Source organism: Rattus norvegicus, chromosome 8 (assembly GCF_021556685.1).
Source record: "Rattus norvegicus strain SHRSP/BbbUtx chromosome 8, alternate assembly SHRSP_T2T, whole genome shotgun sequence".
NCBI classification, from domain to species: Eukaryota; Metazoa; Chordata; class Mammalia; order Rodentia; family Muridae; genus Rattus; species Rattus norvegicus.
The window spans coordinates 41658298-41729151 of record NC_141541.1 but is presented as its reverse complement, the minus strand read 5'-3'; the positions used below and the strand labels follow the sequence as shown (position 1 = coordinate 41729151).

At 38.9% G+C, this 70854-nt stretch overlaps 1 protein-coding gene, 1 long non-coding RNA gene and 3 pseudogenes across 17 annotated transcripts; 3 read left to right on the top strand and 2 right to left on the bottom strand.

Moving 5' to 3' along the window:
* The first annotated feature begins 3586 nt into the window (after positions 1 to 3586).
* Positions 3587 to 7258, top strand: Rup2l1 (urinary protein 2 like 1). The gene is made up of 4 exons (XM_087564025.1): positions 3587 to 3773; positions 4596 to 4712; positions 5174 to 5327; positions 7093 to 7258. The coding sequence occupies exons 1-3, from the start codon at positions 3713 to 3715 to the stop codon at positions 5299 to 5301; spliced, it is 306 nt and encodes a 101-aa protein (XP_087420151.1). The 5' UTR covers positions 3587 to 3712; the 3' UTR covers positions 5302 to 5327; positions 7093 to 7258.
* Positions 7259 to 16811: 9553 nt separating this feature from the next.
* On the top strand, positions 16812 to 16906 carry LOC120094426 (U6 spliceosomal RNA; annotated as a pseudogene).
* A 21120-nt stretch (positions 16907 to 38026) lies between these two features.
* LOC120094413 (U6 spliceosomal RNA) lies at positions 38027 to 38123 on the top strand (annotated as a pseudogene).
* A 6308-nt stretch (positions 38124 to 44431) lies between these two features.
* Positions 44432 to 60061, bottom strand: LOC120094112 (uncharacterized). Of its 16 annotated transcripts, XR_015627153.1 has the most exons (9): positions 59804 to 59921; positions 56008 to 56057; positions 51281 to 51336; positions 49873 to 50002; positions 49371 to 49454; positions 47312 to 47592; positions 46292 to 46545; positions 45877 to 46157; positions 44432 to 45578 (listed from the first exon to the last, which is right to left on the bottom strand). It is a non-coding gene; the product is annotated as an uncharacterized LOC120094112 (long non-coding RNA). The 16 variants fall into 16 exon arrangements; XR_015627158.1 differs by lacking the exons at positions 56008 to 56057; positions 59804 to 59921 and having other exon boundaries at positions 47518 to 47592; positions 51281 to 52608; XR_015627152.1 differs by lacking the exons at positions 56008 to 56057; positions 59804 to 59921 and having other exon boundaries at positions 51281 to 51625.
* Positions 60062 to 60690: 629 nt separating this feature from the next.
* Hnrnpa1-ps21 (heterogeneous nuclear ribonucleoprotein A1, pseudogene 21) lies at positions 60691 to 61648 on the bottom strand (annotated as a pseudogene).
* Between the last annotated feature and the right edge of the window lie 9206 nt (positions 61649 to 70854).

Sequence of the window (70854 nt, the reverse complement as noted above, 5' to 3'; positions counted from 1 at the left end):
AAACTTTCCTAAACAGAACACCAATGGTTTATGCTCTAAGATCAAGTATCAATAAATGGGCCGCACAAAGTATCCTTTGTCTTGCTTCTGTAAGACAAAGGACACTGTCAATAGGATAAAACAGCAAGTAAAAGACAGTAAAAAGATCTTTACACACCCTACATGTGATAGAGGGGTAATACTCAATATATAAAAGGAACAAAAGAATTTAGAATGCCGAGATTCAAATGACTCTATTAAAAATATGGTATAGACACAAACAAAGAATATTCATGTAGGGATATTGAGTGACTTAAAAATACCTAAATAAATGTTCGACATCCTTAGTCATCAGGGAAATTCAAGTCAAAACAACCCTGAGATTCTACCTCATGCCAGTCAGAGCATTTAAGATGAAAAACTCAGATTACAACAGAGGCTGGCAAGGATGTCTACAAAGAGGAAAACTCCTCCATTGTTGGGAGGATTTTAAACTAATACAACCACTCTTGAAATCAGTCTGGTGGTTCCTCAGATATTTGGATATAGTACTACCTCAGGACTCAGCTATACCACTCCTTGGCATATATCCAAATGATGTTCCATCATATAACAAGGACTCATCATCCTTTGTGTTCAATGAAGCCTTATTGATAATAGCCAGATGCTGAAAAGAAAACCCAGAGGCACGTCCACAGAGGAGTGGACATAGAAAATATGGTACATCTATACAATAGAGTACAACTCAGCTATTAAAAACGACGACTTCATGAAATTCATAGCCAAATGGATGGAATTAGAAAATATAATCCTGTGTGAGATAACCCAATCACAAAAGTCACACATGGTATGCACTCACTGATAAGTGGATATTAGTCAAACAGCTCAGTTTCCCCAAGACAAAGACCAGAGGCCATGTGAAGCTCAAGAAGGACTAACATAATATGGATTCTTCACTTTTTCTTAAAAGGGTTAACAAAAGTATACCTAGGAAGAGATCTGGAGACCAAGATTGTAGGAGAGACTGCAGTAATGGCCATTCTGAGCTTGTCTGTCCTGGGGATCCAGCGCATATATGTACAGTCACCAAACCCGTACAATGTTGCCAAGAAGTGCATGCTGACAGGATCCAGATACAGCTGTCTCCTGGGAGGCTCATCCAGTGTGTGACAAGTACATAGGCAAATTCTAGCATGAAAACATTGAAATGACATTAGGATCCCCTTTGGAGGTGTTGGAGAAAGGATAGAAGGAGCTTGCAACCCCATAAGTACAAGAATTCGAACTAACCAAAGTTCACAGAGGCTAAACCACTACCCAAAGAGTACACATGCACAGGCCCATGGCTCCAACTGCATATCTAGCAGAGGATAGCCTTGTTGGTCACCAGTGGGAGGAGAAGCCCTTGGTTCTGCTAATACTGGATTCACAGTGCTTTTGAATATCAGGGCAGGGAGGCTGGAAGGAAGGGATTTTGGAGAAAGGAACACTGTTAGAGAAGTAAAGGGAGGGAGGATGGTATAAGGGGCTTATGGATGGGAAATCAGGTAAGGGTTTAACATTTGAAATGTAAATAAAAATACCCAATAAAAATATAACACTGACTCTAAATTAGGTTCTTTATAAAGAAATTCTCTCAGGAAAGACCTGGACAAAGTTCCACTGAGGCCCATTCAATAATCTAAATAGATTTTCATCTTTATCCAATCTTTCCTTTTGGCAAAATGTGCCTCTGTCTCTGTCTCTGTCTTTGTCTCTGTCTCTGTCTCTGTCCCTCTCCCTCTCCGTCTCCCTCCCCCTCCCTCAATCCCTCCCTTTCCCCTTTCCCTCATCCCTTCTCTCGTTGTGTGTGTTTGCTTGACGGCTGTTGTGTTTGGGTGTGAATAATTCAGTTAAATAGATTAAAATGTGAAAATGTACTTGTATAATGTTTTCTGGAGGATAGGAAGCTTGGCCAGAACTAAAATCTAATTTATCGGAGGTAATCCAAACTGTTTCCTCTTCCCAGAGAAAAGCAATCACATATTTTTGATAATCCTGATACAGTCTTAGTTTACAAAGAAGCATGGGAAGGTTAGCATGAATCATGTCCTGATATTTTCTTTTTGCACATTTTAAAATAGAAAGCTTGTGTTATCACAATACAAATGTTTATAAATGGGCTCCTTAAGGGAGTGTCTGTGTAAATTGTATTTAAAGTGAATTAACTCAGGATATTATTTCCTAAAAGGAGAACCATATACCTTTAAACATTGTTCAGACTATGGTTTACTACAATGGTAAATATTTAGAAAAATTTCATATGAAACAAAGATGTCAGGTGGATTTACCAATGTAAAAATTAGAGGAAAATATGAGAAACTCATTGTTATATATCATTTGGGTGGTAAAAATGAAGTTAATTTATCATCTTTCACATCTTTTCCAACTTTTTTTTCTGTTGCTGTGACAAACACTATCACCAAATGCACTTTGAAAGAGGTAAAGGCTAATTTTTGGTTACATTTCCAGGCCATGGTAGTCCTTGAAGGACTTAAGAGCAAGGGCTGAAGAACTGAAACAGAAATTATGGAGGCACATTGCTTCTTGGTTGACTCACTCATTTCTCTCAGATAGATTATTCCTGCCTAAAGTTGATACTATTTGTGTAATACTGTGCTCTCCTACATCAACTGGACAACAACAACAACTCAGTCACAATCATAGACCAATATGATTCAGGCAATTATTCTATTGACATTCCCTTTTCTAGGGTATGTCAAGTTTGCAAAAAAGTCTAACTAGGGCATCAGATACATTCTAAGAAAATCTATTATCTTGTAAGAGTTTACCCATGCTTCCTGAAGCTGGTGACTCTTCACCAGAAAAGGAAAACCAGACCCTCAATGAAGGGCTGTTTTCTTTCTCACACTTTCCCCAAATATCTTTAATTTTCCTTTTTTCATAACCTTTCATAGAAAAATGTCTCTGGAAGACAAACATAAATCTGCTATTTTACAACTCTTTTATTGAACTATGAAAATTATATGTAGGCATATATCCATTTTCCATGAACACAGAATTTGAAAAGTTTGATGTATCAGGTTGAAATAAGTAGTTTTCTTCTGCGTGGAAATTCAGAGTATCAGGCTTCAAATGTATTGGCCATCAGATCACACGAGTGAATCTCAGAGCCATGAGTACCTATTTGAAAGTTTTTGTGGAAAGTGCAGTAAGAGCTAAAACTTTGATTTCCTAGATGCATTGATTTAACACCGAAAGAGATACTGATTATCAATTTTGGGGTTTTGGGTTGTTGTTTTGGTTGTTGCTAATAAAAGGGGTATACAATATTTCAGTTTAGTATTCTAAATGGGGATAGCAGAGTTTCTTGGATACTGGGAGTATCAGGCACAAAAAAAGTACCTGAAGACAATTTTCCTTCTGGCCAGTTGGTTGCACTGCAGATTCCTGAAAAAGACCTGGAACCACGAAGGGGAATATTAACTCTGACACAGTTTTCCTTGAATTTAAGTTTTCCCTAAATGGAAGATTTACAGATGATAATTTTAGCATCACAAAGTTAATAAAAATCTGTGCTCCCCTCTGACTGTATGCTCAGTCCATTTCCTGGTATCCCATTGGCTGCTCTTGCTAACCTAGGTTACAATATTATCCTGCCTTCCTGATATTGGTCCTGTGTACTCTGTCTTCTTCTCTGCTGATTTCTGGTTTGAAGATCAATCTCACTGCAATGGGAAAGCATATCTTGCTGCTCCCACTGGGCCTGTCTTTGCTCATGAGCTCCCTGCTAGGTAAGGTACTGGCAGATGGTAGTGGTTGCCACTGTTAGGCAGACACACTGATTCTACAGTTTAGGGGATGTGATTAGCATGAAATAGGATAACATTAGAACTGACCCTGCTTCATTCTGATATCTATATCCACTTCTTCCCCTTGCTTCATCTGTTCGCACTCAAAGATGCTTTCCTTTGCTCCTCTTCATAATTTCTCATGCTCCATGTCACCATCCCTCTCTCTTTCTCCTTTCCACCTCTCTTCATGTCTGTTCTCTGGAGTGCTTAAGCATGTTCAGTTCCTCAAGTTTACATGCACATTGGCTTATATTTGGATTGTAAGTGGGAAAGGAAATTCATTACCAGGATGAAAACAGTAAAAATATTGATTCATCCAATCCAGTATGATAGAATACTAACTTTAAAAATGGACTCCTGTGAGGATTTCCTGTATCAGAGATGCTTCCCTTTGTTGTTTGTGCACTGAATACAATACTGTCTGATAATGTCAGACTCTTGTCCCTTTCTGCCATCTCTCTCTCTCTCTTAGATGCACTAGAATCATAATGCTGTGTGGTACTTTAGGGACCCCACATCAGAACTCCTATTTTTCATTCTGATAACTTGGTCTATTCTCATGGTATGAGGTTGCATTGATTTTCCAACTTTTTTTTGTAGATTCCTGAGGTCATGAACCTTCATGAATGTGTTATCTCAGCATACAGCCAGCTCTTTTACTGGCTACTGCTTATTTATTTACCAGAGCCACAAACTCAGCTCCAATTGGTGCTTGAGTTTGGAGCCTGAATGAGACCCTTACATTGGCTTTTGCCTTTTCAGCTTTGCAGTGCTTCAGATGTGAAAGCTTCGATTCTACAGGACTTTGTCAGTTTGGAAGATATAAATGTCAGACTTATCCTGGTGAGGTTTGTGCCTTTGTTATAATAACCACTCGAGGTATGTAAGCTCTGGGAGCTCTGAACGCAATCTTGCTTGCCCTACAGCGTTGAACCCATCTCCACGATGCAGATGGCAAATGCAGAAACTGAAGGAAGATGTCTTTGCCAGTAAAAGTGTGAGGGAAAAGTTCTTTTCCTTCTCTTAATGGCTCCCACTGACTGATAGTCAGACCAACAAATAAATGATGAAAAAATGTTATGAAAGATGTCTAGGTGATCCTTAGGCAAATTCAGGGTGAATATAGTCTAGTATGATAGGAATTGGATTTTAAAATTCCATTCAGCACTCTTGGAAATGAAGTCCCACCAGTGGGTTAGATTAATGGTTGAGGCATCGTGTCCCAGTGAGCCCACTTCAGTTATGGTTGTATTTTTATTGTACTTTCCATCTGACTTTTCAATGACTCATCAACTCTTTCCACTGATATTCACATTCTGCCTCTTGACATTTTTCTACAGATGGAAAATTTGTATATGGAAACCAGAGCTGTGCTGAGTGCAACGCTACGACTGTTGAGCATGGAAGTCTTATAGTATCAACAAACTGTTTCTCAGCCACCCCTTTCTGCAATATGGTACATCGCTGATACTTAATTGTATGGAAGGATTTTAGGTGAGTCCCTACTCCTTCCCTGTGCTCTTGTAACCTCATAGCCCTGGTCAGCATGAATTGCTGATGTTTCAAAAGTTCAACAGACTGGAGTGATGTTCTCTGCTTCCCACCAGCCCTGGCACTCCCTCATTCTCACATCATGGTTTCCTTCCATTTTCCCCTCTGTCCCTCCAACAAAATAGATAAATGGCACAAGTTGCTTCTTCTACACTCTCTGCACTGATTTAACAAACACTTTCTGTCTGTTGAACGCAGCACTGGGCACTGAGCACTGATTTTTGAAAAGTATTGAAACAGAGAGTCCAGTCCTGAGACCAGTCTTCTATGAAGATTCTGTATCTGACAGGGTGGCCAGATAACTATAACTTCCCTTTCATCAATCTAATCCATACACTGAGGAGGATATATTAGGAAGTTTTTGATTCCTGTGGCTCTAACAAACTGCTGTTTGAGAGAAAGAATTTATTAAGGTCATTATTTGAGATAGTTTTACCTTATTATGTTAGGCTATATTGGAACAGAGATGTTCAACTCTTGGCTTTCCGGAAGCAGGGTAAAATAGGAAGGGAACAGGACAAGTTTCAACCACTATGGGTTGACACTAAGTGGCTTATTTCCACGAAGTAAGATATATATCTATCAATAATCTATTCAAATTTCAAATGCATTATTAGGTCAGAGATACCTACCGCATCTCTGGAAACGATCTCACAGACACAGACAGATTTTAATGTGATAGATCAGACATTCTCAGTTTCATGTACTGACTAGAGTCAGATACCACAGGCTGAGAGTGCTTCTTTTCCAGTGTTCATTTCCCCAGTGTGGTCACATGGTCATGTGCTTCTTTATTCTTCAAGAAATTTCTAATTTTTAGCTTTACTCCTACTAATTCCATAGATTTTGAAGTTCTATTTCGAATTTTTTACTTTTATATTTGTACCTGTATGTTTACATTTTTGGCCAACCTAAACAGTGCAGACAATACTGTAAACAATTTCTAGGAATCCCATTCCACTCTGCCAAGACATTGCTTTGTAATATGTCATACAGGTGAAGGCACATACAAGATAGAACAAAGTACATCATTGGACTAGAAGGAAAGATGAATGGCAGAAAAGTTTCATAGAGAGGAGGAGACTGGTGTGAGGCATGAGAAGAAGCAGCAGAGAGAACATGGAGGCTGATGTTGAGATTCCTCTCTGCATATTTACAGGGTGTTAGGAATATACTTAAGGGATGGATGTATACAGGGCTTTTTATGTCTAGGTGGGCAATGTTTTCAATCTTATCAATTTCGTTAGAGGTTATGGTGTTGTGTGTTCTTTCATGTGGTGATTTAACTTCAAGAGCGTATGTGGTGGCTGGTGACACTAGGCTGCCATGGAATTGGGATATATATTTTGGGCATGGTGGCAACCTGCCTTGGAAACTAAATGAGTAGAGAGATTGTTACGAGTCTCAGAGAGAAGTCATCAGCATTGTCATATGTGATAGAGCAAATCAGGTTAGAGGCTTTGCTGACTGAGATGAGGATATCTACCAAATATCTTGGGGCACTGTGGTGTAGGATCTAGAGCGGGGTAAAAGACAGTATCAGTTTTTATAATTTTATAGCAACTTAGCTTGCTTACTCTATTTCGTATACAGTATACATTTGATGCCTTCTAAATTTTTGAGTAGGTCATAATAACTTTTTATTTATTATAAATTTTAAAGTCATATATTTACAAACAGTGACATCATTTTAACGCTCTTTTTTCAGTGCTCTTTATTGAGTCTTGACACTGGAGCATGCCAGAAAGAATAATCTACTGACCATGTCTGGACAACTCACTATGATTTCTACATCGTGTTTTCTGACTACATGTATATCATATGTTCTTGGGTGATCTGTAATAAATTGAAAGCCTTACATATTTTAATTTGAACTATATGCTGTTTAAATTATTTTTTGAACTTAATTTATTTATTTACATCCAAACTGTTGCCATTCCTCCTTGTACCCCCTTCAGGTTTCTTCACCTTATCCACCCTCTTCTGTACTTCAGAGAAAATGTTCCCCCAATTCATGGCAACCCTTACTCTGGGACATCAAGTCTCTACATGATTAGGTACATCCCCTTACACTGAGGCCAGGCAAGAGGATAAGTCTTCTGCTACATATTTCCCAGGAGCCTTAGAATAGCCCATGTTTGGTCTTTGGTGGGGGTATAGTCTGTAGCAGTATCCGGGATCCAGGTTAGTTGACACAGTTTCACTTCCTATTGGGGTTGCCATTCCCTATGGCCCCTTAAATCTTTTTCCTAGTTCTTCCATAGGGGTTGCTGACCTCAGACCATTGGTTGGCTATAAGTTTCTCCATATGTCTTAGTCAGGCAGATGTACAACCTATCAAAGGACAGCCATGCTAGGCTCCAAAATTGCATGTTGGACCAGTCATAGACAAGCTATTCCTTCACTCTTGGGTCCATTTCTGTCCCTGCATTTCCCATTGATAGGAACAATTCTGGGCCCAAAAATTTGAAAGTGGGTTGGTGTTCCCATCCCTCTACTGGGGGCCCCTTTTAATTACAGGAGGTAGACTCTTCATTATGGACTCTCCATCTCCCTATGTTGGGTATTTTGGCTAAGGTAACCCACATTGATTCCTGGATGCCTTTTACATCCCAAGTCTCTGGAACATTCTAGAGGTTCTTTGCACTCACCATCCCTACCCATGGCAGCTATATATTTCCATTCATTCTCCTGAACCTCTGGGCTTCTCTGCGCTCTCTCCAATACATGATCCTGTGCCCTGCTTTCCACTCAGGTATTTTTCTCCATCTGCCTCCCATGAGTATTGTGTTCCCCTTTCCAAGTGGCATTGAAGCACCCTCACTTGGGCCTTTCTTCTTGAAAATCTTCTTTCAATCTCTGGGTTGTATGAAAGGTCTCCTGCACTTTTTGGCTAATATCTACTTATTAGTGTGTACATACCATGCATGTCCTTTTGTATAGCTCATTCAGGATGATATTTTCTAGATCCATCGCTTTGCCTGAAAATTCATGATATTCTCATTTTTAATAGCTGAATGGTAATCCATATTGTAAATGAACCAACCACATTTTCTGTATCCATTCTTTGGTTGGGGTACAACTGGGTTGTTTCCAGTTAGTGGCTATTATGAATAAGGCTGTGTTGACATAGTGAAACACATGTTTTTGTGGTAGGGTGGAGCATTGTTTCAGTATATGCCCAGGAGTGGTATAGCTGGGTTTTGAGATAGAACTATTTACAATTTTCTCAGGAAAGGCCAGCTTAATTTTCAGTTGTTGTACCAACTCACAATTCCACCAGCAGGGGAGGAGTACTCCTCTTTCTTCATATTCTCACCAGCATATGCTGTCACCTGAGATTTTGGTCTTTCCCATTTTAATTGGTGTAAAATGGGATTTCAGGGTTGCTTTGATTTGCGGTTCCCTGATGACATGTCTGATGTTGAACATTACTTTAAGTGCTTCTCAGCCATTTAAAAATTCAATTTAAACATTTTCACATTTATTAATATATGGATGGGTGTCAGCCTCTGTGTTTGTGTTCATATTATTCACATTCAATGACAGATTTATGTTCTAAACAACTTATGAGCTCCATGATCTCTTTGTACCACATTGGGTCTGAAATTTGAAGTTGGTTGTCTGGCTTGGCACTCAGTCCCTTATATCCTGAGTCGTCTCTGCTTTCAAATGTTAAAATCAGATAATTAGGTAGTTGTTGGGTTGCCTCGTATTCCTGGTTTTTTTCTGTCAAGCCTAATGACAGGACCTATATTCCTGGCACCCAAATTATAGAAGATGAGGATAGATTACTACAGATTTACATCTGGTCTTCCCAAAATGTCCATTGCAGTGTGTTACACACACACACACACACACACACACACACACACACACACACACCCAGACAGACACAGACACACACACACACACACACACACACACACACACACACACACACACACGGACTGTAATGTGCCTTTGGTGTCAAAAAATCATGCCCTCTTTGTCATGCTTTCCCAAACTTTTTAATTTCCATGTTTCCATATTATAGAGTTCTATTTTTTTTATTTTTGTTGTTGCTTTTTAAATATCCAACCCGGGTTTTTTTTATACAGTTTATTAGAAGTGACACCAACATAGTGAAGCAGATGTTGTTGAGGTGTTACAGGTTTACAATGGTAAGTCTAGCACTTGGGAGAGGAAGGCTGCTGAAAGAGGAATTCTTCAGTCTCAGCTACAAAGAGTTCAATGCCAGCCTGAAATATATGATACACCATCTGAGAGAGAGGGGGGGAGGGAGAGTGAGGGAGAGAGAGTTTGTGTGAAGGGGCAAATGATGTTCCAATTTGGAAGCTTCCATATCTGCTCCTACAGTAAAAGATTTCTGTCTGAAGTTTCACAAGAATCTTACCAAAGCACTTAGATATATTTTTCAATTCTTACAGTACATCTATACCTCTTATACTGTCTCCTTTCTTCCTTCTGACATTGGACTTTAACACATGACCTCAATCTTGATAGAGAAGCTTTCTACTATTGACTTGAATTCTAACCCCAAGAGACAGGGTTTGATTTACTGGTTTTTGTGTGTTTCTTGGGAATCAAACTACATGTAGGCAAACACTTTGCTCCCTGAGCTGCATTCCAAGCCCAATAAGTGTCACTGCTGTGTTTTTACAATATTCTCATAGGTCAGCTTGAGATTGTCATATCTTTCTACATGCATGTGCATTCTTCATATTTTTGAACATTATTTTATTTTGTGATTTCTACACAATTTATACAGTTCCTACATTAAGGATATTTTGATTATTATAAACTTGGTATGATTACAAGAAAAAATTCTGTAAATATTTCTGAGAACCAGATAGTCCCCCAAGTAAAGGGGTACAATTTGAACTTTTGACTCCTTGTTGTTCAATGTGATTCACATTAGGTAAAAACTTGTATTGGGTACCTTTCTATATTTTATATCCTGCCATATTACCACACACCAGACAAAAACACCTTTAGGAAGGAAAGGTTTCCTTTGGTTTACTACTAAAGGGTGTATTGCCCCTCCTGGCAGGATATGCGTGGTGGCTGGAATGTGTAGTAATATTCATATACTGTTCATAGTCAGGAAGCACAAAAATGGATGCCAGTGCTCAGATTTCTTGTTTGCTTTATTATTCATTTTCTGTTCATACCAAAATGCCAGCACATGGCCGAGAGTTGGGTATATTTCAAGTGTACTTCCTTCATTAAATATGTATGGAAATTCCCTCCTACACTGTATGAGGGTGCTATAAGTGTATTTATAAAGTATTTCTAAATCTTGTCAAGTTTAAAACGAGGATTAACCATCATAAAACAGTACATAAATTATGTACTTTTCGAATGGCCAAAAAGCACCTGAAGAAATGTCCAACATTATTATTCATCAGGGAAATGGCCGTCAGAATGGCTAAAATTAAAAATTCAGGTTACAGCAGATGCTGGTGAGGATGTGGAGAAAGAGGAACATTCTTCCATTATTGGTGGGATTGCAAACTGGTAAAATTCGACATTCCACTACCTGAGGGCACAACTATACCTCTCTTGGGCATATACCCGAAAGATGCTCCAAAATACAGCAAAGAAACATGCTCCCCACTATGTTCATAGCAGTCTTATTTATAATAGCCAGAAGCTGGAAACAACCCAGATTCCCTTCAAGAGAGGAATCGATACAAAAAAATGTGGTACATCTACATAATGGAGTACTACTCGGCTATCAAAAACAATGACTTCATGAAATTCATAGGCAAATGGTTGGAACTACAAAATATCCTAAGTGACGTTACTGAATCAAAGAAAAATACACTTGGTATGCACTCATTGATAAGTGGATATTAGCCATAAATCTTGAATTACCCAAGATGCAATCCACAGGCACAGAAAGCTGTAGAAGTAGGATGACCAAAATGCGGATGCTCCCACTCCTTCTTAAAGGGGGGGAAATCCATAGAAGGGGATATGGAAGCATAGTTTAGAGCATCGACTCAAGGAATGGCTCTTCAGAGCCTGACCTTCAGGTGGCCCATATATATATATATATATATATATATATATATATATATATATATATATATATATATATGTATATATATACAGCCATCAAAACTAAATAAGATTGATGAATCTAGAAAATGCATGCTGAGAGGGAACAGATATAGATCTCTCCTGAGAGACACATCCAGAGCATGTCCAGGGCAGAGGTCAAAGCTAGTAGCAAACCACTGAACTGAGAATAGGACCCCAATGAGAGGGAATTAGAGGAAGTATTGAAAGGGTTGAAGGAGCTTGCAACCCCATAAAAACAACAATGCCAACAAACCAGAGCTTCCAGGAATTAAATCACTAGGGAAAAAGTATACATGAACTGATCCAGGGCTCCAACCTCATATGTAGCAGAGAATAGACTTGTTGGGTCAGCAGGGGAAAGGGAAGCACTTGTTCCTTCCAAGGTTGGATCCCCAGTGCAGAGGAGTATGGAGGTGGCTATAAGGGGGGGGGTTGTATAGGGGGAATACCCGTCTGGGGGAGGGGCAGGGAAGGGTATGTTGGTTTATGGACAGGAAAGCGGGGAGTGGAATAACCTTTGAAATGTAAGTAATGAAATATGTCGAATGAAAAGTTGCAAAGAATACGTCCTTTTCCTTGACTAGCAATGAATACTTTTTGACATGAGTAGATGTAGTGACCTAGATTACAGTCAATTGTACAGTATTTTTTAAATTAATTAATTTATTTATTATTATTGGATATATTTCTCTACTTACATTTCAAATGTTATTCCTTTTCCCGGTTTTCTTTTTCTCCATAAGCCCCCTATACCTTCACCCTTCCCAAAAAGGGTGTTCCCACCCATTAACTACCCCTTACAACTCCACCCAACATTCCCCTGCACTAGAGGTCCAACCTTGGCAGGACCAAGGTCTTCCCCTTCCACTGATGCTCCAACAAGGCTATGCAGTTGGATCCGTTGGTCAGTACATGTATAGTCTTTCCCTAGTGGTTTTGTTCCTGGAAGTTCTGGTTGGTTGGCATTGTTTTTCTTATGAGGTTGCAAGGCCTTTCAGCTCTTTCAATCATTTCTCCAATTTCTCCAGTGGGGTTTGCTGCTAGTGTTCATCTCTGTATTTGATATGCTCTGGTTGTGTCTTTCAGGAGAAATCTATATCCAGTTCCTGTCAGCATGCACTTCTTAGCTTCATCAAATATATCTAGTTTTGGTGGCTGCATACATATGGGCCACTTGTTGGGCAGGCTCTGAATGCCCTTTTCTAAAGTCTCTGCTCTATCCTTTGCCTCCATATTTCCTACTATGGATATTTTTGTTCCCCCTTTTCAGAAGGAGTAGATGTGTCCACATTCGTTTTCCTTCATCAGGAGCCTGTGGATTACAACTTGGATAATTCAAGATTTTGGGCTAATATCCACTTATCAATGTGTACATACAATATGTGTTTTTCCGTGATTAGGTTACTTGACTCAGGATGATGTTTTCTAACTTCATTCCATTTGCCTATGAATTTCATGAAGTCATTGTTTTTGATGGTTGTGTAGTACTTATCGTGTAGATATACCACATTTTCTGAATCTATCCCTCTGTTGAAGGGCATCTGGGTACTTTTTAGCTTCTGTTATTATAAAGAATTCTGACACGGACATAGCTTTAATCATAATAGACAAAAATGTCGCTCAGCAGAAGAATAGATGGCAAAAATGTTCATTTACACAATGGACTACTCAGCTATTAAAAATGAGGTCATCATGACATTTGCAGGCAAATGGATGGAAGTAAAAAAAAAGCCCATCTTGATTAGAATAACCCAAATCAAAGGTACATGAATTTTATGTACTCATAAGTATAAATAAGTCATAAACTACAGAATATTCACACTACAATCCATATGCCCAAAGATAAATAACAAGCAGGACTGATGGTAGGATGCTTGAATCTCACTCAGAAAGTGATACAAAATTGTCATCAGAGGTGGATGGTGGAAGGAATATGTGTTGGAGAGAAGATGAGAACTGGCATATATGAGGTATCACGTATATAGAAGATAAACTGATTGGTCCTCTTGCAGGTTCCCCAATAACTGGAGCAGGGGCTCCTGATTCTGTTGCTTGTCTGAGTATCCTATTCCCCGTTTGAGCTGGTTTTTGTGCCTCAGTGAGAGCAAATGTGCTTAGTCTTGATGTGTCTTGAGGTGAAAGTGTGGGTTAGTACCCAAGGCAGATGTACACTCTTCTCAGTGCTGAGGAGGACAAAGGAGGTAGGAGAAGGGATTGAGAGGAGCAAATGTGATCAGGATGGAAAATGAATCAATACACATATTAATGAGAAAAAAAACATTAAAAAACTGCAAGGTTTGCTTCCCAAGGAAGCTGGTTGATTAAGAAGTGATAGAGATAATTAGTTTTCCATGTGTAATTGCTTAAGGTCTGTGATGTGCACATGAGAGTTTCTCCTACTTATATACATACAGAACTTTACACATAGATACTCTGGAAGAAAAGGTGAAAATCTATGTTGATTAAACCTAGATGATCAATGCCTTCATCTAGGTCGCTTCAGTGTTAATGGCGAAGTCTTCCATTTCTTATTCTTATGTTTTGAGGCATGATCTGTATGTAACTTACTAGTTAGGCATGTATACAACACACAAAGACCATGGAAGACTCAGGAACAGGTACATAGGTTCATAGCATTAGAATGATGCAAACACCGTGAAATTCTTACATTTAAAATATTTCTATATATTTAATTTTTTGGAAACAAGGCCCAACATTTACTCTTTTCCAGATCCAACAAATGATATGTCTAGTCCATCCTGGATATCATTTCTTTATCACTTTGCACTGTCAACTGCATGTGTTGAAATCCATCAGCCTCTGAAGCCAGGTTTAAGAAATTCCCATCAACCAGACTACTGGATCGCAGCAGAGTTCTTCATATACCTGCAATTGCTTTCTTATAGGTTAACAAAAACTTCTTCCTTTAATAGTTACCATATAATGAAAATGAAAATGTATAGTATTTAGCCTCAGCTTGCCCAAACAACCTCAGCCTTTAGTGAGAAAACTTGCATCTGAGAGGGAAGACATGAGGTAGAGTTGTAGCAAGATTGCTTCTGCAGAGGTCCTGGTTAGACTTGGTCAGAAAGACAGATGTGACACCCTTTACCATGCTATCATCTCAAGAGCACACCGTTGAATCTGCCATGAATTCATTGTGGTGCTTCCTTTAGATTTCTGTGGAAGAATCGGAAAATAAGCGAACCCTCCATTCTATCCTATATCCCTGATGTGATAGCAGCATTTCATATCTCAAACATGCTGAAGTTAAGGGTATTCCTTGGAAAGAAGGTTTAGCTAGATAGGGCTTTGAGGAGCAGACAATGTAATAGGAGATTAAAATGCCTAAAATTCATCAAATCCATTATCAAGCTAAAAAGAAAAAATATAAATTAACAGGGCTGCAGAAATTATTCAGATTTTCTTTTAAAGACCATCACTCAAGCCCAGCATCCATGTGGTGGCTGATAATCATCTTTAATTCTAGTTACAGGGAATAAAATGCTCCCTTTTGGACTCTAAATCCAGTATGTATGCATATGTTACGTAAAACATGCTTATAGGTAAAATACCCATATGCATTTAATAATATCTTTTGAAATAACAAAATGTTGTTATGAAAGAAATTAATTAAAAATATTGATCCCTTCTAAGCATACTGGCCTGCAATGTAATTTCAGCTCTCATAAAGCAGAGATAGACAGAGATCTGTGAGTGACTGATAAATCTTTCCTATATAAGAAAGTCCAGTTTACAAAAGGATACAGTATGAATTCTTGTCCCAAGTTTCAAAAAGGAAATAACAGAATTTGCCTGAGGTGAAAAGAATGGTAGGAGGAGAAAGTTAAAACCAATGAAAGTGCCTGGATAGATCTGGAAGCTGATCATGGGCATATTTCTGAAATGTCCCTCCTTTATTCTAATCATTTCTGCAAACACTAGAGAGGAATGATTCTATTCCTCATATCGTAGGACATTTTTGTTCCTATTAAATTACAACAGATTATAGTTTATTTAGATTCAGAAACCAAGCAGTGGAATTAAACTTAATGAGAAAGGCAACTACTTTCTTTGTGGCTAAGACCTATATGTAGATCTAAAACTTGAGAGGGTGCTATACTTAAGAGATTAAGAAGGTTTCCCATCCCCTAATGCTTTTCTCCATCTCAGCTTCTCTAAAGAAGGAATTTCTATGTTTAGTCCCTAGCAGAAAATATAAGAAAAATAAAATGTCTGTAGCTCTAGACAGAAACTGGTCAGAAGTTTGCAGATTTGGAATAATATCTGAGAATTTCTTTGGTCACAGATGATAATAGGTGCAAAAGTTAATATTAAAAATTACATTTCCCATTACATAACCTAGAAAACCACAGTCTCTACTACAGATGTACAAACAATGCCTCAGCTCCAGACAGAAATAGTCCTCCAAAACAAGAAAACCCTAGACACACTTTCGGCAGAAGTCAGATCTGTATGTGCCCTGATTAAGGAAACTTGTTCTTTCTACATCAATAATTCAAAAGAAATAGGGGGGGAAATCTCTGTCAAATAAGACAAAAGTTCAAACCTGACAGGGGATAACTCAAGAATTAGTACAGATCATCTGGTTTGGAAAGATCTTTGGTACCATTTCTCAGTTCGTTTAGGCTCTCTTTGTTCCTATAGTTTCTTTGGCCTTAATCCTATTTTGCAACGTTGGCTTACTTAATGTTCAAGTACAACTATTTAACAATGAGCATGGACCACATGGTGACCACTGCAGCTTGAAATGTTCCAGCCTATCTACATCACAGATTCTAGATCACATCATAATATTACTTTCAGGTTTGATTATTTACTATGTCTTGTGAGAGTTTCCTTATCCTTCCAGAAAGTTTTGTATTGCCTTGGTAGAGGGTGTGAGTATATACAACTGCTATCTTTGAAAGCAATATAATTCTTTGGGAAAAACTTCACCATAGTGGAATCATACAGTACTATATCTCTGTCTACTCCAACACTGGGATCCCCATAACACACCCCTGTTTTCTCCAAGAATAGAGAAGTTACAGATTTATGAACTGAAAGGTGGTTTCAGGAATCTTTAAGCATCTGCTGGCAAGAACGAAAGCACATAATCGAGAGAGGCAATGAGACTAGACCCAGAATGTGGGGACTTAACAGTTGAGGGCAAAGATCAGTTAATATGAATACAATAATGACCCTGATTAATTCCCTGTGTAAGTGACTTTCAGGATGAATGGCAAGGACTGATATACCCCACAAGGTGCAGATTCTGTTCAGAATCTGCCATATACAGGAGCATACATTGAAGGATAAGATGGTGTGGTATATGCTTGCCTCAGCCACACATATTCTAAAATTGGAATGATACATTACGGCCCCTTAACAAAGATGAAACATAAATTTGTGACATGTTTCATGTTTTTGAAGTTAGAAAGTACATGCTGACAGTAGCTTGTCACAGCTCTTTTCTGAGAGGCTTAGCCAGAGCATGTCAAATACAGAGGCGAATGATAGCAGCAAACCGTTGATCTGAGTATGGGGTCCCCATTGGAGGGATTAGAGAAAGTATTGAAGGAACTGAAGGGGCATACAACCCAATAAAAATAAAAATACCAATATACCAGAGCTCCCAGGGACTAAACCACTACCCAAAGACTATGCATGGACAGACTCATGGTTCCAGCTGCACATTTAGCAGATGATGGCATTTTTGGGCACCAGTGGAAGGGGAAGCTCTTGGTTCTGCCACAACTGGACCCCACAATGTAGGGGAATGTCAGGGTGGGAGTGGGAAGGGGGAAAACCCTTATAGAAGAAACAGAGGAGGATGGGATAGGGGCCTTATGACTGGGAAACCAGAAAAGGGAATAAGTTTTGAAATGTAAATAAAAAATATCCAATAAAATAAGATGGTATGGCATATTGGAAAAAAATAAAGCATCAGTACATTCCCTAAGGGGAGTGTATGTAAGAGCAAGGCCCATATTGTAAGAGTAAAGCGCATGGGAAGGTAATTAGAAAGCAGCCTAATGCTTATTCTGCTATATGGTACCAACACTGCAAAATGACACGTAAGCATTGAAAATTTTCCTCGTGGTTTTGTTTCTCAGGACTCAGTGTTCAGTATATGTGACCACAGAGACTCAGAACATATAGGAGGAAGGGCAAAGGGGCACTTTTCAGGTTTGTTGAACCTTAGAGAACAATGGGAATTTGGATCCTTCTCAACTTATTGGTTTTCCTTTAAAGAAAAACACTATAATAAAGTTGATTGCCTCCTACATTTTGCATGTTGCAAACTAGGGCTAACATAGCTTAAAAGCAGTATGTGGAAAGATAATGTTCATCATGAAACCATTAAGTTGCATTCAATATTACCTATGGCTAATTGTGCAAATATAGAATACAAATGTTTAGATTTTTTAAGTAAACTCCCAAATGTGATGATTCGCCCCCATATCATGTCAGTTTCCTTCTCTCCCTGACTGAACACTTCCTCATTTGGCCCTGAGCCACACTGAGCCCTGAGCTGGATTCCATCAAACAAGTTATTTAACCTCTTTATTGTGTTGTCCTGTGGATATCAATCATTGCTACCAGCATCAGTTAATGACTACAGAGAACTTCTGGACTTCTAATAACAGATCCTGAATACTTGGGGACTGATATTGTGATTTCTAACATATTCTATGAACACCTATTGTCTAACTCCTCATCATGGACACAGCTGTTTTACCAAAAATGGTCAACCTCAGGGAAAGATGAATGATGTTATAAAATATAATACAGAAGAAAGTGCTGAGCTCCTAATGTCTAGTAAACCACCCATATCACATGAAGGACAATCTAGATAAGAACAGTGACTTTTCCTTTAATGCTAAAGAAGGATCAAATTCACTCAGGGAATGAGCATTTACTCTCAGGGGATGACTCATTCATATTCTCTCCCTCCCCCCCTCCCTTCCTCCCTCCTCACCCTGTCCCACTCCTTTTCTCCCTGCCTCTCCTTCTTTTTTTATTTTTGCATATATATTTCTTTTTCTTCTTTTTTTATTAACTTGAGTATTTCTTATATACATTTCGAGTGTTATTCCCTTTCCCGGTATCCGGGCAAACATCCTCCTCCCCCCTCCCCTTCCTTGTGGGTGTTCCCCTCCCAACCCTCCCCCCATTGCAGCCCTCCCCCTACCAGTCTAGTTCACTGGGGGTTCAATCTTAGCAGGACCCAGGGCTTCCCCTTCCATTGGTGCTCTTACTAGGATATTCATTGCTACCTATGAGGTCAGAGTACAGGATCAGTCCATATATAGTCTTTAGTTAGTGGCTTAGTCCCTGGAAGCTCTGGTTGCTTGGCATTGTACATATGGGGTCTCGAGCCCCTTCAAGATCTTCCAGTTCTTTCTCTGATTCCTTCAACAGGGGTTCTATTCTCAGTTCAGTGGTTTGCTGCTAGTATTCGCCTCTGTATTTGCTGTATTCTGGCTGTGTCTCTCAGGAGCGATCTACATCCGGCTCCTGTCGGTCTGCACTTCTTTGCTTCATCCATCTTGTCTAATTGGGTGGCTGTATATGTATGGGCCACATGTGGGGCAGGCTCTGAATGGGTGTTCCTTCAGTCTCTGTTTTAATCTGTGCCTCTCTCTTCCCTGCCAAGGGTATTCTTGTTCCCCTTTTAAAGAAGGAGTGAAGCATTCACGTTTTGATCATCCGTATTGAGTTACATTTGTTCTAGGCATCAAGGGTAATTCAAGCATTTGGGCTAATAGCCACTTATCAATGAGTGCATACCATGTATGTCTTTCTGTGATTGGGTTAGCTCACTCAGGATGATGTTTTCCAGTTCCAACCATTTACCTACGAATTTCATAAAGTCGTTGTTTTTGATAGCTGAGTAATATTCCATTGTGTAGATGTACCACATATTCTGTATCCATTCCTCTGTTGAAGGGCATCTGGGTTCTTTCCAGCTTCTGGCTATTATAAATAAGGCTGCAATGAACTTAGTGGAGCACGTGTCTTTTTTATATGTTGGGGCATCTTTTGGGTATATGCCCAAGAGAGGTATAGCTGGATCCTCAGGCAGTTCAATGTCCAATTTTCTGAGGATCCTCCAGACTGATTTCCAGAATGGTTGTACCAGTTTGCAATCCCACCAACAATGGAGGAGTGTTCCTCTTTCTCCACATCCTCGCCAGCATCTGCTGTCCCCTGAGTTTTTGATCTTAGCCATTCTCACTGGTGTGAGGTGAAATCTCAGGGTTGTTTTGATTTGCATTTCCCTTATGACTAAAGATGTTGAACATTTCTTTAGGTGTTTCTCAGCCATTCGGCATTCCTCAGCTGTGAATTCTTTGTTTAGCTCTGAGCCCCATTTTTTAATAGGGTTATTTGTTTCCCTGCGGTCTAACTTCTTGAGTTCTTTGTATATTTTGGATATAAGGCCTCTATCTGTTGTAGGATTGGTAAAGATCTTTTCCCAATCTGTTGGTTGCCGTTTTGTCCTAACCACAGTGTCCTTTGCCTTACAGAAGCTTTGCAGTTTTATGAGTTCCCATTTGTCGATTCTTGATCTTAGAGCGTACGCCATTGGTGTTTTGTTCAGGAAATTTTTCCAGTGCCCATGTGTTCCAGATGCTTCCCTAATTTTTCTTCTATTAGTTTGACTGTGTCTGCTTTGATGTGGAGGTCCTTGATCCACTTGGACGTAAGCTTTGTACAGGGTGATAAGCATGGATCGATCTGCATTCTTCTACATGTTGACCTCCAGTTGAACCAGCACCATTTGCTGATAATGCTATCTTTTTTCCATCGGATGGTTTTGGCTCCTTTGTCAAAAATCAAGTGACCATAGATGTGTGGGTTCATTTCTGGGTCTTCAATTCTATTCCATTGGTCTATCTGTCTGTCTCTGTACCAATACCATGCAGTTTTTATCACTATTGCTCCGTAATTTTGGTTAAGTTCAGGGGTAGTGATTCCCCCTGAAGTCCTTTTATTGTTGAGGATAGCTTTAGCTATCCTGGGTTTTTTGTTATTCCAGATGAATTTGCAAATTGTTCTGTCTAACTCTTTGAAGAATTGGATTGGTATTTTGATGGGGATTGCATTGAATCTGTAGATCGCTTTTGGTAAAATGGCCATTTTTACTATATTAATCCTGCCAATCCATGAGCATGGGAGATCTTTCCATCTTCTGAGGTCTTCTTCAGTTTCTTTCTTCAGTGTCTTGAAGTTCTTATTGTACAGATCTCTTACTTGCTTGGTTAAAGTCACATCGAGGTACTTTATATTATTTGGGTCTATTATGAAGGGTGTCGTTTCCCTAATTTCTTTCTCGGCTTGTTTCTCTTTTGTATAGAGGAAGGCAACTGATTTATTTGAGTTAATTTTATAACCAGCCACTTTGCTGAAGTTGCTTATCAGCTTTAGTAGTTCTCTGGTGGAACTTTTGGGATCACTTAAATATACTATCATATCATCTGCAAATAGTGATATTTTGACTTCCGATCTATATCACCTTGTCCTCCCTTTGTTGTCTGATTGCTCTGGCTAGAACTTCAAGAACTATATTGAATAAGTAGGGAGAGAGCGGGCAGCCTTGTCTAGTCCCTGACTTTAGTGGGATTGCTTCAAGTTTCTCTCCATTTAGTTTAATGTTAGCAACTGGTTTGCTATATATGGCTTTTACTATGTTCAGGTATGGGCCTTGAATTCCTATTCTTTCCAGGACTTTTATCATGAAGGGGTGTTTAATTTTGTCAAATGCTTTCTCAGCGTCTAATGAAATGATCATGTGGTTTTGTTCTTTCAGTTTGTTTATATAATGGATCACGTTGATGGTTTTCCATATATTAAACCATCCCTGCATGCCTGGGATGAAGCCTACTTGGTCATGGTGGATGATTGTTTTGATGTGCTCTTGGATTCAGTTTGCCAGAATTTTGTTGAGTATTTTTGTGTCGATATTCATAAGGAAATTGGTCTGAAGTTCTCTTTCTTTGTTGTGTCTTTGTGTAGTTTAGGTATAAGAGTAATTGTGGCTTCGTAGAAGGTATTCGGTAGCGATCCATCTGTTTCAATTTTGTGGAATAGTTTGGATAATATTGGTATGAGGTCTTCTATGAAGGTTTGATAGAATTCTGCACTAAACCCGTCTGGACCTGGGCTCTTTTTGGTTGGGAGACCTTTAATGACTGCTTCTATTTCCTTAGGAGTTATGGGGTTGTTTAACTGGTTTATCTGTTCCTGATTTAACTTCGGTACCTGGTATCTGTCTAGGAAATTGTCCATTTCCTGCGGATTTTCAAGTTTTGTTGAATATAGGTTTTTATAGTAAGATCTGATGATTTTTTGAATTTCCTCTGAATCTGTAGTTATGTCTCCCTTTTCATTTCTGATTTTGTTAATTTGGACGCACTCTCTGTGTCCTCTCCTTAGTCTGGCTAAGGGTTTATCTATCTTGTTGATTTTCTCAAAGAACCATCTTTTGGTTCTGTTGATTCTTTCTATGGTCCTTTTTGTTTCTACTTGGTTGATTTCAGCTCTGAGTTTGATTATTTCCTGCCTTCTACTCCTCCTGGGTGTATTTGCTTCTTTTTGTTCTAGAGCTTTTAGGTGTGCTGTCAAGCTGCTGACATATGCTCTTTCCTGTTTCTTTCTGCAGGCACTCAGCGCTATGAGTTTTCCTCTTAGCACAGCTTTCATTGTGTCCCATAAGTTTGGGTATGTTGTACCTTCATTTTCATTAAATTCTAAAAAGTTTTTAATTTCTTTCTTTATTTCTTCCTTGACAAGGTTATCATTGAGTAGAGCATTGTTCAATTTCCAAGTATATGTGGGCATTCTTCCTTGATTGTTATTGAAAACCAGTTTTAGGCCGTGGTGGTCCGATAGCACGCATGGGATTATTTCTATCTTTCTGTACCTGTTGAGGCCCGTTTTTTGACCAATTATATGGTCAATTTTGGAGAATGTACCATGAGGAGCTGAGAAGAAGGTATATCCTTTTGCTTTAGGATAGAATGTTGTATAAATATCCGTTAAGTCCATTTGGCTCATGACTTCTCTTAGTCTGTCTACATCTCTGTTTAATTTCTGTTTCCATGATCTGTCCATTGATGAGAGTGGGGTGTTGAAATCTCCCACTATTATTGTGTGAGGTGTAATGTGTGTTTTGAGCTTTAGTAAGGTTTCTTTTACATATGTAGGTGCCCTTGTATTTGGGGCATAGATATTTAGGATTGAGAGTTCATCTTGGTGGATTTTTCCTTTGATGAATATGAAGTGACCTTCCTTATCTTTTTTGATGACTTTTAGTTGAAAATTGATTTTATTTGATATTAGAATGGCTACTCCAACTTGCTTCTTCTGACCATTTGTTTGGAAAATTGTTTTCCAGCCTTTCACTCTGAGGTAATGTCTGTCTTTGTCTCTGAGGTGTGTTTCCTGTAGGCAGCAGAATGCAGGGTCCTCGTTGTGTATCCAGTTTGTTAATCTATGTATTTTATTGGGGAGTTGAGGCCATTGATGTTGAAAGATATTAAGGAATAGTGATTATTGCTTCCCATTATATTCATATTTGGATGTGAGATTATGTTTGTGTGCTTTCATTCTCTTTGTTTTGTTGCCAAGACGATTAGTTTCTTGCTTCTTCTAGGGTATAGCTTGCCTCCTTATGTTGGGCTTTACCATTTATTATCCTTTGTAGTGCTGGATTTGTAGAAAGATATTGTGTAAATTTGGTTTTGTCATGGAATATCTTGTTTTCTCCATCTATGTTAATTGAGAGTTTTGCAGGATACAGTAATCTGGGCTGGCATTTGTGTTCTCTTAGGGTCTGTATGACAGCAGTCCAGGATCTTCTGGCCTTCATACTTTCTGGCGAGAAGTCTGGTGTGATTCTAATAGGTCTGCCTTTATATGTTACTTGACCTTTTTCCCTTACTGCTTTTAATATTCTTTCTTTATTTTGTGTGTTTGGTGTTTTGACTATTATGTGACGGGAGGTGTTTCTTTTCTGGTCCAATCTATTTGGAGTTCTGTAGGCTTCTTGTATGCCTATGGGTATCTCTTTTTTTAGGTTAGGGAAGTTTTCTTCTATGATTTTGTTGAAGATATTTACTGGTCCTTTGAGCTGGGAGTCTTCACTCTCTTCTATACCTATTATCCTTAGGTTTGATCTTCTCATTGAGTCCTGGATTTCCTATATGTTTTGGACCAGTAGCTTTTTCTGCTTTACATTATCTTTGACAGTTGAGTCAATGATTTCTATGGAATCTTCTGCTCCTGAGATTCTCTCTTCCATCTCTGGTATTCTGTTGGTGAGGCTTGTATCTACAGCTCCTTGTCTCTTCTTTTGATTTTCTATATCCAGGGTTGTTTCCATGTGTTCTTTCTTGATTGCTTCTATTTCTATTTTTAATTCCTTCAACTGTTTGATTGTGTTTTCCTGGAATTCTTTCAGGGATTTTTGCGATTCTTTCAGGGATTTTTGCGATTCCTCTCTGTAGGCTTCTACTTGTTTATTAATGTTTTCCTGTGTTTACCTAAGGGAGTTCTTCATGTCTTTCTTGAAGTCCTCCAGCATCATGATCAAATATGATTTTGAAACTAAATCTTGCTTTTCTGGTGTGTTTGGATATTCCATGTTTGTTTTGGTGGGAGAATTGGGCTCCGATGATGCCATGTAGTCTTGGTTTCTGTTGCTTGGGTTCCTGCGCTTGCCTCTCGCCATCAGATCATCTCTAGTGTTACTTTGTTCTGCTATTTCTGACAGTGGCTAGACTGTCCTATAAGGCTGTGTGTCAGGAGTGCTGTAGACCTGTTTTCCTCTCTTTCAGTCAGTTATGGGGACAGAGTGTTCTGCTTTCGGGCATGTAGTTTTTCCTCTCTACAGGTCTTCAGCTGATCCTGTGGGCCTGTGTCTTGAGTTCACCAGGCAGCTTTCTTGCAGCAGAAAGGTTGGTCTTACCTGTGGTCCCAAGGCTCAAGTTCGCTCGTGGGGTGCTGCCCACGGGCTCTCTGCAGCGGCAGCAACCAGGAAGATATGCGCCGCCCCTTCCGGGAACTTCAGTGCACCAGGGTTCCAGATGGCCTTTGTTGTTTTCCTCTGGCGTCCGAGATGTGTATGCAGAGTGCAGTCTCTTCTGGTTTCCCAGGCGTGTCTGCCACTGTGAGGGTTTAGCTCTCCCTCTCACGGGATTTGGGTGCAGAGAACTGTTTATCCGGTCTGTTTCCTTAGGTTCCGGCAGTGTCTCAGGCAGGGGTCCTGCCGCTCCTGGGCCCTCCCCCACGGGAGCCCAGAGGCCTTATACAGTTTCCTCTTGGGCCAGGGATGTGGGCAGGGGTGGGCAGTGTTGGTGGTCTCTTCTGCTCTGCAGCATTAGGAGTGCCCACCTGACCAGGCGGTGAGGTCTCTTTCCCACGGGGTCTGGGAGCAGAGGGCTGCTGCGGGCCGGGATCCGCAGGTGTGGGCCTTCGGTAAACACAGGAAGTGCCGGGTCCTAGAGGAATTCTGCCTCTGTGTCCCAATTCCACCAGGCAGCTTTCTTGCAGCAGACAAGTTGGTCTTACCTGTGGTCCCGAGGCTCAAGTTTGCTCGCGGGGTGCTGCCCACTGGCTCTCTGCGGCGGCAGCAACCAGGCTATATTTCTTTTATATCTGCCTCTCCTTATTTATCTGTCTCTGGTTCCCTCTCTCTCCTCTCCCTCTCAAACTATTCTTCCACATCTAGATGCTTTATTAAATCTTAGGATTATTCTTGTCAAGTTAATTGTCTTTTCCTTGTACCAGAACAACACATCATTCCTAGTACAATACCTATACCTCTGAATTGGACTTTTCTATTTTTAAAGAATATCTTGTTGATTTTGTCACTCATGGTAATCTCAAATCCAGATATTCTCCACCCAAGAATCACTGTCTAATAAACTATCAAGTAGACTGTAGTTTCCACCTCCTTTTTCTGCTCACTTATTGTAGGTGTGTGGTATTATTCCTTGATTCCTGGTCTCTAAAAAACATTCATTAGCCTTTCCCTTCTGAAATTTGTCACGAAATCAACTTGCGTATACTTTTGAATTAAAAAAAATCACAACAGAATTTTGAATCTTGTTTCTGGAATCTTCAGGTATAAGGGGATATCTCGCCAGATTGACAATTGCGTTTATAATCTGGGTGTGCTGCCTTGTGCTAAATTTCAGCCAGAGACATTATAGTACACAACTGTTAGAACAAAATTTGAGTCCCACAGCATCTTCTTACCTGTTGTAGCTTAAGAATAAATCACGTTGCTTTTTAAGAGCTTTGAACAATGCCAAACACTTTAAATATGTATGATTATGTTGATGTAGATGAATGTGCATATATATGTATATATATATATATATATATATATATATATTTAATGATATGACTTCCATTACATCTTCAAATCCCAAATAACATAAATAATGAAAAGTATAAAATTTTTGACCTTCTGAAAAATAACTCGGAATAAAAATTAGGGCACTGTACTGTTTATTTAACATTCATTAGGAACTATGCTGTGCAAAAGATATTGAAATGACAGGTTTCAAGTGCTGATATAAAAAAAACCATCACACACACACACACACACACACACACACACACACACACACACCTACCTTGCACATATGTCCGCATGCACGCACACACATACAACACCACACCACACACCTTCAAGGACTAAAATTGAAAGCTAGTAAATATAGTTTAGGCAAATTAAAATTTTACTAAAGAATCAGAAAATGAGATTATAAATTCAGTGTTTTTGAGTACTATAAAAATGTTAAAGAAATTCAAAATATAGGATACATGTAATATAACACCAGATCTTAATTGAACCTAAAACATAAATGGAGAGAACAAAGTATGATGATAAAATGATAATGAATGTATAAAACACTCTTTCCCTCATATTTATTTGCCCCAGCTGATAAATTCTTTTACAAAGGTAGTGAGGACTTAATAAGAGATTTGTTGCACAAAAGTTAAACACATGTCCGTTGCAGAAATAATAGAGGGGAGGAGTCAACAAGTTTGCTTCATAAGCATTTATTCCCTATGAATCATGTAATAATTAAAGGAAATTTGTAATAGTTTAAAATTTCATATAGTAAACCCCAAGTATACTGAAATATAATTTGTTAAATGGGTATATTTAGTTTACACAGTACTGGAAATGAAATAGAATCACAAAACCTTTATACCTGATACTAAATAAGACACTAAAAGTATCTATATTATTCTACAGAAAATGGCAAAGTGTTGTAAAGGTGGTGGATTTTACTTTTTTTATAAATATTATTAACTTATTCTTTTATCTGTGTACCATCTCTCTTGATCTTACCTACCCCAGTTTCCCACACACTTAACCTGGAAACCTCAAACAAGTCATTATCTAAGTTCAATGTACCTTCACTGACTCATGATCTCCTTGTCCTTGTCATGTTCAGAAGACAGCAGCCTCCAGCACCCATTTCACTTCTTTCATTTTATCTCTCTTTCTCTGGTTTTCCTGAACCTTACAAGGGATTTATAGATACCTTACTTATGGATGAGCATTGAACATTCAATCTGAGCATTTGGACCAGTTATGAGACATTGCATGTATTGATGCCCACTGCACATAGAAGTTTTTATATCCAAAGTGGAGAACACTAATGTACATGTACAAACATAAATATTTAAAAAACAGATTGACAGCATGTCCTTAAAAAATCAAACTCCACTTAGATACTCCCAAACCTTCAGCTCTAACAGCTTCTCAGCCAATTTTTTTTTACCAAGTTTACATTTCCAGCCATGAATTCTTTTACTCTTGTGGTACAAGGTTCAAAGCTACTATAAATGGAGATTTTTGCTCCCAGAACATTTTTGCAATGATTGCACACGTATACAAATCCTGCCTGGCAAATACGCATTACAGCATTCAATATACCTTGCTGGGTAAAACTACTGATAACTTTTCTCCCACAGTAGACTGCACATCATGTTCTAAGACAATGAAAAGTGCCCAGCAGGAAGGAAATTTTCTAGGTCATTTCCAACATGCTTTCTCCATATGCTACAGCCACAATGAAATTTGTCTTCAGATATAGTGTCTTCTTCTTTGGTTCAGGGAGACAACCAAGAGCAGTGGAGATATTCTTTATGTTTTAGGATCCCCTCTGGCATCCTTGAGTCATAGGAAAATATCTCACATTTGGCATTGAGTTTTCAGTTATCATCCCATATCTTATTGGTGAAACATTGTCTTCCATGTATGGTACATGTCACTAAAGACTTCTTTCTCATAAATATACCTTTTAAATATTTGATTTGATTTTAATGTCCTTGTCCAGGTATGTAGTTAAGCACATGGATTCAAGTGCCCTCTGAGGCTAAGGCATCAGATTCCTTGATCCTGAACATACAGGCAGTTTTATGTCACACACATGGATGGTGGAAACCAAACTTTCATCTGCTATGAGAGCACTATGAGACTTTAACCACTACGCCTTCTAAATAGCCACTACTACACTTTTAAATTAGTGTGCAATGTAGTAAGGTCTGAAAATGATAGATTTTTTTTTATTTTTTTTTGATTATTCAAACCTGACACATCCTTATATATCATCATTCCTTTCTGTGCTTAGACTTTTATCCCCTACTTTCATAGCACATGTATTCTATTAATACTCTCACCCCATAAGACCTCTGACCTTCCTATTCTCATAGACTATTTCTAGCTTTCTAAATTTGACAGATGCTCCAAATTAAATTGTTGAGTCTAAAAAGTTAGAAAGAGATGAAAAGTGGTAACTTTTAATCAAATAATATTGATATATACATTGAAATATGGCATATTCCATTCATAAGCAGAAACTAACAGGTTGTGTTAAAACTATGATTGTGTATATAAGTTAAAATTAATTATATATATATATATACACACACACACAGAGAGAGAGAGAGAGAGAGAGAGAGAGAGAGAGAGAGAGAGAGAGCTTATCATGACATTGACCTTTAAAATGCAGAGTTCTACATTAGCTTAAGAACATTAAAACTGTCTCAGAAAATGAAAGTTAATACATGGAGTCCCATCCCTAGAAACAGAACTGTAAACAAGTAATAAGTACTCAGAGGAGGAGAATTAGCATCTTCCAGGAATGAATTCCCATACAGTTGTACTATGTAGAACAGTAAGCTCTCAAATCCTATATATACAAACAAAATAGCCTCAGCAAGTTGTGCACTTTATTTAAGATTTATTTTATTTCCTCTACCTTAATAATTTCTTTAATATATGTATATATACACATAAGAATTTAATTTCCAAGTCATCTAGTAACATTTTCTTTACATTTATTTATTTATTTATTTATTTATTCATTTATTTATTTATTTACACATATGCATATCCCCACTTGGTACTTTTTGTAAAAGGCACATTTAGATGCCTTCTGAACCATAAAGAGGTACTTAATGACAAATACACTTGATCTGTAGTTATAGGTGGTTGTGATTTCCCTGAAGTAGATCTTGTGATCTAAATTATATCCTTTATCAGAATGTTGCATGACCTTAATAACTAAACTAACTTTCTAACTCATAATATATTCAAGTTACCTGTCACTTTTTCTTAGAACTACTGAGGAAGGCCTTTTCAAATGTGTGGTCATTAATTACTTACCTTCTTTAAATTCAATAACAGTTTTCTCAATAATTTTTAGTAGAAGTTAATAAAATGTTTTGATATTTTACCAGTTCAGATTCCAACACAGGGATCCTCTGAAACCAGGTTTGAGAAATTCCAACCATCCAGACTACTGGTTCACAGCAGAGTTCTTCATATTTCTATAATTGCTTTCTTATAGGTTAACAAAAACTGCTTCCTCTAATAGTTAGCATATATAATAAAAGAAAAACATATAGCATTTGGAACTTGCCGAAGCAGCCTCAGCCTTTAATGCAAAAACTTGCATCTGAGAGGGAAGGCATGAGGTAGAGATGTAGCAAGATAGCTTCTGCAGAGGTGGTGGTTAGACTTGGTCAGAAAGACAGATGTGGAACCCTTTACCATGCTGTAATCTCAAGAGAAGCACTTGCCCCCGCCAGCGGGGAACCAGTTATTTGTGGGGGTAGAGGGGGGCCCATACCTGCGGGAGAACGGGTGAGAAAGCGGAGCTAGACCAAGCAGTGTCCTTGTCAAGGTCTGTTTATTGAGAGTAATATACAGCATTTAAAGCTCTGAAGCAGGAATTGAAGCAGGAACTGAAGCTTAGGGCGGGGGGAGTACTGGGAAGTGCACAAGGACATAAGGTGAATCATTAAACCGCAAGACATTCTCCTTAGACAATGAGACAACAGTCTTCCGGGGACATGTTCTCTCTTTAAAAAGGTCAAGCCCTTCTCAGGCTTTGCCTAGTCAAGCAGTCCTGTCCCCAACAAGAAAGCACATAGTTGAGTCTGTCATGGATTCATTCTGGCGCCTCCTTTAGATTTCTGTGGAAGAACCAGAAAATAAGCAAACCCTCCAATCTCTCCTATATCCCTGATGTGATAGCAGCATTTTATGTCTCAAATATGCTGAAGATATGAGGATTCCTTGGAAAGAAAATTGAGCTGGAGAGGGCCTTTAATATGTAGACAAGGTAATAGGAGATTAAAAGGCCTAAAATTCATCATGTACATTATCAAGCTTAAAAGAAAAAATAAATTAATGGGGCTGCAGAAATTATTCAGCTTTTCTTTCAAAGACCATGACTCAAGTCTTAGAATCCATGAGGTGGCTGATTCTAATTAGATAACTAATTCTAGTTACAGGGAATAAAATAATAATGGTGCTGAGGTTACCTAGAAGGGAATGGGGAACAAGAGACATGAGGAAGGATGCCAAGATAAGAGTCTGATCAAGGCAACAATTTTATTTTTTCTTAAGGCTGAATTTATACCATAACGGGGGTAACAGAGGGAGAGGGGAAGTATGAAACATTTAATCAGGCCAAGGACACGGTATTCATGTGGTTAGGGAATTGGCTGATGTTGATAGGATGTTAGAAAGGCCACAGGTTTGTCATATCTATTGGTCAGCAGGATGTTGTTTGTTCAGAAAAGTTGCAGGTCATCACATTGGGTATCTTGACGTCAGATGTATTTCTCAGCAAGGTCACAAGGTCATATCATTATTCATCTTGACCACCATATTTCTATTAGTGTTCTGCAGTTGGCTGGGGATTTTTCATGAACCCAGTCATACTTAACTAGCCATAATAATAGCTTCAATATTGGAGGGTTTCAAGACATCGCTTCCAGCATCTCCCCCTTTCTTATAATCATGTGAAAAGGTGACCAAATGGCTGTGCTGTCCTGGAATGAGCCCCTCAGGAACTGCTTCTGTCTTAGGTTGGAGTGATATTTGTCACATGGCCAAGAGAACCTTGTGGCCAGGGTCTGTCATGGGATAAGGCAGCAGCTAATGGGAGCCTTCCTGTCTTAGGACCTTTATTCGTGTATATATCACTCTCTTACCCATCATTGACTGTCCAGTTCAGCACGCAAGGGTGACAATTCATTGACTTTTCAGCAAAAGCATCAGGACATCAGGTAGAAAAGAATGTTGGCCTCATTTGGCTGAAGGACAAAAGTGTCCTTGCCTGGGCTAGGAGGGGATGTGTAGGTGAGCTTGACCCTCATCAAAGGCATCCTCAATAGTTAGCCTATGATAATATACCTGAATAGGTTTTGCTGCCATATTATCTACCTGTTGTTTAATAAAGCTGGTCAAATGATTAAATGTTCAATGGCCAAAAGATATAAGCAAAAGAAGGCCTATTAGGGGGTCCAACAGAGAGGGAAGCAGGGTGGAAAACCAAGGGGAGGTGGCAAACCAATTTTGATACCGGTTCTCAGCTTTTTCTCTTTGTTGTTTTCTCTTTTCTAATCATTTTATGACCTATTTCATGCTCTCTTTAACCATATTCTAACACACATGAAGTATACATTCACTGCCTTTCTCTTACAAACCAGAATTCAGTGTGATTGCTCAAAGTTGGGAAATTAAAAGTCAAAAGCCAATCAGAAAGAAGTAGATTTGTTAGCCTGTATGTTTTATGTAAAAGAGGGACCAGACAACTGTTCTTTCTGATCAACCTCTGCCCCTTAAAGACAGTATAGTTCAAAATTAAAATAGTCAGATATACTTAAAACTCTGCTCTCTTTTAGATAGATGTGGAAATTTAAAAATTGAGTGAATTTATATGATTGTAAATGTTTACCATAAACTATCATAGAAGGGATGCCACCAGGCAGAGAATTACAATTTTAACTGATATTAAACATCTCAAATAATTTGGATAAACCTCAGCATTGAAGTATAAACATATAATAAAAAATAAAGACATGCATAGGTATCCCGTGCATGTCATATAAGAAATAAGCAAACCCCATGTAAGTACAGTACAGCATCAATGACTGAAAGTTAATAATATGTTGATACATAGAAGGAAAAGATAACATATTGAGTGCCATTGTTGAAATTCCGAAAATAATGTTAATACCCAATTCAATTTGGGTTCCTACAACAACCATAATTGCATTATCTAAAAATCCAAACCCTATGAAAGGTATCTCATTATGGAAGAATACATATCTCATCTGTCCTGGACTGGGTGGTAGAGCTTTCAATTCTTCTTGTGCAATGGCAGTGGACTCGAAGTGGTGCAGTTCTTCGAGAAAGTACCTCGTCTCAGTGGAGTGCAGGCTGTAGATGAAGTTGCCTGTGTGCTCTGTGCTGTGTTCAGTGCCTCCATGGGCTTCTTCTTGGGATGAGTGCCAGGAGCCAAGGAGTAGGAATGTACAGACTCTTTTAACAATTTTATGGTAAATATAATCCCTGTGTTGGCACCCGATTGAAACATTTTATGGCCCCAAGTATATCCACGTGTCCAATCCTGGTTTCAAATCGTAGAGGTAAATTTAATATTTAGGGGGAGGTACCATCCCCTTGTTTTAGAATTAGAACTTTCATAACAGGAATCTGGGACATGTATATTAGCAGGGCAGGTGATATTGTAAGTCAAACAACAGTGTATTTGGTGACAAAATTCTTAAGAACAGAGGAAAGGGGCCAGGCAAGAAAGCTAGGGGTTGACCTGCTGAGAGCTGGTGGAACAAACAGATCAGGTGACAAGTAGCATTCAGTCACACAGCTAAATGAGGAAGCTTTCTTGGGACAAAAAGACCATTGCAAACATAAGTGCAAGCCTTGTGCCTATAAAACAGAAAGGCAAGCAGAGGGGCAGGTTATCGGCCGTCTCTCTGGACTTAGACTTTCCCTTAAGGAGTACCTCCATTCAGTGTCAGGTTAGTGGCTCTGCCTTTCAAGAGACTCAGCCTCAGAATGACCCTAGGATTCCAGTAAGAGTTACAAAAGGATGGAGAGATGGTTAGGACCTGCGTGCTAGATGCCAACAGACTGACAAAAGTATTGTATGGCTTGTTCACTTTGGGGGAGGGTCGTCCGGGCTGTCAGACATGCCTGGTGACCTTGTGTCAAAAGACCAGGAGAAGATAGTTTCTGAGTATTGAAGGAGGCTCACCCAGGGGGGTATGATCTGATTGAAGCCTTGGGTATCAGAGTGCAAGCTATAGTTAAAGATAACTGGTTATAAGGACTCTTTCTACTGACATACCTGAGTCAGGGGTCACAATTCATTGGGCTTCCTGCCTCTTACAACCAATAAAGAGGTTGCTAACACTGGAATACTGACCTTTAATAGAACTACAGCCCTCCCCCATACCTCTGAATTCCAGGACTTCAATATTTGCCCTTCATCAAGCTGTCTCACTGGGTTGGAGGGCCATGGAAAAGAAAACATTGATCCTGACCTTGGGCACAGCCTCCAGTTGGAGTAAGCTGAAGAGCTGGTGCCAAGAATTTCTCCTGTAATCATCCTAGAATAAAGCCTGTTCTGTCTGGCAAATCAAAGTTCCTCGCAGTGTGCTGCAGAGTTTCTGAAACTATTTTAGGGGCTCCTGCCCCTCAACCTGTGGCATTTTGACCACAGGGGCAGGAACTAATTATTTCATGGATAGGATCAGAGGCACTCTCTACTTCAATGATGACTAACAGGGAATGTACTTAATGTTGGAGACTGACTCTTCTCTTGGAATAGGTCTAGCAGATAAGGCAGGCTCCCTCAAAAAAACTTCATTTAATGAATGATCTCCTTCTGTGAGCAAGTGTTGAAATTCTGGCTACTGAAGATAGCAGTTGGAATTTCTTTCATGGCTCATAATAATCTTTAAAACAACCACTAACTCTCTATTATCCTTTTGTTGTCAAAGCGCTAGCCCCAACCAGCAGCCCCTTTGCCTTGAGAGTCCTCTTTTGCCAGCTTGGCCTGAGCTGTGCCACTGCCCATGAGCAGCCTGCAACTTGCTTGCTAGTAGGCCTGCTCACCTGCCACCCTTAGCCCCACACTTCCCTACTCTGTGCTGTCCCTTCCTTAGAAGCTGTGAAGGCCTAAGCAAAAGGGACATCCTTTCATCAGGATTCAAGGCAAAGCTTTCAGATTCTTGTAAATGCCTTCTTCAGACATGATCACTCGATAACCTGGAGTCCATACACATGTGTCATGAACTGTTAAAATTAGCTAGACTGGACCAGGGAAGCAAAGGGAGAGGCATTTCTCCTTGGGGAGGAGGCTCAAGAGAGAAAGACAAAACTCCCAGGTTGAAAATAATTGCTCTCAAGCAAATCATTCCCAAGTTAAGCACCAAGAGGACCAAGTAAAACTCATTGGCAAACAACACAAACAGTTCCATGATTTCAAACACAGTCTTAATTCCATGATTTTAAACACAGTCGTCAGTGCATGATTTCAAACACAGTTGTCAGTCCAAGTCCAAAAGTGAAACAAAAGCCAAAAGATTCTCGACTATATCACAGAAATCATACTAGACAAACAAGATGAAGACAATGCATCCTATATGCAATTTCCACAGATGCCTGATGCATTCAGTTCATGGCCCAAATATCAGCTTAACCTTAGCTGCTTCTGGAATGAGGTGGACTGTCTGATCCCACCTCCCAAAGGGATTCTATAGTTTTCTCTAGATTCCTTTCTCCTCCTAGAGCATCCTTTAGGGCCTGTGGCCTGTGACAACTAACATGTCCTCCTGTCACAGCCGTAAGCCCGTCACAGGACCCACAGCATCCACTGAGGGGACACTAACCCCTCTACAGTAGAGGACTCAAGCACCCCTCTGAAGGGCCTCAAACACTCCAGACAGCAGACACAGACAACATAAGACAACATGAAACAATGAGGAGACAACATGACACAGAGACAAAACAGAAATTAACACAGAACACAGACCACAGATTTGCTCGAGCTTACCTCTGATCTCTTGGCCAATTGTGGTCTGGGGGAGCCCAGTTCCAAGCTGATGCAACAAAATGTTGTAAGAACCCATTGTGGCCTTACACCAGGAGCACCACCCACAGAGCACAGATTGACAAAGTGACTGCTGCAGTAGCATGAGTGTATAAGGTTTTCAATCCACGTATGTGGGGTTGCTCACCAATGCAGGGAGAGGCAACCTTGAACCCAAAAAGCATGCAACTTTTATTCATTACAAAGGGCAGACTTCAGCAACAGGATTAGCTGGCCCATAAAACAGTAACTAACTCTGCACTATCTTTTGTGTCAATTGTTCCCTCCTGGGGTAACTATGGACAAATATTTCCTACAAAGTATAATAATTTCTTTAAATCTTTTTCTTAACCATATTCTTCGTGTCCTGAGTGACTCCCTGAGTCCTGTCACAAAAGGTGACTGTAGAATGCTTGTCTCATCTCTCACCACTAAGATCTGTGTTGTCCGTGGAGAAACACACTAAGCTTCTTTTTTTTTGTTCTTTTTTTTGGAGCTGGGGACCGAACCCAGGGCCTTGCGCTTCCTAGGTAAGCGCTCTACCACTGCGCTAAATCCCCAGCCCCCACACTAAGCTTCTTAACCAAGGTCGGGCACTCCATGGTTTCCACAAGCAGGGGAGCAAAGGCTCCAAGGTGGGAAGCAAAGTCTCTGAGGGGAGCAAAACCTCCTAGGGGTCAAAAGCTCCGAGGGGGAGCAAAGGCTCAACCAAACAAGGAAGACAGGCCTGTCTACTCATGGGGGACAATGTTCCTCTCCAGGAGACCTCCAAACAGCCTCATGCTGGGCGCCATTGATCAACAATGGTGCTGAGGGTACCTGGAAGAGAATGTGGGGAAAAGAGACATGAAGAAGGAAGCCAAGACAAGAGTTCGATCAAGGCAACAATTTTATTTTTTCCCAAGGCTGAATTCATACCATAAGGGGGTAATGGAGGGAGGGGGGAAGTTTGAAACATTTAGTCAGGCTAAGGACACAGTATTTGTGTGGTCAGAAAATTGGCTGGTGTTGACATGATGTTAGAAAGGTCACAGGTTTGTCATATCTATTGATCAGCAGGATGTTGTTTTTTCAGAAAGGTTGCAGGTCATCACACTGGGTATCTTGATGTCAGATGTATTTCTCAGCAAGGTCACAACTTTATCATATCATTATTCATCTTGACCATAAGATTTGTATTAGTGTTCTGCAGCTGGCCAGGGATTTTCATTTAACCCAGTCATACTTAATCAACCATCATAATAATATCAATAATGGAGGATTTGAAGGGCATTACTACCAACACTTCTGGACTCTAAATCCAGTAGGTTTACACATGTTACACAGAACATGGTTTTTGGTAAAATACCCATATGCATTTAAAATACTTTTTTGAAATAATAAAAAGTAAAGTTATGAAAGAAATTAATTAAAAATTCTAAGCATAGTGGCTTTGCAGTATAATTTCAGTCCTTGTAAGGCAGAGACAGACAAGATTTGTGAGTGATCGATAAGCCATGTCTATATGAGAAAATGCAGGTTACCAAAGGATACAGTATGAAGTCTTGTCCAAAATTTCAAAAAGGAAATAACAGAATTTGCCTGAGGTGAAAAGAATGGTAGGATGAGAAAGTTAAAAACCAATGAAAGTGCTTGGATAGATATGGAAGCTGATCATGGGCATATTTATGAAATGCCCCTCCTTTATTCTAGTCACTTCTGCAAACACCAGAGAGGAATGATTCTATTCCTCAGACTGTAGGACTTTTCTATCCTAGTAAATTACAACAGATTATAGTTCATTTAGATTCAGAAACCAAGCAGTGGAGTAACACTTAATGAGAAAGGCAACTACTTTCTGTGTGGCTAAGACCTATATGTAGCCCTAAAACTCAAGAGGGTGCCATACTTAAGATATTTAGAAGATTTCCCATCCCTGATTCTTTTCTCCATCTGAACTTCTCTAAAGAAGAAATTCCTATGTTTAGTCCCTAGCAGAAAATATAAGAAAAACAAAATGTCTGTAGCTCTAGGCAGAAACTGGTCAGAAGTGGGCAACTTTGGAATAATCACAGAGAATTATTTTGGTCAAGGATGATCACAGCTGCAAAAGTTAATATTAAGAATTACCTTTCCTATCCCATAACCTAGAAGACCACAGTCTCTACTAAAGATGTACAAACAACGCCTCAGCTCTTGACAGAAATGGTCCTCCAAAACAAGAAAAACCCTAGATAACCTTTCTGCAGAAGTCAGACCTGTATATGCCCTTATTAATGAAACTTTTTTGTTTCTGCATCAATAATTCAAAAGAAATAGGGGGAAAAATCTCGGAAAAATCAAACAAAAAGATTAAACCTGACAGTGTATAACTCGGGAATTAGTACAGATCTTGTTAGGACAGCTTTTGGGTACCTTTTCTCTGTTAGTTTAGGCTCTCTTTCTTCTTATTGCTTCTTTTTTCTTAATCCTATTTTTCACCTTCAACTTACTTAATGTTCAAGTACAACTACTTAACAATGAACATGGACCACATGTTGATCACTGCTGCTTGAAATTTTCCAGCCTATCAACATCACTGATTCTAGATCACATCATAATTTTACTTTCATCTTTGATGATTCACTATGTGTTTTGAGAGTTTCCTAATCCCTCTGGCAAATTTTGTATGGGCCTTGGTAGACCATGTGAGTATATACAACAGCTATCTCTATAATCAAAATAATTCATTGGAAAAAACTTCACCATTGTGCGACCATATAGTACTATATCTCTGTCTACTCCTACACTAGAATCCCCAAAACACACCCTTGTTTGCACCAAGAATAGAGAAGGTAAAGATTTATTAACTGAAAGATGGTTTCAGGAAACTTTAAGCATCTGCTGGCAAGGATGAAAGAATATAATCAAGAGAAACAATGAGCCCAGACCCAGAATGTGGGGCCTTGACAGTTGAGGACAAAAGTTCAGTCAATATGTATACAATAGTACCTGTCATTAATTTCCTGTGTAAGTGACTTTCAGGATGAATGGCAAGAACTGATATATCCTACAAGATGCAGATTCTGTTAAAAAGTCTTTCATATACAAGAACATACATTGAAGGATAAGATGGTATGGCATTTGCTTGCCTCAGCAGTACATATACTAAAATTGGAATGATACATCATGGACCCTCCACAAGGATGACACACAAATTCATGATGTGTTTCATATTTTTGAGTTAAGAAGTGCATGCTGAGAGGAGCCTATTACAGTTCTTTCCCCAGAGGCTTAGCCAGAGCATGTCAAATACAGAGGAGAATGCTAGCAGCAAACCATTGAACTGAGAATGGGGTCCCCATTGGAGGGATTAGAGAAAGTATTTGAGGAACTGAAGGTACATGCAACCCAATAAGAAGAGCAATAGCAACAAGCCATAGTTCCCAGGGACTAAACCACTACCCAAAGACTATGCATGGACAGATTCATGGTTCCAGCTGCATATGTAGCAGATGATGGCACGGTTGGACATGAATTGAAGGGGAAGCCCTTGATACTGACACAGCTAAACCCCCCCCCAGTGTAGGGCAATGTTGTGGTGGGAGTGGGAGGGGGAACACTCTTATAGAAGAAGCAGAGTTGGATGGGATGGGGCCTTATGGCTGGGAAACCAGAAAAGGGAATAAGAATTGAAGGGCAAATAAAAAAATATCCAATAAAAAAAGAAGGTATGGCATATTAGAAAAAAAATAAGGTATCAGGACATTACCTTAGGGAAGGGAATGTAAGAGTAAGGCCCATATTTTAAGACTAAGGCACAATGGAAGGTAATTAGAAAACTACCTAATGCTTATTATGCCACATGGCAGACAAACACTGCAAAAACACTTGAGATGATGAAAATTTTCTTTATGGGTTTGTTTCTCCGGACTCAATGTTCACTATCTCTGAGCACAGAGACTGACCACAGTGGTGCAGAACTTGTAGGAGGAAGGGTAAAGGGGCACTTTACAGGTTTATTGAACCCTTGAGAACAATTTGAAATTAGATGCTGGCTCAACTTATTGCTTTTCCTTTAAAGAAAAATACTAAAACAGATTTGATTGCCTTCTACATTCTTCATGTTGACAACTGGGGCTAAAATTGATTAAGAGCAGTATGTGGAACGATAGTAGTCTTCATGAAACCATTAAGTCTTCCTTCCATATTACCTATGGCTAATTGTACAAATATAGAATACAAATGTTTAGATTTTTAAATAAACTCCCAACTATCATGATTCACCCTCAGATCATGTCAGTTTTCTTCTTTCACTGACTCCAAACCTCCTCTGTTGGCCGTGAGCCACACTGTAGCTGGACTCAGGCAAATAAGTTACTAAACCTCTTTATGGTGTTCTCTTGTGGATATCAGGCATTGCCAGCAGCATCAGTTAATGACTACTGAGGACTTCTGGACTTCTAATAACAGATCCTGAATACTTGGAGACTGACATTGTGACTTCTAACACTTTCTCTGAATACCTAGGGTCTAACTCCTCATGGTGTCAGATGTTTCATCACAAATGGCCAACCTCAGGGAAAGATGAATGATGCTATAAAATATAATACAGAAGAAAGTGATGAGCTACTCATGTCTAGTAAAATCACCATCCCTCATAAAGGACAATCTACATAAGAACAGTAACTTTCCCTTAATGTTAATGAAGGATCACATTTACTCTCATGGGATGACTCATTCATATTCTCTCTCTTTCTCTCTCTCTCTCCCTCTCTCTCTCTTTTCTCTATCTCTCTCTCCCCTTTCTCCTTCCTCAACCTGTCACTGTCCCTCTCACTTTCTCTCTGCCTCTCCATCTCTTTCTCTGGTCCCTTTCTCTCCTATCTCACACTGCTCTTCCACATATAGATGTTTTATTAAATCTTATGAAAATTCTTGTCAAGTTAATTGTCTTTTCTTTGTACCAGAACAACATATCGTTCCAGGTACAATACCTATACCTCTGAATTGGACTTTTCTATTTTTTAAGAATATCTAGCTGCTTTTGCCAACCATGGGAATCTCAAATGCAGATATTGTCCTCCCAAGGATCAATGTCTAAGAAGCTATCGAGGACACTGTAGTTTCCACCTGCTCTTTCTAATCACTTATTATAGGTATGTGGTATTATTCCTTGATTCCTTGTCTCTCAAAAAGGTTCATTAACTTTTCACTTCTGAAATGTGTCATGAAATTAACTAGCCTACACTTTGATTTTCAAAAAAATTCATGACTTATAGCAGAATTTTGAAATTCATTTCTGAATTCATCAGGTCTGTGGGGATATCTCAGCAGATTGAGAATTGTGATTATACTCTGGGTATGTTGCCTTGTGCTAAATTTGAGCCAGAGACATTATAGTACACAATTGTTAGAACAAAATTTGAGGCCCACATCATCTTCCTACATGAGGTAATTTATGAATAAATCACTTTGCCTCCAAGAGTTGTGAACAATGCCAAACATTTTAAATATTTATGATTATTTTGCTGTATATAATATATTTAAAGATATGACATCCATTACGTCTTCAAATGCCAAATAACATAAATAATGAAACTATAACACCTTTGACCTTCTGAAAAATAACTCAGCATAAAGAAAATAGGGCACTATACTGTTTATTTAACGTTCATTAGGAACTATGCTGTGCAAAAGATATTGAGATGCCAGCTTACAAATGCTGACAAAAAATAGCATTCTACAAACACACAAGCACACACATACAAACACACACCACAACCACCACCAGCACCACCACACCCCTTCAAGGACTAAATTTGATAGCTCACAAATGTAGTTAAGTAAAGTTACATATTTTTCTAAAGAATCAGAAAAAAAGATTATAAATTCAGTGTTTTTGAGTACTATAAAATGTTAAAGGAATTCAAAATATAGGATACATGTAATGTAACAACCGATGTTAATTGAACCTAAAATATAAATGTAGAGAACAAGATATGATGATAATGATAATGATAATGAATGCAGAGAACACTCTTTCCCTCATTTTAATTGGCCGAGCTGATAAATTCCTTTAAAATAAGAAAAAGCAGTGAGGACATAATAAGGGATTTGTTGCACAAGAAGTAAAACACATGTTAGTTGCAGAAATAATAGAGGGGATGAGTCAAAATGTTTGCTTCCTAAGCATTTATTCCCTATGAATCATGTAATACTTAAAGGAAATTTGTAGTAGTTTAAAATGTTATACAGGAAACCCCAAGTATACTTAAATATAATTTGTTAAACAGGTATATTTAGTTGACACAGTAGTGGAAATGAAATAGAGCGAAGAATCGTTTATAAACGATTTATAAACGTTTATAAAAAATAAGACACTAAAAGCGCCTATATTATTGGGCAGAAAATGTCAAAGTTTTAGAAAGGTGGTGGATTTTATTTTTTTATAAATATTATTAACTTATTCTTTAACCGTGTACCATCTCTCTTGATCTTACCTACCCCAGTTCCCCACACACTTCACCTGGGAACTTTGAACAAGTCATTATCTAAGTTCAATGTACCTTCTCTGATTTCATGATCAGCTTGTCCATGTCATGTTCAGAAGACAGCATCTTCTAGCACTCATTTCAATTCATTCATTCAATCTCTTTTTCTCTAGTTTACAAGAAACTTGTAAGGGATTTATAGATACCTCATTAGGGATGAGCATTGAACATTCATTCTGAGCACTTGGACAAGTTATGAGTCATGCATGTTCTGATGTCCACTGCACATAGAAGTTTTTATGTGCAAAGTGAAGAACACGAATGTATATGTACAAACATATATATTTAAAAAATAGTTTGATAGCATATCCTTAACAAACCAAACTGCAGTTGGATACTCCCAAACCTTTGGCTCTAACAGCTTCTCAGCCAATTTTTTTTACCAAGTTTACATTTCCAGCCATGAATTCTTTTCTCTTGTGGTACAAGCTTTAAAGCTACTATAAAGGGAATTGGTTGCTCCAAGAACTTTTGTGCAATGATTGCACCAGTACACACATTTTGCCTGCCAAATAGTCATTATAGCATTCAATATAAGTTGCTGGGTAAAACTACCGATAACTTTCCTTTCACAGAAGGCTGCACATCAGGTACAAAGACAATGAAAAGTACCCAGCAGGAAGGAAATTTCCTAGGTCAATTCCAACATAATTTCTCCATTTGCTACAGCCAGAATCAAATTTGTCTTCAGATACAGTGTCATACTCTTTGGTTCAGGGAGACAACTAAGAGCAGTGGAGATGTTCTTTTTGTGTTAGGACCCTCTGGAGCCTCCTTTAGTCATAGGGAAATATCTCACATTTGGCACTGAGATTTTCAGTTAACAACCCTTGTCTTATAGAAGAAACATTGTTTATGTATGTATGGTACATGACATTAAAGTATTCTTTCTTATAAATTATACTTTTAAAATATTTGATTTGATTTTAATGTCCATGTCCATGTATGTAGTGCATGAGGATTCAAGTGCCCTCTGAGTATAGAGGCATCAGATTCCTTGATGCTGGAGTTACAGACAATTTTGGGTCACACACATGGGTACTGGAAACAAAACTTTCATATGCTACAAGAGCACTGCATTACTTTAATCACTCCACCTTCTAAATAGCCACTACTACATTCTTAAATCAGTATGCAAAGTAGTTAGATCAAAATAGATATTTATTTATCTTTTTGTTTTCGTTATCCAAACCCTACAATTCCTTATATATCACCATTCCTTACTGTGCTTACACTTCTATCCCCTACTTTCATAGCACATGTATTCTATTCATATTCTCACTCAATAAGGCCTCTGACCTTCCCATTCTGATAGACTGTTTCTAGCTTTCAAAAATTGACAGATGCTCAAAATTAAACTGTTGAGTCTAAATGTTAGAAAAAGATGAAAAGTGGTAACTTGTAATCAAATAATATTGATATATAAATCGAAATGTAGCATATTCAATTTAAAAGCAGAAACTAACAAATCGTGTTAAAACTAATATGTGTATATAGGTTAAAATTAATTATGTACATGAATAAAAGAGGAGAATAGGCTTACCATGACATTGACATTTAAAATGCAGAGTTCTACATTAGCTTAAGGACATTAAAACTGTCTCGGAAAGTGAATTCATGGAGTCCCATCCCTAGAAAAGGAATTGTAAATATGTAATAACTACTCGGAGGAGGAGAATTAGCATCTTCCAGAGATGAATTCACATACAGTTGTACAATGCAGAGTGGTCATCTCTCAAATCCTATATATACAAACACCAAAACCCTCAGTGGGTTGTACATCTTATTTAAGATTTATTTACCTTTATCTTAGTAAGTTGTCATATGTATATATACATGTATATATTCATATATATATAATATTCATATATGTGTTTATATATGAATTTAATTTCCAATTCATCTAGTAATATTTTCTTTACATTTACTTATTTATTAATTTATATATTTACATATATGCATATCCTCTTGTTACTCTTTTTAATAGGCAAATTTAGATGCCTTCTGAACCGAAAAGAGGTACTTAACTATAAATACACTCGATATGTAGTTATCAGTGGTTGTGATTTCTCTGAAGTGGATGTTGTGAACTAAATTATGTCCTTTAAGAGAATGTTACATGACCTTAACAACTAAGCAAATTTCTACCTCATAATATATTAAAGTTTCCAGCGACTTCTAAGAATTCCTGAGGAAGGCCTTTACAAATGTGTGCTCATTAATCTACTTACCTTCTTTAAACTGAAAAACAATTTTCTCAATAATCTTTAGTAGAAATTAATAAAATGATTTGCCATTTCCCATGGCAAAACAAAAGACTTAAATCCTTCAAAATCATTTTAAAATGGACAAAATTAGAAGACACATTCCTCATATCCATATTCGATAGCTACTGTTGTCCTTGTTCAGTACATGTTTAAACAGTCAAGTTGATAAGACATCATGGGTGTAGGTTCTGACATTGACAGCTCACACAATTTCATAGCAAACTCCAGGATCCTCTGGCTCTTATCCTCTTTCAATTACACCTACAAGATGCCAAATCCTTATGCCCAGTGGTTCTTTTGTAGGTATATCTGTTGTGACTTGACTCTATAACCCCTTTTGGTCTGTTGTTGTTTTATGAAATTGCCTCTGACTTGAACAAAAGAAAATTTTCTCATGTACCCGAAGTTTAGGAAGTATTGCATAAAGTTGGTGAAGATTCAATGGCCTGGTAGGCCATTTTCTGATTCCTAATTGACCCTCTTCTGTGTATTCACACAGAGGAGAAGAAACCAGGAGTCCCTTTGTATTTTTCCTTAATAGAAACATGAGTCGTATCTGTAATAGTTCTATTCTCATGACCTAATGATCTCCCAAAAACCTCACATCCAAGTTTTATTACCTCCAATCCAACACCAGTGATTCACACATCTGGTTCATAAGACTCATAAGTGAAGCTGAAAGTGAACAGTAGTCCATAAGTCACATAAACAGTCTCAACACTAAGTCATTTTCCATCACAATGTTTTATTCAACCAACAAAATGAAACAAGGAAAGATATTACAATTAGTATCTGTTGTTTTGGGAAGAAATTATTGAACACCTAAAAGATTAATGACTAAAGGAAAATATTAACAACATAAACAATGAACTTAAATGAGATAGAGATTGGGAATAGTAGGACCCAGGTTATACAAAGAATAAATCTGGAAAAATTGGAGAGGTTGTTTTTTGGAAATGGTAAAGTCAATGTACTGCTAAGGGAGATGTAAGAAAGTATAAAATAGTGTTGAGGATTTAGCTCAGTGGTAGAGCACTTGCCTAGGAAGCTCAAGGCTCTGGGTTCGGTCCTCAGCTCTGGAAAAAAAAAGAATGTATAAAATAAATCTCTTCCACTGTTTTGGGAGGTAATCCCACTAAGTAGAACAATCTATTTTCAAAATCACAGAAATCCATCAGCTTCTTCTTCTCATGAGCTGGGATTTAAGCTGTGAATCACCATGCCTTGTTATCAATTATGTTGTTCATGTCACACCACAATAGTACCAACATCACGTGAAATGCATGGAATAAGACTGAAAGAATATGCTAGAGGTGTAATTTGATGGAAATACCATTGGAAAATGCACCATAGAAGTAGTCATCAAGTACAGGTGTCAGCTCTTCCATAGTCAATGTTGGAGAACCATCATCTGACTACAGTATCAATTTAAGTCTTCTTGCATTTGTGAAAAAAAAGGTCAATATGAATCCCAGAGTAAAAAGTGTATGTAATCTGTCAATCATGGGGGCATAGAAGGAAGGAAGGAAATCAGTATCTACAAAAGGGTAGGAGCACAGAGGTTGGTGTAGAACACAAAGTTTTTCTCTATTCCCAGCTGAGCTCTCCAACTACCCACACCAGATGCAGAGTACAAGGTGTTGTTAAAACTTGGGCAGTGCTGGAATAGAGACTGAATTGTTGTAAGGGTCCAGGAGGAAGATGAAGTGCTAAGGACTGTCCTTGGAACAGGTAAAGATAAGCTAGGCTAGTAAAAGTTGTTTCACAACAATTTGTCCTTTCAAATTTTCCTTTAATTTGTCTTATTTCCCAAGATCAATGTTTCATTAAGGCACATGTGAGAACATTCTTGGAACACATACTGGATACAGCCACCTGGTGAAGAAGTAAGACAAGGGTCAAAATGTGTGTGTGTGTGTGTGTGTGTGTGTGTGTGTGTGTGTGTGTGTGTGTGAATTCAGTGACTCAGAAAATGAGGAGTCAGTCTCCAGTGAGATTGGTCATAGTCAGAAAGAATACTAAGATCACATCTGTAGACATCATCCCTCATACCATAATCTTCTTACAGCCAGGACACCAATCCCAAATTTCCTAAGTAGAGTTTTAGGGAACAAATTTCGTCTACCTGATTATGTCTTCCTAGCAATCCTCTGCAAACCCTTCAGGGACTTACCAAATGTGAAATTTCTCCTTGAGGTTTGCTCCTCTAAGAACCAGTGATTGCCGTAGAACACAGAGAGATATTTCCTCCTTTAACAGGAAAGCTCATTCCCCAAGTTTCCACTCCTATTCCCCAGGGATAGAGAAGTGCACAGCACTTGAGGGAAAGTATAATCCATCATCTTGAGACTTCCTGTCTCACATTCCATAAGAAGCTTCCCTCAAGGTTCAAGGAACACATTTCTTCATTTTTAGTATCACAGAAACTATCCAGTTGGAGCTGAATGTAGTGGACTGGAAGCATATCAGAGATAAAAAAGGAAAATCAAATTTAAGAGGTTCCTTTGAGGGCAGGCTCAAGCATCAGACAAGAACTGGGACAGTGGCTCTGATAAATAAATAAAAAAGAATGTTGCTGAAGGTCTTACCCTTCTGAGGTGCGCCAAGACATTGGAATCATAAAATCAAGAATTGAGGAGAGCTTAAATGATTCCCAAACCCAAATCCTACATATAGAGTAGGTAGTGGGAGGAACCACAAAGTTCTCATGCAGAGGATTGGGCCCTCCATGTCTGTACATCTGTCCCCAAAATTTCAGTGTCTTCATACCATCAACCCATCATCATGATACACTGATGTGTCAATGCCCACACCTGCACGGCACTGAGAACTGGGAGTAAGCCTGCGGGATATAAAAGACACATATGCAGGTTATTTGTGTTATGAAGGATGTGAATTCTGTAGCTTTGTTCACTGAATACATACCCCAAATTGACCTAAACCTAGGAAGCACAGTGGGAAAACCCAGCTCTAGACCAGTAACAAAAGACTGAATACATGCTCCAAATTTACTGGGGAGAAATCCAGGAAGACAAGCCTAAACCCCAGGATAAAGACTGAGAAAAAAAGACATGAATGAACTGACCATCTCCAAGGTGGTTGCAACCAGGCCAGTGCATTCCTTTGTTAGGAACAAAAGGCTTCCACAAGCATCAGCAGGGCTCTGAAGAGGTAAAACCCTGAAGGGGATCCACGAGTCTCTGACAAGTCCCCCTATTTTATTTTTTATTTAGAAGTCATCCCTATTTTATTTTTTATTAAGCAGTGCTTGTCTTAGGTCATTTTGGGGTGGCAACCGCTTTCTTATCTCTGGAAAAACTCTGCCAGTTTCAGAGTTTCCTGTCTTAGGTGAGGATTGGTTCCAAAGAGATGCACTTCCTTGGCTAATTGCTCCTATGGAAGGCCTATAATCTGCCTGGCAATAAATTTATTGTGGCATTGCCCTCACTGAGGGGTCCAGGCAATGCAGTTTGAGTTCTTAAATGGCCTATAAACATACAGCACATTCTCTGAAAGAGTGGTAAGTGCTCCTACACAAGCTTTATTAACATAAACATTAAACATTAGAGATGCCTATTTCTGTAAATATTGTCCAGATTCAGCCTTACATAGAAATATCCGAGCTGGCAGCTTGAGACCGGGAGTTGAGAGTAAGCAAATGGAGTCTTCCTCATTTTGTGAGGGTGTACTATCAACTCCATTACCATTTCCAAAGATACGGGTGTAAGTCTATGGCTTTGTCAGTCAGTTGCCTGAGCCAGAGCTCTGAAAGGACAGCGAGTTGTCAGACATTCTTGCTGAAATTATCACTCACTGATTTCGTGTAGAAAACTTGCCTCCAATCAGTTGTATAGCATAAATAATTGTAAAGTTTGAGGGTTCACAATATCTGAAAAAGGAAAAAAAAAATTAATTGTAAACCATAAGCCACACATTGACTATCAGTATATAAATTGAAAGCTTGATTTTTCAACATGAAAAAACAGTGGCTACAGCATGTAATTCAATAATCTGTGCTGAACCAAAGGGAAACTCAGGAGAATAAACTTGTGATCCAATTATACATGTTGCCTTTTCATTAGATGAACCATCTATAAATAAGGTAAGCTCATTTTCTATGGGCTGTATGCACAAATTAACAGGAAATACAAAAGCATGCATAGAGTAAAATTATCAATTTTGTCTGAAAAATTTGTATATATAATAGGCCAAATATCAGTATTTTGTAATAACCAATTTAGTTGCTGTTTGAAATAAGGCATGTTTCACAAGGCTTCTTTTTAAAATACTTCCATGACTCTATCCTACAATTCTCTATTAATACAACAGCTTTATCTCCCCTGAGGATATCAAACAAAAGCTTAAGTCCTCTGGTAAGGTGAGGAACTTAGAAGCTTAAGATTAATTTCAAATATTGAATAGTAATATCGAATCTTTTCTGGAACAACTACTCCCCAAAATATAAAGCTCACTGTGAGAGTAAAGGTTTGTAGTAAAAATTTCCACTACACTGAAAGATTCAAAATCCTAACTTCTTATATTGAAGCAGTGACAAAATTACTAATATATGGGGCTGTTAGCCCTTATTTTATAAAACTCTTCAATGATATTACTTCATGGGCTCTCCAAAATTATAGGCGAGTTCATGAAATGAAACCCTTTCACAATCACCAGAATGTAAAGAAATGGCATCAAAATAATCCTCTATATCTATCTTGAAATGGCAGTTGGAGTAAACAAACAGGCTATAATGCTCTCGCAAGTTCCATAACAATCCCTACCTGTTTGATTTTTTCTTAATTAAAAAGAAGTGTGAGTTAGCCAATGTAACACTGGCAATCCTTAACCACAAATGTTAAGTTCCCCTTGCCACACCAGAGCACAACCACAACTTCTTAAAGCAAAGCTCAACCTCCAATGAATAAATTGGTCTCCAAAATCCAGTATCTCCAAAACACACAGTCTATCCCTCATGCTATAAAGATTGATTACCAATTCCTGTATGTGAATGCATGATGGTGCAGCCTTCAATACCTTAACAAAGAGTCCTAAATTCTTTTATAAGCCTTGTTTTGAGGATAAGAATTCCATGAAAATATTATCTCAATTTAGACCTATTTCCCTGGGTTGTCTTATGACACATATTGTCTAGAATGACTCCATCAAAATTACCAATTTTAAGCCAATTTTCTGTTACCAATGCTACAGTTTTTTAACCATATCCACTAACTAAAAGCCAATAGTCTATAACCAAGTCATGTAGAGCATATTTATACCTCTAAAACCAATCAGAAACAAAAAGTAAGTGTCTACACATAGCTTTAATATTTAGAGTAAAGATCATTTTTATTTTTTCTAGCTGTAATTTTAAGAGAAGGAACTTTTTACGTGCTAAGTCCAATAATCACAGTCAGGGATTTTCCACTGTGAAACAATTATCAGCTGAGAAGCTGAGAAGCTCTGATGCCTTTAAGATCAGTTGCTACAGACTCTCAGCCCCTGGGGAGCTTCTCCAGCTGACTTAGGCTCCTAGCTATAGGTGCAGGACTCCAAAGCACAATGGAAACTGCTTTTTATTTATTTGTTCCTTTTTTGAAACAAGTTAAATCCAAATCAAGGCATGAACAACCAGCAGATAAAGTTTTTTAACCATTTTTATCATTTTACCTTTTCTTTGAACATGAAACATTAAACATTTAAGCAGCAAGAAACCACAGACATAAACTGACAGACCTGGACAGCTTGGCGCACCTAGGAGAGATAATAGACATAACTAGATGGTGTCCCACCAAAGGGACCCATTTATCCTACCTATGGAACCCAGAACCAGAAATAAGCATTTCTCCAATAGGAGCCAGCAAAGAGGCAGGTTGTCTGCTGCCTTCCTTCTGTCCCTAGGAGAGTTCTGAAGAAGCTTAAGCTCATTTTCCTTCTCTTTCTTCAAAGCTTCTGCAGGGAGTCTGGGCGGTCTGTTTTCTCCAAACCTATTCTCTCTCATATATAGGGCATAAACTATCTCTAGTCAGGGTCCAAAGACTAAAACATAAGTAAAAAAGAACATATAGGCAAAAATGCTTTACCTGTACCTTGAACCCCCCCCCCCCCTTTTTTTATACAAGTTTTACTCATGCTAGTCCAAATCACTGAGGCCTTTTCTCGCACATCTTACCCCAATACATCCCTCCTTCTTTGCCAGCCAGCTTCCCAGGATGCCCCGTCAGAAAACCTCTTTCTCAATCTCGGTGAGACCTCCATTTGTCGATCCCCACACCAATACTGCACTGAGAACCAAGCATAAGCTTGTGGGATTAAAAAACACACATTTGTGGGTTATTTGTGTTAAGAAGCAATGTCAATTCTGGAGCTTTATACACCGAATATATACCACAAGTTGACCAAGTAGAAAAATCTACGAAGCACAGTGGGAAACCCTGACTTAAGACTTCAGTAATGAAAGACTGAATATGTGCCCCAAATTTACTAGGGAGAAATCCAGGAAGACCAGACTAAATCCTAGGGACAAAGACTGAGAACAAAAGACAGGAACAAATTGACCAACGCCCAGGTATATTACCAGGTGTGTTAATACCAGGCATTTCTTTGTTAAGAACAAAAGGCTTCCACGTGCATCAGCAGGGGTAAAAGACTGCAGGGCAACCAAAAGGGTCTGAAGAGGGGTGAAACACTGCAGTGGACACAGAAATCTCTGACAAGTCCCCCTATGTTTTTTTTACTAAGCACTGATGAGATTAGAAATATTAGAAAAAGAAAGATGGAAGAAGAAAGCTATAGGGTAAATGTAGTCCAGAATGGTTATGAGATCATGGGGATTAGTGATTTAAAGTGCATCTTTAAAAGAATTTGATCCTTCCACCAAACCTAATCTCCACAATGTCCACACATCTGTGCTGACCAGAGTGCCTGACATAGGTACCAGACCCTACCACATGTAAGGATCTTACTTTTTTGGAAACCCACCCACAAAGAGAGGTCCAGTTGGGGTTAGAGGTAATGCTTCTCAGTGCTGTGAGATCTAGAATCAGAGAACAAGACAGAGCACACAGGTTCCCCCATCAACAAGACCCATTTGTATGTAAATCTGAGTTGGAAGGGTGACCAGTGGCATTCTTCTCCATGGACCTAGTATATATCTGGAGAGAGCTCATTCTGTTCATGAACCGTGCTCATCTCTCCTTCTATCCCTTGTTAGACAGGTACTTGCAATGACTTTATGCATTTTTATCAACTTTCAAATTGGAGTTCATAACTCTATGTGCAGTAAGTGACATTGTAGTCCTCTCAAGAAAACTGATAATTAAAGCTCTGTATTCTGAGCATTCAATACAACTAAAACCAGCTTAAAGAACAGTCATAATCAACTGACACATAAAGAAAAAAACAAAATTATAAAAGGTTTATAGATGATGAAAGATGAGGCACTAAACCTTAGTATGTTATTTGACTAGGGAAATGTCTAAAGAAGAGAAACAAAGTATTTTATTTTATTTTTAAACCTCTTTTATTCATTCTTTGATAATTTTATAAATATAAACAACATATCTTGATCTAACCCATACCTGCTGGGTTCCAGAGTCAACACAGGATCAGAGTTCTCAACTGGAAGCAATGATATCTACACAGCACATAATAAATATACACAGAAAACAATTAGGATAAAAACTGACAGGCAATTTCAAGACTTAAAGTCTCTCCCTCTCTGTATATCTCTGTCTCTCTCTCTGTCTCTCTGTCTCTGTCTCTTTCTCCTCTCTCTTGCTCTCTCTCTTCTCTCTCTCTTCTCCTTTTTCTTCTCCTTTTTCTTCTCCTTTTTCTTCTTCTTCTTCTTCTTCTTCTTCTTCTTCTTCTTCTTCTTCTTCTTCTTCTTCTTCTTTTCTCTTCTTTTCTCTTTCTCTGTTGATTGCTTGCTTGCATCTTGAGGATAAATACACTCTGCATTCTCTTGCACATTCTGCTCTTTTAATTGTGCTTTTCTTTTCTGGAACGCCCACACTCATGCAAACCTCTTTAAATTACCATTTCATTCTCACACACACTCTTCATACACACCTCACATATATATCACAGACACACCACATGCGCTCTCATTTTACTCACACACATAAACTTCATACACACCTCACATTCTTTCTTCCCTCACTCTTCACATGCTCTCCTCGTGCTCTCTTATTCACTCTCACATTCCCCTCTCACATTCACTCTCAGAATTGCTCTCACATTTGCTCCATTCTGTGCTTGCTCGTTTATTCTCTGGCCTTTCTCTTAACACAGGCTTTCATTGATAATCCAAAAGCAGGAAGAGAAAAGCCATCGTGTAATCATTTCCAAATCAAATTCAAAAGAATAACCACATCCCACAACGAATTATGTATTACAATTGTTCCCCAAAGTTTCAAACTTCCCATATTCCCAGGCCTATGTTCATAATAATAATAATAATTGTAAAGTTATTATTATTTAAACATTAACTTTTGACTTGTTATATTTCAGAGCTCAAACCTCTGAGATCAGCTACTTGCATTTCCTGTGAAGCTCTAATGATAAAAGACATGGGCAAAGCTGCCATGCAGTGGCCACAAAGTATCAAGTTAACACTTATCTCAGTAGTCCTGCTAGCTTTCTGTTCCTTGCACACAATGACTCTTGTAAGAGTCCATTTTTACTTAGTTCTACTAGTATATAATTTTATATATTCTATACTTCCTTATCCACAAACCACTTCTAAATATTAGGTAAAACTTATTTCCTAAATTCAGTAACATTTTACTTTCTTGAGATCCCAATTTTGGCTCTAATTCATGTTTTAATAATTTCTTTAAAGTTTCTTTGCTCGTCAAGTATTAATCTGGGACTACTATTGTGCAGTTATTAAATTATATCCAAGATGAGAACACACAGAATGCACTGCGGCCTTTAGGACTGTGCTATTCTGTGTCCCTATGCCTCAATTTCAAATTGTTTAAGAATCATTACATCAAGGAACATCTAGTTTTAAAGTATTCAATAGAGCAGAAGGATAATGAAGTGGGAAAGTCAAATGTAATAGAATAATTATGCACACCAAAGCCAACTGAAAAGCAGTCACTCACAAATGAAATCTATACAGCTGTTCTCTAGGGCTAAATTTAGGAGAAATGGGAACAACCTTTTATTAGAGAGAGCTGCTGTGGGCTACTGAGATGTTGCCATCATGACCTATTGCATGCAGACTCTTATTTCAAAAGACATATCCCCTGGAGGGAGTGTCTCCTGCTTTTCATGGTTCTAGATGCCTCCATTTTTTACTAAAGTTTGCCATGGGCTTATGAGATGTCTCCATCCCAGCCTAGTGTTGGCAGTCCCTGCCATTGTATGCTGTCCTCAGAACATACCCAACATCTCCTTTTTCTCCCCTTGAACTTCCTTTTTCAAACTATGTTACCAAAAATTTAGAAAAATATGAATTAAAAAAACTCCATATAAATACATATAAGACACAGTAAAGTATACATGATAGGAAATAACTATTAGTAAAATCAATGAGTTATCAGCAATTTTCTTAGTTATCAATAAGCTGATTTGAAAAAAAATATAAGAACATAAATTACCTAAAATATCCAAACTTAACTTTAAGAAAGTGTAAAGTTAGGTGACACACATTGTTTGATTTCAATGTTTCTAAATACCTGTAGTCACTAGTTTATATAGTCAATGAGAAAAGGGACATCGCTGAAATAGACTTACTTGACTGTGGTCCCTAAATAATGCTAATGGCACGAAGATAATTCTAAATTAAGGATGGTGTCTCAAGCATATGTAACAGAAAAAAAACTAGGTATTCATACGTGAAATTTTAATAAATAAAACTCACCCTTAAAAGTTTACAATCCCAGACATGAATTCTTTCACTCCTGATGTACAAGCATCAAAGCTACTAAAAAAAAGTTGGTTGTTCCCAGACCATTTGTGCAAGGGTTGCAGCAGTATACTTATCTTGTCTGGCAAATAGGCATTACAGCATTCAAGTACCTTGTTGGGTGAAACTACTGATAACTTTTTTCCCACAGTAGGCTGTGCATCAAGTTCTAAGACAAAGAATATTACCCAGCAAAAAGGATATTTTCCAGGACTTTACCAACATGATTTCTCCTTATGCTACAGGCAGAATAAAATTTGTCTTCTGATACAGTGTCTTACTCTTTGGTTCAGGGAGAAAACCAAGAGCAGTGGAGATGTTCTTTCTGTTTTAGGACCCTCTGGGGCCTTCTTGAATCATAGGAAAATATTTCACATTTGGCACTGAGATTTTCAGTTAACAACCCTTGTCTTATGGGAGAAACATGGTCTATGTATGTATGGTACATGTCATTAAAGTCTTCTTTCTTATAAATTATACTTTTGAAATATTTGATTTGAATTTAATGTCGATGTCTGTGAATATACTTATGTCCACTTGGGTTCAAGTGCACTCCAAAGCTAGAACCATCAGATTCCTTGATCCTAGAGATACAGGCAGCTTTATGTCATTCATAGGAGTGCTGGAAAACAAACTTTCATCCTCTATAAGAGTACTACATGACTTTAACCACTCAGCCTTCTAAGCAGCCACTAATAAACTTTTAAATTAATATGCATAGTAGTTATATCCAAAATTGTTAGATCTTTATTTCCTTTTTGTTTATATTATTCAAACCTTGACCTGTCCAGCAGGTCCATTTATTCAGAGTCCCGAAGAGGCGATACTTGAGTGTCAAGGGGAGGGGGAGAAAAAAGGAGACCAAGCAAGGTTCTGTTTTCAATGTCTCGTTTGTTGAGGGGAATGTACAGCATTTAAAGCTCTGAAGCAGGAATTGAAGCAGGAACTGAAGCTTAGGGCAGGGGAGTACTGAGAAGTGCCCAAGGACATAATGTAAATCATTAAACTGCAGGATATTCTCCTTAGACACTGAGGCAACTGTCGTCCGGGGATAAGTTCTTTGAAAAGGTCAAGCCCTTCTCAGAAATCTGCTCTTTAGCTTTGCTTAGTTCAGGCATTCGGTCTCCGACATCTCCACCTTTCCTTAACTATCAGTAGGAGGAAGTTCTGTCTATATGGTGTGCATCCACAACCATCAACTGGTTGATGTCTTAGTCTAGACAGGTTTCCCCATGTCTGGCACTCTCACTTAGGTTTCATTATTTCTGCCAGGGTGGAAGTAGTGGTCTGAGATAGATCAGACATGCCTCACAAAGTGTCCAGCTCAGCCATGGTGAGCCATTTTTGCAGTTAGGACTGCACCCCAATGGCTAGGAACGATCTTATGCTTTAACACACCATTCTGGGCTATACGTGTGTGTTTTGTAAGAGTGGGCGACCCAGATCATGGACCCGTGCTAATCCCATCATAGGGTTTCTTCACAGAGGTGAGGTGTGTGCCTGGTATGTGGCACCATAATTGTTCCCGTCATTGACGCTTTCACCAGCCACTGATTTTCCAGCCTGAGATATAGGCTGTATTTAGGGTGGAGAAGTTGAGGCCAACTGCAGGTGACCCAAGGGGAGTATCACACTCCCCGGTTGTCTCAGCCTCCTCACAATGGAGGTGGTGGTAATGGACTGAGACCTGCTTGGTAGCTGAATTCACCTGGGCCTTGATAAAATCAGTTAACTTTCTAAGCACCCATGGACCAAGGGAGACAAGTAGCAGGAGTCCTATAAAGGGACCCAGGATACTGGGTAGAAGAGTGGTGATCAGGGGAGAGGCAGAAAACCAAATTTTTATACCAGGCTTCACTCTTTTCTCTTTCTTTTTGTCTCTTCTGTAGACTTTCTCCTACTTTTTGTAGGCTGTTTACTACTAATTCTGTCTTATCAGCATAAAAGCAACACTCCTCCTTGAGGGCCACACAGAGCCATCCCTGTTGGAGAAAGGGAAGATCTAATCTATCCCTTCTATATTGTAGAGCAACCTCAGCCAAGGAAGCGACTGAATATTTAAGATAGGTTATTCCTTGTTGAAGCTCACTGATATCCCTGTCTATGGTGGCATTGAGCTGATGATAACTCTGTTGGGAGGTGATAAGGGAGGCAACCCCAGTTCCTGTCCCCACAAGTGACAGGCCTAGGAGTACTGCAAGAGTCACAGCAGTGATGGGTTCTCTCTTTGTACGAGTGGAGGTGCCTCTTTCCCAGAACTTCAGGAACTCAAGATTGGGCCAAGGAACTTGTGCAGCGGTGGTGGAGTTGGCAGACACCACATCTCTGGCGCCATTAAGAATCACCCAGGTATAGTTGAAGGTCTGACGAGGCAATGTAGCAAGGGCAGACCTGATGATGTTTCCAGGGATCCAGATGAAGGGAAACATGGTCAGCATGATCTGTAATTAAGCACAGTTAGACTTTTCCTCAGGGTTGTCCCCTGGGTGGGTTAAAGGCCTTAACAAGGCACTTGGTTAGCCAACAGGCGCCCCCAGTCTTTGAATCATAAATGCAGGCTGATCCCTGTCCCCAAATGAGGACCAGATCAGGGGCATGTCATTGGGATGTTAATGGGCCCTTCCATAGGGCTGGTGCATAACCATAAGAATTATGGGGGTGCCATAGGCGGTCTGCTGCAGTTTTTCTATCCTTCTCCATGACAAGTTAGTTAAGGACAAAGAGTGCATGATTTATTAAATTTTTGTGATTACCAGGGAGGGGGAATAATATTCCCCCATTTGACTGTAATTTATGGATCATATTTTTAAGGGTGTGGTGAGTTCTTTCAACTATACCCTGTTGCTGGGATTATAAGGAATGCCCGTGACATGTTTAATTCCGAGTTGGGAACAAAAGTCTTTAAAATTAGAACTAGTATATTCAGGTCCATTATCTGTTTTAACAATCTTAGGTTGAGGTAAAACTGTGAGGCAAGCCAGAACATGATTTATAACATCTTTGGTGGCCTCCCCTCTCTGCAGGGATGCATAGATAAAGCCACTAAAGCTATCAATGGTGACATGAATATATTTTAATTTACCAAAGGAGGGAAGATGGGTGACAACCATTTGCCAGAACTCTCCAGGAACCAGCCCATGGGGGTTGACCCCTAGGTGGGGGTCAGGCAGTAGGGTCACACAGCCTTTGCAATTACGGACTATTTGGCAAGCCTGTTCACGGGTGATCTTATATTTAATCCTAAGGGTGTGTGCATTAAGGTGCTGTAAGTTATGTGCTTTTTGGGCAAATGTAAGGGGCATAGAGAAGGCCAAGGCCACGAGCCAGGTGAGGCGTTCAACGGCATCATTACCATCAGCCAAGGGGCTTGGCAATCCAGTATGTGCTCGGATGTGTCCCAGAAAGAAGGGGCAAGGATGCCTCTGAATATTCTTTTGTAAGCTGGAAAACAGGGGTAAGAATTGGTGGTAGGCCGAATATAGGGCACTGTTTCTAACTGGGGGATAGAAAAGGCAAGATATCAGCTATCCGTATATAGGTTAAAGGGTGCATCAGGCAGCGCACGAAATACTTCGAGGATAGCTTGAAGCTCTACCAGCTGAGCGGAATCTAAAGGAATAGAGAACTGTTTTATTTGACCATCAATGGAAAATGCAGCTTGTCCATTAGAGGAGCCGTCTGTAAAACAAGGTGGACTCCTGACATAGGGTGATCACATGTTACCTTTGGAAAACTGTATCAACTTATCTGAGGAGTAATGATTATCTATCTTACCCTGAAAGGCAATGCAGCTAATTGACCACTCATCTACATGTTGACTGAGACAAGAGAGCTGGGAGGGGCTATAGGGTAATATTAAAGCATCGGGGTCCCTTCCAAAGAGCTTATGGGACTGTTCTCTTCCAAGACATATGATTTGTGCCACGAGCAAGGGATAGGTGGGAAGGACCCTAGTAGAAGAGGCAGGTAAATATATCCAGTAAAGAGGATATTGCTGCCAAAAACCTGCTGTTGGAGAAGAGGGTGTAGGAAGGACCTCATTGGAAAATGTCGAGAATACCAGTGAAAAATCACAAGGAGGAGCTTCCTGTTTCTCAAGATTGTTTAACTTTATGGTCTGCTAATTCCTGAGAGAAGCTTCCTGCATCTAAAGATTGTTCTCTAAGATTTTAATCTAAATTTATGGTCAGCTAGTTCCTGGGAGAGAGTTGTCAAACCAGCCAATGTAATTACACATTCTATAATCCTAGAAGAAGCTTCCTGGAACATACAATTCTGGGGCCTAAGCTGTTTCTTCTGCTCTAAACTTTGTGTCTAGGGGGGACAACTTTAAAACTTTTACCTTTCATCCCCCACTTCTTCTAGTGGCTAGTTCTAATCATAGAACTAAATTAAAGCATGATGTTGCTGACGTAACATCAAACTCTGAACAGCACTTACTCTTTCTCTAATGAAGGTAACTAGCTTATTTAACACACATGGACCTATATCAAGAAGCAGAAGCAAAATTAAGAAGGGTCCTATAAGGGAAGATGTCAGAGTAGTCATCCAAGGAGATATACTAAATAAGCTCTTGAACCATCCCTGATGCACTTTTGTCTCTCTGTCTTTTGTCTAACCTTGTCTTAGGTTTACTTATGGAGTCTTTAATTAGTTCTGAATGGTCTACATAGAAGCAACATTTTTCTTTTAGTGTAGCACACAGACCTCCTTCTTTAAGGAATATCAGGTATAATCTTCTTTTATTCTGAAGGACTATCTCTGAGAGGGGGTTTAGGGATTCTTGGAGGTCAGCTAAAAAGTCTTTTTTATTTATATCTAAGTCAATGGCAGTCCTGAATTCTCCATAAGCCTTGTGATGCAGGGCAACAGCAGATGTCCTTGTAGCTGCCCTCGCAGCACCTAGATTCAGCCTAAAGATAGCCCTAAGTAATTCTCAACTCTCTTTTGTGTCTTGGTAAATCTTTAGCATCAGGATTCCAATCTGGATACTATCTGAAACTACACACAAAGGTCATGACTGCCTTTTAGAACTTCTAAACTTATACAGGTTGTGATCCCTGAGGCACAGTCCCAAGAAGTGTAAGGAGTACTAACATATGCAATGTGACATCATTTGCAATAGAGATCAAGCTTATCCCCACACCTATCCTGATGGAACCCAGAGCAAACATGAAATTCTTGTTTCTAAAGCACACTCCTCAAGTGAGCATTATAGATTTCCTGTAACAGGTACCAACAAGAATCTCAAGTGGGATGGTGAGAAAACAAGAAGAGGGTCAGGAAATAGAGGTCCACTGAAGAGGGCAAAAGCATTCAGTCACCCAGAAAGACAATCAAAAGATTAACAAACAAAAAAACCAAAAGTGCAGATAAAAACAAAAACAAAGCGGCTGCTGCAAGATTGCCACAAAACCTGAACTGATTCAGATGGGAGCTTCCATGAGCTCACCAAGGAGAGATTAAGGGGAGCAGATTCCACAGCACTCCTCCTTCCTAACCAGAATCTTCCCATTGTCAAAGTCACAAGTAACACAAAACAAAGATCTAAGACACGCAGGCAAAGACCACTATGTAAATACAGACAGCGGGAAAGACGGGCCTTTTCTCCAATCCATGAGAATCATCTAATCCTCACTGGCACCAAGATGGGAATCTCCCAGGCATCCCTGGGGTCCCTTCTCACCTCCTGGGACATCACCCAGGGCAGCAATCGGTGAGCCCCTGGCACATCTACCGCTCACATTTGCATCTCTCCTGAGACATGAGCCTCCCTCTCAGCCCGAGATGGGAGCAATTGCTAAACCAGAACTCCAGAACTCACAAGCAAATACAGACCCAGAGTAGCAAATACAGACCCAGAGTTTAGCCAGCAAAAAACACAAAAACAGAAAGACACAGATGCTATTTCCTGAATCGGAACGGCTTCGGATCCTTTTTCTTACAATAAGTCATTTCAACACTTTCCAACCTTGTCCCAACTATAGGAGCTAATTTCTGGTCCTTCAATAATAAATCAAAGACAAGTTTCTGACACAACGACAAAAAAATTTAATGAGATCCTTTTTTCTTAACTCTTATTCCTCTCTCCTTGAGTGAGCACTTGATCTCTTCTATGAAACAAGCTTCTGTAGATAATTGCTTCCCCATGATAATCGGACGACAATTATTTGGCTGGCATTTTTACCTCCCTCTCCAGCGACGCATGAGCGATGCGGCCTGAAGAGTCCTCAACTTCTCCTCTGTGGATCCTTTGTCTCTGTCGTCCGGTAGTTGGCTCTGCTTCAGGTCCCTGTTTGGCCGCCACGAGACCCGTCCAGCAGGTCCATTTATTCAGGGTCCCAAAGAGGTGCTACCTGAGGGTCAAGGGGGAAAAAAGAAGGAGACCAAGCAAGGTTCTGTTGTCAACATCTCGTTAATTGAGAGGAATGTACAGATTTAAAGCTCTGAAGCAGGAATTGAAGCAAGAACTGAAGCTTAGGGCGGGGGAATACTGGGAAGTACCCAAGAACATAAGGTAAATCATTAAACTGAAAGATATTCTCCATAGACACTGAGGCAACAGTCTACCAGGGACAAGTTCTTTGAAAAGGTCAAGCCCTTCTCAAGAATCTGATCAGGGCAGGGATTTAGCTTTGTTTAGTTCAGAAGTCCGGTCCCCGACAAAACCTAATACTTCCTTATATCTCCCGATGCATTCACGTGCTTACACATTTATCCCCTACTTTATCTTTTTTTTTAAAGAAGACACATTTATTTAGTGTCATGATCAGACTTTTACATTTAGCTATCAACAGCATGGTTGAAAAAGGTCTACAGTAAAACCCTTCATTGGAATTCTTTACACTTTCCACAGAACAGAAACTTAAAATAACCTGTTATACAATTAGTCACAGATACAGTCCTGGAGTTTTTGCCCACACACATGAGTATTGTCTAAAACATGTCTTCTTTGTAGCAGCTAGGCCCTGCCACCACTGTGCTTGGCTGAGTTCACAAATCTGTTGTAATCTGGAGCTTCCCTGTCTCTTCTCTGGCTCTCCTCTCCTGCTAAGCTTTGCTTCCTGGTTGTAATTAGAACCTCCTGCCACTGCCATAGCTATTGCTGCTGCCGGACCCTCCATAGCCACCTTGGTTTCATGGTTTAGCAAAGTACTGGCCTCCACGACCATAAGGGCCAAAGCTCCCGCCTCCAAAGTTTCCTCCTTTCATTGGTCCAAAATTTGATGACTGGTTGTTGTAATTGCCAAAATCATTGTACTTCCACCACCTCCAAAATTGCTTCCATCATTGTCAATTCCATTATAGCCATCCCCACTGCCACCATATCCACCACCACCACGGCTGCCACCAAAGCCACCACGACCACTGAAGTTCCCTCCTCAACCAAAATTGTTATTGCCACCGAAACCACCTCCACGACCACCACCAAAGTTTCCGGAACCACTTCGACCTCTCTGGCTGGATGAAGCACTAGCCATCTCTTGTTTCGACGGAGCCTTTCTTACTTCACAGTTGTGGCCATTCACAGTATGGTATTTCTGAATAACAATCTTATCCACAGAGTCACGGTCATCAAAGGTGACAAACGCAAATCCCCTCTTTTTTCCACTGCCTCTGTCAGTCACAATTTCAATCACTTCAGTTTTCCCATACTGCCCAAAATAATCTCGTAGGTGATGTTCTTCAGTGTCTTCTTTAATAGCACCAACAAAGATTTTCATATTTAAGTAGGCACCTGGTCTCTGAGAATCTTCTATTGACACAGCTCTCTTAGGTTCCACAACTCTTCCATCCACCTTGTGTGGTCTTGCATTCATGGCAGCATCCACTTCCTCCACAGTGGCATATGTGACAAACCCAAAGCCTCTGGATCTTTTGGTGTTTGGATCTCTCATTACCACACAGTCGGTGAGTGTTCCCCATTGCTCAAAATGGCTCCTCAGACTCTCGTCGGTTGTTTCGAAGCTCAGCCCTCCAATGAAGAGCTTCCGCACCTGTTCCGGTTCCATGGAATCTCTGACTTAGACATGACGATAGGATGATGAGAGCGTTCAGCGATGCTTCCTCACCAGCGTCAAAGAGCAGAAAGGAATAAGATAACAAACGTGTCCCTTATCCCCTACTTTATTAGCACATGTATTCTACTAGTACTCTCACCTTGTAAGGCTGAGGACCTGCACATTCTCAAAGACTCTTTCCTGATTTCTAAATTTGATAGATGCCCAAAATTAAACTTTGAGTCTAAAAAGTTAGAATAAGATGAAAAATCCTGAGTGAGCTAACCCAATCACAGAAAGACATACATGGTATGCACTCATTGATAAGTGGCTATTAGCCCAAATGCTTGAATTACCCTAGATCCCTAGAACAAATGAAACTCAAGACGGATGATCAAAATGTGAATGCTTCACTCTTTCTTTAAATGAGGAAAAAGAATACCCTTGGCAGGGAAGGGAGAGGCAAAGATTAAAACAGAGACTGAAGGAACACCCATTCAGAGCCTGCCCCACATGTGGCCCATACATATGCAGCCACCCAATTAGACAAGATGGATGAAGCAAAGAAGTGCAGACCGACAGGAGCCGGATGTAGATCGCTCCTGAGAGACACAGCCAGAATACAGCAAATACAGAGGCGAATGCCAGCAGCAAACCACTGAACTGAGAATGGTAAACACCTTAACAAAGTGGATGGGTATAAAATTAACTCATATAAATCAGTAGCCTTCCTCCATACAAAAGAGAAACAAGCCGAGAAATAAATTATGGATACGACAGCCTTCATAACAGTCCCAAATGATATAAAACACCTCGTTGTGAATTTAACTAAGCAAGGGAAAAATCTGTATGATAAGACCTTTAAGCCTCTGAAGATAGAAATTGAAGAAGATCTCAGAAGATGGACAGATCTTCCATGCTCATGCATTGGCAGGAATAATATAGTAAAAATGGCTATTTTACAAAAAGCAATCTACAGATTCAATGTATTTCCCATTAAAATTTCACCTCAATTCTTTACAGAGTTAGACAGAACAATTTGCAAATTCATCTGGATAATCCAGGATAGCTAAAACTATCCTCAACAATAAAAGGACTTCTGGGGGAATAAGTATCCCTTAACTCAAGCAGTATTTCACAGCAATAGTGAGTAAAACTGCATGGTATTGGTACAGAGACAGACAGATAGAGCAGGGAAAAGAATTGAAGACCCAGAAATGAACCCACACAACTGTGGTCATTTAATTTTTGAAAAAGGAGCTGAAACCATCCAATGGAAAAAGATAGCATTTTCAGCAAATGGTGCTGGTTCAACTGGAGGTCAGCATGTAGAAGAATGCTGATCTATCCATTCATATCACCCTGTACAAAGCTAATGTCCAAATGGATCAAGGACTTACACATCAAACCAGATACACTCAAACTAATAGATGAAAATGTGGGGAAGAATCTTGAACACCTGGGCACTGGAGAAAATTTGCTGAACAAAGCACCAAAAGCTTAGGCTCTAAGATCATAAACGACAAATGGTATCTCATAAAACTGCAAAGCTTCCGTAAGGCAAAAAACACTGTTGTTAGGACAAAATGGCAACCAACAGATTGGGAAAAGATCTTTACCAATCCTCCAACTGATAGAGGGCTTATATTTAAAATATACAAAGAACTCAAGAACTTAGACTGCAGGGAGACAAATAACCCTATCAAAAAATCGGGTTCAGAGCTAAACAAGGAATTCACAGTTGAGGAATGCCGAATGGCTGAGAAACACCTAAAAAAATCTTGAACATCTTTATTCATAAGGGAAATGCAAATCAAAATAACCCTGTGTCTCACCTCACACCAGTGAGAATGGCTAAGATCAAAAACTCGTGTGACAGCAGATGCTGTCTAGGAGGTGGAGAAAGAGGAACACTCCTCCATTGTTGGTGGGATTGCAGACTGGTACAACCATTCCGGAAATCAGTCTGGAGGTTCTTCAGAAAATTGGACATTGCATTACCTGAGGATCCAGCTATACTACTCTTGGGCATATACCCAAAAGATGCCCAAACATATAACAAAGACACATGCTCCACTATGTTCATAGCAGCCTTATTTATAATTGCCAGAAGGTGGAAAGAACCCAGAGACACTTCAAAAGAGGAATGGATACAGAAAATATGGTATATCTGCACAATGGAATACTACTCAGCTATCAAAAACAATGACTTTATGAAATTCATAAGCAAATGGATGGAACTGGAAAATATTGTCCTGAGTGTGCTAATCCAATCACAGAAGAACACACCTGGTATGAACTCATTGATAAACGGATATTACCCCAAATTCTCTAATTACCCTAGATTCACAGAACACATGAATCTCAAGAAGGATGACTAAAATGCAAATGCTTCACTCCTTCTTTAAAAGCGGAACAAGATTACCCTTGGCAGGGAATAGGGAGGCAAAGATTAAAACAGAGGCAGAAGGAACACCCATTCAGAGCCTACCCTATGTGTCACCCATACATATACAGCCACCAAACTAGATAAGATGGATGAAGCAAAGAAGTGCAGGCTGATAGGAAGCAGATGTAGATCTCTCCTTAGAGACACAGCCAGAATACAGCAAATACATAGGCAAATGCCAGCAGCAAACCACTGAACTGAGAACGGGACCCCCGTTTAAGGATTCAGAGAAAGGACTGAAAGAGCTTGAAGGGGCTCGAGACCCCATATGAACAACAACTCCAACAAACCAGAGTTTCCAGGGACTAAGCTCCTACACCAAGACTGTACATGGACTGACCCTGGGCTCCAAACACATAGGTAGCAATGAATAGCCTAGTAAGATCACCAGTGGAAGGGTAAGCCCTTGGTCCTGCCAAAACTGAACCCCCAGTGAACGTGTTTGTTCGGGGGAGAGCGGTAAGGGGGATAGGATGGCGATGGAAACACCCACATAGAAGGGGAGGGCTAGGGTTTAGGGGGATGTTGGCTCAGAAACTTGGAAAGAAAACTACAATTGAAATGTAAATAAGAAATACCCAAGTTAATGAAGATGGAGAAAAAAATAAAAAAGAAATAGTAAAACTACTCAGAAGAGTAGAATAAGCCTCTTCCGGTGATGAATTCCCATAATGTTGTAAAACACAGAGTGGTCATCTCTCAAGTCGCATATACACAAACAACAAAAACAGCCTCAGCACACTGTGCATCTTATGTTAAAATTTGATTCATTGCTCTTTCGTAATGAGTATACACACACACACACACACACACACACACACACACACATACATACATAATTGGATCTAATTTCCAATTCATCTAGTAATAACTCCTTTACATTTATTTATTTACAAAAGTTTGCATTGAGTATATATTTATATGCATATCTGCACTTGTTTCTATTTGTATTAGGGGCTGGAGAGATGGCTCAGCCGTTAAAGGCTAGGCTCACAACCAAAAATATTTGTATTAGGCACATTTTGGAGCCTTCTGAGTCCTAAAGAAGTGTTTCAGTGCAAATACCCTTGATCTGTAGGTATGGATGGTTGTAATTACCCTGAGGTGGACATTGTGAACAAAACTAGGTCCTTTACTAGAATATTAAATAACCTTGTCCACTAAGCAATCTTTGTATCTCATAATATAATAATGTTTAGAGTGTCCTGTTCTTACAACTACTGAGGAAGGCCTTTTCAAATGTATGATCATCAATCTCCTTACCTTCTTCAACCTCAATAACAGTCTTCTCAACAATTTTAATAGAAATTTAAAAAATGGTTTAAATGACGATGGAAATAAAAAGGACCAACAATTTTCCATAAAAAGTTTAAAATGGACAAATAAGAAGATACATCCTTCACAATCATATTAGCATAGCTATTGTTGTCCTTGTTCAGTGCATGTTTAAACAGTCATGTTGATAAGACATCATGGCTGTAGCTTCTGATATTTCCAAGTGACACAATCTCACAGCAAACCCCAGAATACTCTGGCCTTTATAACTTTTCAAACATACCCTTAAAATGCCCAATACTTTTCTTTTTTCGGGGAGGATAGGGTTTATTTCACTTACAGGTCATAGTTCATCGTGAAGGGAAGTCAGGGCAGGAACTCAAGCAGGACCAAAGGCAGGAACTAACAGAGGAACTCTGCTTATTGGCTTGATTCCATAGATGCCCAATACTTATGCCTAGTGGTTGTCTTGTAGGTATATCTGTTGTGACTGGGAGACTGGGATCCGCAACAAATTTTGAACTGTTGTGGCTTTCTGAAGTGGTCTCTGTCTTGAGGGAAAAAATTCTCATGTATCTGAAGGCAAGGGTATACAGCACAGTGGTTGCACAATTTCAGTGGCCTGGTGAGGCTATTTCCTGGTTCCTAAATGATTCTCTTCTGTGTATTCACACACAAGAGAAGAAACTAGATTTCTTTTTGTCTTTTTTTTTAATAAGGACATGAGTCTCATTCCTAAGAGTTTTCTATCATGACCTAATTATCTCCCAAAAGCCTCACCCCCAAATTCCACCACCTCAGATTCCAACACAGGGATCGTTGGTGATTTACATATCTGGTTCATAAGACTCATGAGAGAAGCTGACAGTGGAGAGTAGCATATAAGGCGATATAAACAGTCTCACCACTTAGTCAGTTTCCATCACAATGTTTTATCTAACCAAAATAAGGAAACCAAATAAAGATATTAAAATCGGTATCTGTTGCTCTTGGAAAGACCTTATTGAACACCTAAAAGATTATTGCCTAGAGGAATATATTCACAACATAATCGAAATGCTTAAATAAGAAAGAGACAGAGAAAAATAGTAGGACCCGGGTGTTATAAAGCAGAAAACTGTAAAAGTTTGACAGGGTATATTGTTTGGGAGAATGGAGTGTAAAGGAACTTAAATTGCTGAGGGAGATGGTATAAAGAATAAATAATTTTTCTCCTGCATGTCCTACAGAGGAAATCTCACTGAGTAGAACAATCTAGCTTCAAATTCATAAAAAACCTACTGCTTATACTGCTGAAATATTGGGAATTAATGTATGCACCACCATGCCTTAGTATCATATATGTTGCCTTACTCACACCAGAGAAGTAAAAAACATGTGTAATTTTCAAAAAGACTGAGGAAGATGGTAGAGTTATTGTTTGATGGATGAACAAACCATTGTAAAATGTCTCACCGAACTGCTCATCAAGGGCAGGTGTCAGCTCTGTTATAGTCACTGCTGAAGATGCAGCATCTAGTAACAGTGCTAGTTTCAGTCTTCTTGGATTTGTGTAAGAAAGGTCAGGATGAACCTGAGGAAGAAGAGTATTTATTCTGTTATTCTCAAAGGGATAGAAGAAGGTAAGGAAGGAAATCAGGATCTCAAAAAGGGTAGGATATACAGAGGGTGGTGGGGAGCACTGAGCATTTCTCTATGCCCAGGTGAGCCATCCAACTATGTATAGCTGATGCAGAGTCTAAGCTGGTTTCAGGGCTTGGGAAGTGTTGGGAAAGAGCGTGAAGGTTTACAATGACACAGGAGGAGGTTCAGTGGCTAAGGACTATTCTTGGAATAGGCCAAGATTGGCTAGGCTTCTAACATTTGTTGCAGAAAGGTTTGACCTTGCAGCCTTTACTTTCATTGGCCTTATTTCCCAAGATCAGTCTTTGATTAAAGCACATATGAGAACATTGCTGGATCCTGTACAGAATCCAGCCACACAGCGAGAAATTAATCAAGGGCCAAAATGTGAGTGCTGGTCACATCTATGGTTCAGTAAATGAGGATTCAGACTCCAGTGAGATCACACCTATAGCCATTATTCCTCATATTCTGATCTGCTCACAGCAAGACTCCAATTCCAATTTTGTGAATTGGAAATTTTAGGCCCCAAATTTTGTCTACTGGAGGACTATGTACACCTAGAAATTCCTTGGAAACCATGCAGGGTACCACCAAATGAATACTCTTTCTTCTGAGGCATTTTCTTCTGAGAAAGACACATTAATAACTAGTAGAGAAACTGAGAGAATGTTACTACTTTAAATGGAAAGCATATTCTTCTAGTTTCCACCACTATTCCCCGGGGACAGGGAAGTGCGTACCACTTGAGAGAAAGCAAAATCCATCACCTCGAGACTTTGTGCCTTATATTCCAGAAGAAGCTGCCCTCAAGTTAAATGGAACACATTTGTTCGTTTTTGGTGTCACAGGCACTGTCAGTTCAGAGCTGAACATAGTGAACTGGACACATGCCAGAGATAAAACTGGAAAAGCAAATGTAAGAGGTTCGGATGGGGTCCAGACTCAAGCATCTTATGAGAGCTGAGGCAGTAGCTCTGATGAATGAATAAAAAAGAATTCTGCTAAACATGTAACCTCTGTGAGTTGAGCCATGACATTACACTCATAAAAGGAAGAATTGAGGAGAGCTAAAAGATCTCCCAGCCCCAAATTTTGGTAAAGAAGGGGAATTAAGAAGGAAGCACACAGGTCTCATACAGAAACTTGAGCCCACCATGTGTATACATCTCTCCCAAACCCCTCGTTGTCTTTGTGATAACAAACTCATACACTGATGAGATCAGGAATATCTGAAAAATATGGAGGGAAGAAAACATCTACCTGGCAAGTGTACTTCCAAATGGGAACATATGGATTAGTGATTTAACGTTCACGTTTAAGAGAATTTGATCCTTTCACCATCCCTAAGCTCTACAAAGTACAAGAATCTATGCTGTTCAAAATGTCTGACACAGGTACCAACCAGGCCTTACCACATGTAAGGCTGTTATTTTTATTTTGACATACAAAGATAGGTCCAGCAAGGGATAGAGGGTATCTTTCTCATTTCACTGAGATTTAGAATGCAAAGACAAGATAGAATATACAGCCCCCCAGTCAAAAAGACCCATTTATATGTAAATCTGGTCTGGGGGTTGACCTGCTGAATACTTAACCAGCAACATAGGATACTTCTCCAGAGATCTCCTGCTTTCCCTAGTTAGGCAAGCCCTTATAACATTTTCATACATTTTTACCAATTTTCCAATTGAAATTCATGACTGTATGCCCAGTGAGTGATATTATAGTGCTGTCAAGAAAAATCATAATTAGAGTTCTGTACCCTGAACCTTCATAAAAGTAGAACCAGCTTAAAAACAGGTATAATCACATGGCACAGCAGGTAACAAACAAAATTATAAAATGTTTGCAGATAAAGAAAAATGAGCCACTAAATATTCCTATGTTATTTTACTGTAGAAATGTCAAAAGAACACCAACAAAGTAATTTATTTTATTTTTAAACCAGTTTAACTCATTCATTTATAATTCTATAAACATAAACAACATATTTTTATATTATCCATATCCAACATCTCGGTTCTACTCTCCTTTAACTTCATTTTCATCACAAATGCACAAAATTTAAATATTATTTAAATATATATATATATATGCAATAATATCCAAATTAACTTTACGAAAGTATAAAGGTAGGTGCCACACATTGTTATATTTGAAGGATTCTAAATACCTATAGTCATTAGATTATGTAGTCAATTAAAAAATGGACATCTCTGAAATAGACCTACTTGACTGTGATTACTATTTTAATGGCACCTAGATAATTTTAAATTAAGCGTGGTGTCTCAAACATATTCAGTTGAAAAAATGGATATTCATTGGCAAAAGTTTCCTAAATAAAAGATTACTGATTCACCCTTTGAAGATTATAACTCCATTCTTGAATTCTTTTTCTCCTGTGGTATAAGATTCACAGCTACTGTAAAAGGAGGTGGTTGCTCCCAGAACTTTTGTGCAAAGATATCACCAGCATACACATGTTGCCTGGAAAATAGGCTTCATAGCATTAAATGTACATTGCTGGGTATAACTACAGGTAACTTATCTCCCAGAATAGGCTTTACATCAGGTTCTAAGAAAATGAAAAGTACCCAGCAGGAAAAAAAATGTCCACATCATTTCCAACATGATTTCTGCATATACTATAGCCAGAATAAAATTTTTTCTCAGATACAGTTTCTTACTCTTTTTTGGGAGACACCTAAGAAGAGAGTCGATGTTCCTTTTATTTTAGGACCCTCTGGGGCCTTCTTGAATCTTAGGAAAATATCTCACATTTGCTGCTAAGTTTTCAGTTATCAACCCTTTTCTTATTTTAGGAACATTGTCTATGCATGAATGATACACTTCTTTAAATTCTTCTTATAAATTATATTTTTGAAATATTTGATTTAATTTTAATGTCCATGTCTGTACCTGAAGTTATGTACATGTAGGTTCTTGTGCCTTCTGAGTCTACAGGTATCTGATTTCTTGATGTCGGAGTTACAGGGAGTACTGTATCAGCCATGTGGATGCTGGAAATAAATCTTTCATGCTGTATGAGAGCACTCCATGACTTTAAACACTCAGCCTTCTAAACAATCACTACTACATTTTAGATTAGTATGCAACATAGTTAAATCCAAAAATGATAGATTTTTATTAATCTTTTTGTTTTTGACATCTAAACCTCACACTTCCTTATATCTCACTATGCCTTTCTGTCCTTACACTTTTGCCCTCTACTTTCATTGCACATGTATTCTGCTAATACTCTCACCTTATATGTCTTCTGACTTTTACATTCTCATAGACCCTTTCTAGCTTTCTAAATTTGACAGATACTCAAAAATTATCCATTCAAGTCTAAAAAGTGAGAGTAAGATGAAATGTGGTAATTTTAAGTAAATAATATTGATATACGGATGGATATAAGGCATATTCCATTTAAAACCAGAATCTAATGAATTGTATTAAAACGAAACTGTGTTTAGATATTAAAATCATATATATATATATATGATTTTATATATATATATGATTTATATATATATGGATAAAAAGGGGAATGGGCATAACACACCATTGACCTTAGAAAAAGCTGAGTTCTACATTAGTGTATTGATATTTAAACTGTCTAGGGAAATGATAGTTAATACATGGAGTCACACTCCTAGAGAAAGAATTAAAAGCAACTCAGAAAAGAAGAATTAGCCTCTTCCAGAAATGAATTCACATAAGGTTGTCCAACACAGACCCTCCTCTCTCAAATCATATATACAGAAACAGCAAATACAGCCTCAGGACATTGTGCATGTTACTTTACCATTTAGATTACTTTGCTCTTTGCTCTTTCTTAATAAGATTGATCTTTCTTAATATATTTACACATAACCTAGTGAT

What these genes read in the sequence shown, in the direction of transcription:
- Rup2l1 (XM_087564025.1), top strand. Translation starts at nt 3,713, where the DNA reads ATGGGAAAGCATATCTTGCTGCTCCCACTGGGCCTGTCTTTGCTCATG. An exon ending in GCTCATGAGCTCCCTGCTAG is followed by an intron (nt 3,774 to 4,595) that starts GTAAGGTACTGG and finishes TTGCCTTTTCAG; the next exon opens with CTTTGCAGTGCTTCAGATGT. An exon ending in TGTTATAATAACCACTCGAG is followed by an intron (nt 4,713 to 5,173) that starts GTATGTAAGCTC and finishes ATTTTTCTACAG; the next exon opens with ATGGAAAATTTGTATATGGA.